The sequence below is a fragment of the Pan troglodytes genome, chromosome X, assembly GCF_028858775.2.
Source record: "Pan troglodytes isolate AG18354 chromosome X, NHGRI_mPanTro3-v2.0_pri, whole genome shotgun sequence".
Lineage (NCBI taxonomy): Eukaryota > Metazoa > Chordata > Mammalia > Primates > Hominidae > Pan > Pan troglodytes.
The window spans coordinates 30,709,692-30,781,780 of NC_072421.2; positions in this window are offsets into that span (position 1 = coordinate 30,709,692).

Sequence of the window (72,089 nt, forward strand, 5' to 3'; positions counted from 1 at the left end):
ACTCATTAAAATTACTCATGGACAAAAGAGATTTGCACTAATTAAAATGCCCAGTCACTGTATAGTGGGCTAAGAGAGAAGACTGACTTAGCACCAAATGGCTTCGTTTTATGGCTTTACATCAAACTTTTGAAACATTTTCAGTTAAGGAAATGAAAGAAATATGAAAAGCAAATCTTCACAGGGAAACAGATAAAGTATCACAGACCTAAGGAGATGCATTATCATCATTATGGCAGCATTTTCTATAACATTTATGAATTTGGGCAATTTTTATTGCACTTGTTGTGAAGGGACAATTGAGCAGGTGCCATTTTATGAGGTACTAATTCTGTAGTGATTCCCAAGTGGAGAATCCACACATAAGGGTCAATTATTACGAGTCTAATAGAAATGCTGTGATTGGGAAAAATGCAAAGTAGCATTAATCTCCCCATTGCTCCCTTGAGCAGAGTTCAGCTGTCAATTTTAGTCCTGAGGAGCTTGGAGACCACCAACATGGCCAGAAGGATTTCAGATTTGTTACATCAAGGACAGAGTGAGCTGAATATTTTTAATCTAAGCTGGAAAAACCAGTGTCTAATTTTAAAATTATAAGAATACATAAAAGAAAAGAAGATTAAATATTATTCCTATCATTGAAATATAGACTGGATGTTTCAGCATATTATCCTGAAATTTTAACCTTCAAGTTCAAAATCATTCCTATTTAAAACCCAACATCCTGATTCTCTGGCTTCTATTTGAGTTATGTGACTAATCCTAATCATGGGGGATTTTATTCAGGTGATATGGGATTTATATTCCTACTTCTCATGAAAATCAGAACGGCCACAAATTTTTCTAAAAATTGAAATAATAAATGTGAAATACATACCACCATTATTACACATTTGTTACTTATTAAGGTTAGATTTCATCCAGCATGTGTTTGCATGATATTCACATATAGTACCATTTACCACACACAGATGGGGCTGTAGATGTGGGGAAAAAAAGAGGGAAAGGTGAAAAGAATCTAGCATTTATTGATCACCTATTATGTGTGAGGTAACAAGCTCAATATTTTATATGTGGCAGCTCATTTAATCCTTTCAGTAATGACTCAGGTATGATTTATTAAGCTCTCTACAGATCAGAAAGTTGAGGTGCATCGAGGTTAAACATCTTGTACCAGTGTTACCCTCTAGTGAATGGTGGATTCAGGAATCAGAGCCGTGTCTGCCTGCGCACAATACTTTTCTGCCACACCACTTGGCCTTCTCATTCTAAGGACCAATTCTCTGATAGTTAAGATACTTAATGTCCTATAAGAAAGCTTGAAATTAACATGCTCATGCTCACCTGCCAGTGCACCAAACAGTTCTCCAAGTTCAAGGCTATTGTCTCTCTGTCTTAGTTCATTTGTGCTGCTATAGCAAAATACCTGACACTGAATAATTGATAAAGAACAGAGTTTTATTTCTTACAGTCAGGAAGCCCAAGATCAAGGCACTGGCAGGTTTGGTTGTCTGGTGAAGGCTGCTGTCTCTGCTTCCAAGATGGCTCCTTGTTGCTGTGTCTTCTGGATGGGAGGAATGCTGTCTTTATGTTACAGGAAAGGGGTCCTGATCCACACCCCAAGAGGGGGTTCTTGGGTCGCACGCAAGAAAAAATTCAGGGCAAGTCTGCAGTGCAAAGTGAAAGCAAGTTTATTAAGAAAGTAAAAGAATAAAAGAACGGCTACTCTGTAGACAGAGTAGCCCCAAAGACTGCTAGTTGCCCATTTTTATGGTTATTTCTTGATGATATGCTAAACAGGGGGTGGATTATTCATGTCTCCCCTTTTTAGACCATATAGGGTAACCTCCTGATGTTGCCATGGCATGGCGCTGGTGGGAGTGTAGCAGTGAGGATGACCAGAGGTCACTCTTATCGCCATTTTGGTTTTGGTGGGTTTTGGCTGGCCCCTTCACTGCAACCTGTTTTATCAGCAAGGTCTTTATGACCTGTATTTTGTGCTGACCTCGTATCTCATCCTGTGACTTAGAATGCCTTATCTGTCTGGGAATGCAGCCCAGTAGGTTTCAGCCTCATTTTACCCAGCTACTATTTAAGATGGAGTTGCTCTGGTTCACATACCTCTGACATTTACATGGTGCAAAGTGGAAGGTGGAAGAGCAAGTGAGAGCTGAATGCTGGTTGAAGCCTCTTTTATTAAGACCTTTGACCCATTCATAAAGGGAAGAGCCCTCATGGACTAATCATCTTTTAGGGCCCCAATTCTTACTGCTATCACAGTGGCCATTAAGTTTCAACACCTAAATTTTGGAGGGGACACATTCAAACCATGACACTCTCATATCAATTTTGACACCAGCAAAGCTTTTTTGAGGAATCTCAAGGGATGCTTACCAACTTCCAGTTATGGGTTTCAGAACAGCAAGGAAGGTTCAGCCATCAGTTGCAGACTGGCCTGGACCAAAGTCAAGATGTCAAGAAGGGACAAGACACAATCCCCAGGCCAATACTACCTCGATTTGAAACAGTCCACATCCCCATTTCCTCATGCCTTACCCAAGTTTGCTCTTTTCCCTGTATCCAGTCTCCTCCAACTCCAAAACATCCTCTATGCTGCTGCCAGAGTCTTAAGGCTTCTAAAATGCAAATCTATGCCACCTTGACTCTGAAAAAGTATTTAATGATTCCACATAGAATTATGACAACATTTAAAATTCTTAGATCAGCACACAAAAATGGGGCCCCTTCTTCCCTCTTTGGCCTTGCCTCTCCCCTGATTTCCCTTCACCCTCACATCTTTGTCTCTGGCCATTATTTCAGAAGATCCCTGTATGTGACAAGCTGCTTCTTATATCTATGCCTTTTCCCATGCAGTTTCCCAAGCATCTACCTAGAATACTTTTCCTTCCCTTTTTTCCTAAGTAAATCCAACTTTGTCATTCATAGCTCAACTCCAACATTAATTCCTCTAAGCCTCAATGTCTGATTTGTATGTCTTGATGTGTACTCAAATATGATAGAATTACATTATTGAATTATAAGAATTTACTTTCCGGTGTTTCCTATTATAAGGTAAGCTTCTCGAAGACAGGAACTATAATTTCAGGAATGTTACTCTCTGTAAATAGCATGAGAGCATGGGCTCTGCTTCATGTTTCTTGAATTTAAATCTAAGTTCTATCATTTACTGAACATCTGACTTCCTCCTTCTAAGCCTTGCTTCTCATCTATGAAATGGAGCATTATCTCCCTTGCAGGGTTATTGTTAGGATTAAGTGATATTAACCCATGTAAATAAAGCACAGTGCCTGCCATATGGTAAGTACTCAATAAATGTTAGCTATTATCATAATGAGAAGAAAAGTAACCATTTACTTAATGAATAATTATTCTCAATGTATAATAATAATGACTATGAATGCAACAACATATTAATAGTGTTTTGAAAGACTTTTACCTTTGTCAAAACTATTATAGGAACTCTTAACAAGAGATAAAAGTTTTGGTAATTAATAGAGGAAGGAAACTAAGATGTCTTTTGGTATCCTTGTTCCATTTTGTAGATTCAAGAATTTATAGAATTGAGGCCCTATAACATCAAAATGTATCAGTTAGGGTTTGATTGAAGAAGCAGAACATGAAATAATGGATTTCTTCTATGTATTAGACCTTGGGCAATTGAGGGAGCTGTTGAAGAAGTCTATGCAAAGCTATTGCTTTCATGTCTGGTGGTGAGTCCAAGGTCACTGTGGGTCAGCAGAATCAGCAACCAGGAAGCAAAGCTGGACCTGAGATGAAAGAGTGGGAGAAGACAAACTAGAACTTTCGCAAACAAACTGGAACCCACCAGGACAAACTGTCTCCCACTAACTCCAACCTTAATAATATAAATAACCTGAAAAAGGAGACAGTATCCTTTACCATAGAATTATACACATCCTTGGCTCAAGTCTTGGAGAAACTGAAGGGCAAGACCTGGTGGAAGCTGAACAAGTTAAGACCTGGTGGATGCTGGACCCAACAAAGTGAGCCAGCAGATAGGCAACGATATGCGTGAGCAATAGCAGTGCTTGAAGCCCTGCGCTGGCCTTTAGGTCATAAAGGCTGCTCACTTGCACCTCCTTAATCTCATGTAAGTTTCTCTTGGGGCCAACCCTAGCCACAAGGGAGAGGAAATATTGGAAATGCAGTTCCAACTCAGGTGAACTGACACACCAAGTAACAACTCTAAAGATACATACTTGTAAAACTGTCCCTAGAAGCCAATTTTCTTCCCATTAGATTACTCTCCCATCAATAATAGTATCAATCTCAAGGATGATAAGAATGTATATTTTACTTTGGATGGATGAAGTATTAAAATTTTGAAAGTAGACCTCAAATCAGCAGATTTTCATCAGAAGAATGCTATTCTTTACAGTAATTCTCATGAACTTTGTTTTGTAGTAGCAAATGGTCTGTGAAATCATTCAGGCCTAACCTCCTTACTCAATACATCATCCATGTTGGAAAATCTTGGTTTAGCACCAATCTATAGAATATTCTACCTCTTGACAAAATAGGAAGGGTTATTTCCAGAGAAATTTTCAGAGAAATTTCTGAATTTTTCAGTTTTGTTCAAGATCATAGAAACCCATTTTTACTTACTTGGAAGCTTTTGGTCTCTCAGAGTTGGTCTAGTCTAAGACCATAAAACCACAAGTAGCCACCAACCTTTTCTTTAAAAATTTTGTGAAAACCCTTTCAACACTCCAAACTCTACTACTTTAATAGTAAGGAAAATTTTACCTATAGGAGAACCTGGGTTTCTATGCAACCTTTGATTTAAGTAGCTTCATCCAACTAGTTACATATTGCTCCAAAAGCTGTGAAGTACAATGAACAAAACACTCAACTGAAATCCATGTGATTTTTTAAGAAGTACCTCTAGGTGGCCCCAGAGTTCTGCTTCTGCTCTGAAATCTGGGTTCTTAGTCTTCACTAACATGGCGACTCCAGGGGAGGGGGGAAGGATAGCATTAGGAGATATACCTAATGTAAATGACAAGTTAATGGGTGCAGCACACTAACATGGCACATGTATACATATGTAACAAACCTGCGCGGTGTGCACATGTACCCTAGAACTTAAAGTATAATTAAAAAAAGAAAATTCCATCCAATAACTAGATAACATTAAAATAAATAGCAAAAAAAAAAAAAAAATTATTAGCAAAAAAAAAACATGGCGACTCCAACACATTTTCATCGTGATAATTACTCATTTATGGCAAGCTATAGTCCCTTACCTCCATTCCATTCCATTCCATTCTAACATAATAATAACTTTTTTTAAGTGCTCTTTTTTTCACAACACATTTCTTCAATTCTCCTCACAGTTAGCTCTTGTCTTGCCTTTCCTTTAGATGATCTAGCACAAAAAACATGAATCAGTAGAGTCTCCTAATACTCCATTTTGTATATAGCATATAAAGTACTTTTTAAATATCCTGACTGATTTTTGAATTTTCATTTTCTTTGAGAAGGACAGTAAAGGCACTTTAACCGTGCCTGGGCACCATTTTTCCCATGATAAATGGCAGATTTCAAGAATGTGGCTTCTTCATCTCTGGCTGAACCTCCACTTGAAGGGCTTTGGTTATTCACATAAGACTCTCCATGACACATTCAGGGCTAATTCACAGGGCATGTTTGCCTGAGACAGCCGGATCTCCAGGGGTTGGACTGAGATGTTAGAAACCTCAGTGTGAGGATGGGACCTGGCTTCAGAGTACAGTTTTAAAGCACTTGTTTTTCTGAACCGGGGAACCAGAGTTCAGCAGCATCTTCAGAGTAAGGACCTTCTGCTTGGGGATCAGTATCAGGAATATTTCCATGCAAAACTCTACTCATGTCCTCCCCTGTAGTTTCTTTTTCCCCTTCTGTGACCAGTCCTGTCTGCCGTTCTTGCTAATTCTTTCTATGCTATTAAGTGGAACAAGAATATTTACTGATGATTGCCTAACACACCATGTGTCCCAAAGATGTTTTAGTTTAATGATATATTATCTAATATTAGAATAAAACAGTGGTTAATACCTTGGGGTTTAGAGTAAGAGAGACGTGTGCTGAATTCTAGCTCTGCCATTCGCTAGCTGTGCCACCTCAGAAAAAGTAGTTGACTCCTTTGAGTTTGGTTTCCTAAATGATACTATAAAAACAATACCTCAGGGCCTTTCTGTGAGGATCAAATAAAATGTTAGTGGATATAATGATTAGCACTGAGAGTGCATGCCATAAAGTGGTAGCTCTTACTATTTTAATATTGATTATACTGAAGTGAAATTAATGGCACCAGATAGGAACAAGTTTAAAGCCTGAATAGAAACACAAGATGTGGTACAGACTCCATGCTTTCAACTTGTTCCTATCCGGTGCCATTACTTTCACTTCAGTATTTCACTGTTTATGAATTGTGAGACCTTGGGAACATTACTTAACTCCCTATGTGTTTGTCTCTTCATCTGCAGATTGGGGAGAATAGCTACTTCTTTTGGGCCATTGTGAAAATTAAAAAAAAACAACACATAATGTACTTAAGAAGGATATAGTATATAACCAATACACAATGAAGTTCATCCCCCTTCTAATCATCCCTCAGAATGAGCTATCTGTATATAGAAAAACCTGATTTTAATATGTGCTTTTTCATTTGTTAGACATTCTTAAGTAAAAAAGCAAAGCACTCTGATTGAGGATGGCAAGCTATGAAAATTTAGCCTCTAAGCAACAAACTGGACAAATTTTGAGAACAGGACAGAGAAAATGGCTCTCATATCTTTCATACCACACACATTTTTTCCCATATTGCTTTGCAAGTTATTATAGGGGATATGATATTTAAATAACTGTCATTGCATGCAGGTGTCCACAGATTTCAGGAAAAGGAAAAGTTGGAAGTGGAATTAGATATTGCTGAGTGTAAATAACAATCATGGGGAGGTTGTTTAAAAATGCAGAACCTCAATTCTCGTCACACAGAGTCTAAGTATATATAGGTCATGCTCAGGAACCCACATTTTCAGAAGAATTCCAGGTGATTCTAGTACCCTACTTTGAGAATCATGACAGTAAGGACCTTTAAAACTTGTAAAATTCCATTTCTAGTAACTCAGACTCTAAAACCAAGATGTTATCACTACTTATTCTAGTCTTAAAGAATGTGCCCAACTATTTGTGTACAAATGTATGTGCAAGAATGTTTGTTATTGATAAGGGTGAAAGTTCAGCAGCAGTATAAATGTCCAGCAATAAAGGATTCCTTAAGTAAATCATGTCAGTTCTGTCTACATGCTGGAATGCTATGTAGCCATTCAAATTAAGACAATTTTTACATGCTCATAATTTAGTGGTAAGTGAAAAGAGAAGATAGTGTAGATGTATACAATATACATCCATTTGTCAAAAAATATACGCACAGAGGCTAAAGGATATATGCCAAAGTGCTATTGTGCTTAGTTCTGGATAGAAGGTTATGGATAATTTTACAATTTCCTTTGTGCTTTCTAGTGCATTCAAGATTTTATGCATTTAATGTCTGTTAGCTTCACGATTAGAAATTTTAAAGTATATTTTTAAGATTAAAAATGTCAGTATATACATGCATTGCTCAGTAAATACAATTGCCAAGAGAACTGTAGTAGGCAGAATAATGGGTCTCCCAAAATATCCATGTTCTAATTCTCAGAAACTGTGAGATCTTACCTTACGTGGCAAAAGGGACCTTAAATATCTGATCAAGGGTTTGTCAGAGACCTTAAGATAGAGATTATTCCAGTATCTGGTGGACCCAATTTAATCAAATGAGTCCCTAAAAGCAGAGAATTTTCATGGGCTGCGGTCAGAGAGAGATGCAATGACAGAAGGGTCAGAAAGACAGATGTGAGAATGACTCAACCTGCCTTTGCTGACTTTGAAGATGGAGGAAGGGAACCCCAAGACAAAGAATGCTGATGGTCTCTAGAAGCTGGAAAAAGGAAGAACACAGATTTTCCCCTCAGGGCTCCAGAGAGGAGTGAAGTTCTTACTTACATCTTGATCTTAGCCCAGTGAGATCCGTGTTGAACATCAAGCCCAGAGAACTGGAAGATGATAAATGTGTGTTGCTGTAAACTGCTAAGTTTGTGGTAATTTGTTACAGCAGCAACAGAAAACTAATACAAAAGCAAAGCTAAACATCTCCCAACGTTTAATCTTTTTACTGCTGTGTAGACCCTCTGCCACAATCAGTAATCAAAAGTTTTGACTCACCCTGATGTATACAAAAAGGAGTTTTACTATCTCACATAACCAGAAACAGGATGGACTTTATCACAGAGTCACAGAACTCTGGCTGTTGACAGTTCTCTTGGCCCTGGACTCTACTGTGTATTGACAAGATGACTGCCCCAGCACCAGGCCTCACTTCCACACACGATAATGTCCAGAGAAAGAGCAGGACTGTCTCTTCCTGTGTCTTCTACATGAGAGTGAGGAGGTTTTCCTAACACCCCTCAGCTATGTATGTTGTGATTCTGAGCACGAAATCTAGAACCAGACTGACTGGATTAGAATAACAATGCTGCTATTTAGCAGCTGTGTAGCCTTTCTTGGACAAGTTACTTAACCTTTTTGTGCCGAATTTTCCTCAACTGTAAGGTGGAATAAGTACATTTTATTCTACCTAATTGAGGTATTACATAAGTTATTATTTGTATAGAGCTTAGAATATTAGTTGGCACGTAATGTATATAGTAGATTGTTGTAGTATTTGTTCAAGTCTCCACGTATTCACATCCTTGGGTCCCTTCCACACTGACTTTGGGCTCAGCCATGTAACTTGCTTTGGCCAATGAAAGGATAGTAGGCATGACATAAGCAGAGTTATGCAAAGCACTTGCTTATTGGGGGCTTGCCTTTTCTTGCTACTCTGAACACCGTCATATGAAGCAGCCCAGGGCAGCCTGCTGGAGAGGAAAGACACACTGCTTCTGTTGCTCTGTCCAACAACCAGACATACGAATGAAGCCATCCTGGACCAACCAGTCACCAGTCATCCATCCAGCTGACCACAGATACCTGAGCAAGTTCAGTCCAGATTAGCCAAGTCAGCCCAGACCTGTAGAGCCTCACAGCCAACCCATAGAATTGTGAAATAAATAAAGTCACTCAGTTTTGGGGGTGGTTTGTTATGTACCAAATATTAATTAAGGCTAACTGATACAGTGAGCACTCAATAAGAATTAGCTATAATTTGCTATTGAGCTTCATTGACCAATCACCAACAATGAGGTGATTAACGAAACAGTCATAACAATGATCAATTTAAACCAGAGGCTCTCCACCCTGGTATCATTAAAGGTAGGTGAAGCATTAGCAAGAGACAAAGGTATTTCTAGTGTGCAGTCAGAGTTGGACACATTTGATTTGGAGTAATCATTGAGAGGGAATATATATTGATATGTCAGTCATTATGATCATTACATGCATGGTCACATAGCTGGTCAATGGCAGAGCAGTGACATTGGCTAGATCTCCGGAGACCCTGCCTGGTGTTTTTTTTTCTATCATTTCATGCTGTGGAAAACAGTGATATCCTCAGGCATTCACAACAAGTTAATTACTGGGCATATTGTCCAACAGCAGAAGAAAGCTTGTTCACACTGTTTTTCTTTGAGCTCCACATATTCTGAGGCAAAATTTTTTTTAAAAAAACTTCAGATAACATTACTGAGACCTTTTTTCTTTTTTTCCTGCATGCCCAGCAGCTGGTGAGTGTTCAGCATTAGATATGAGAAGTTAAGCTGAATAAACTGGAGGAAAACCTTCTGGAGAAAGCAAGCTCAGCTTTAAAAAAAAAAAACTGCTAAGTTTGCCGACTCAAGAGCCCAGGACAGCTTAATAAAATTGAACAGAGGAAAACCAATTAAACACTTTAAACTGCTATTCTGGAGCTCACCAAAACAACACAAATCAAAAGAGAAAATATTCAATTATTAGTAGCAGCTGGATCTTGGTGAAAGTTTTTTTAGTTAAGTCAAGTCCACCCTCTTGCTGTTGCTTCCCAGAGGGCCAAATGATTTTTCAATCTCCAGAAAGTACTTCACTGTGGATTTACCCACAGGGATAGTCAAAGAAACACTAATGGCCTAATGCATAGCTCTGAACGTCCTACTTCTCCTTTCAAAAACTTTCAGGTGCCCCCCATGGCTTATCAATATCCTTTACCTGCTAGAGAAAGCCTTTTGCAATATGACCCTCACCCCCATACCTTTCCTACTTTATTACTTTCCCTACCTGTAGCCTGAGTTCTTGGCAAACTGTGGGGCTCACTGTCCCCTAACAAACCCTGTTCTCTGTGGCTTCTTTGTGCTTATGCCCTGCTCCAACTCATCCTCTCCATATATCCCCACTGGTTAAATAACCCATTTTTCAAAGCCAACCTCAGATGCTAACTTCTTAAAGGCTTTCCTTATCTTTTGTAAAAACTCACCAGCCACAGACCACCTGTGACACAACTGTAGTCAATGTGGATTTAACTTGCTGTAGTTCAGAAGAATGCATCAGAGGAACCATCAGTATTCGGGTTTGTGCTGAATGATTTAAGAAGGGTTTAAGAAGGTTGGGGGCATTTCTGGATTGGATGCTGTCAAGAAGCAGGGACCACTTGGTAATTAGGTATCTTGATACATTTTATCCAAAGGGCAGGAGAATTAAAGCAATGTTAGAATTGTCATTGATGGCAGCGGTGGCCCGTCTGGAGTGGTCACTGCCATGATGCTTGCTGCAGTGGGGGAGGCGTGGCCGGGGCTCTGCACTCCATGGAGCTGGCAGGAGCCAGGAACAGGCGGGAGCCCTGCCCCATTGTGAGTTTCAGGGGCAGAAGCCCCACCCTCCTGGGTGCAGCTGCAGTTGCAGCTGCCCAGCCTCATGGACCCGGGCATCCCTGCGCTCTCGGGGACCCAGGAAACCCTCCTGCCCCATAGGCTCAGAATTGCCTGCTCCTGCTGCATGGCCTCTCCCCACTCCCAGCACCCACCCTGATTTAGGAGAAAAGTTGAGGCTGAGCCCAGACGCTGTCAAGACCCGGCCAGGTGTGCGTGCACTCAGGGCAGCACTGACATGCCAGCCCTCTGCCACCTCAGCTCCCTCCAGACTTTAGGTACCTAGGAGCACGGGAGGGAGGCCAACGTGGGGGTGAGGGCAACTCAGTGCAGGCCTGCAGGTACCCCTCAGCAGGAACAGCCTGGGTGCCATGAGTGCCATGGACGGCAGGTTGATGGCAGCAGGAGGCAGACAGGCCTCTGGGCGGAAAGGGGTGGGTCTCCAGTGAAACCCCACCTTCAAGCAAGGAATGGCCTGCAGCCTGGGGACCAGGCTGCCAGTTCCGTGGACCAGAGTGAGAAATTATGATGTTTTCTCCAGGCCCACTCATGGCCGGCCATGGACCAATCAGCATGCACTTCCTCCCCTCTGAAGCCCATGAAAACCCTGGATTCAGCCAGACTTGGGCAGATGATGGGATGACCTGCCTGCAGATAGGAGCTACTCACTCCCAAGTCTCCTCTCCACTGAGGGCTGCACAGATGTCGGGACGACCTGCCTGCAGACGGGAGCTACCCATTGCAGATCTCCTTTCCACTGAGAGCTGGACACTCATCGGGACAACCTGCCTGAGGAAAAAAGCTACCCACTTCAGGTCTCCTGAGAACTGCTTTGCTGCTCGATGAAGCTCCTCTCTGCCTTGCTCACCCTCCAGTTGTCTGTGCTCCTATCAGGGGAACCAGCCACCAATATTTCAATGTAGATTCTTTTCTATTTTCCCTAAGTGTTGGCCGGTCTGAGAAATAAAGAGAAAGAGTACAAAGAGAAGAATTTTACAGCTGGGCCGCCAGGGGTGACCTCACATATCGGCAGGTTCCGTGGTGCCCACCTGAGCCGCAAAACCAGCATGTTTTTATTGGGGATTTTAGAAGGGGAGGGGGTGTACGGACAGGGAGTAAGTCACAAAGATCACATGCTTCAAAGGGCAATAAAAGATCACAAGGCAGAGGCAAAAATTAGAATTACCGATGAGGGTCTGTGTCCCACTGTGCACGCATTGTCTTGATAAGCATCTTAACAGGAAACAGTGTTGGAGAGCAGACAACCGGTCTGACTAGAATTTACCAGGCTGGAATTTCCCAACCCTAGTAAGCCTGAGGGCACTGCAGGAGACCAGGGCATATTTCAGTCCTATCTCAACCGCATAAGACAGACACTCCCAGAGCCGCCATCTATAGATCTACCCCCAGGAATGCATTCTTTCCCCAGGGTTACTCCATGCTGGGAAAATAATTCAGCGATATTTCTCCTACTCGCATATCCATCTATAGGCTTTCTGTGAGAAGAAAAATATGGCTGTATTCTGCCCGACCCCGCAGGCAGTCAGACCTTATGGTTATCTTCCCTTTTTCCCTGAAAATCACTGTTATTCTGTTCTTTTTCAGGGTGCACTGATTTCATATTGTTCAAGCACCCATGTTTTACAATCAGATTTCATATTGTTCAAACACACGTTTTACAATTTGTACAGTTAATGCAATCATCACAGGGTCCTGAGGTGACATACATCCTCAGCTTATGAAGATAATGTGATTGAAAGATTAAAGACAGGCATAAGAAATTATAAGAATATTAATTGGGGAAGTGATAAATGTCCATGAAATCTTCACAATTTATGTTCAGAGATTGCAGTAAAGACAGGTGTAAGAAATTATGAAAGTATTAATTTTGGAAACAGATAAATGTCCATGAAATCTTCACAATTTATGTTCTTCTGCCACAGCTTCAGCCGGTCCCTCCGTTCGGGGTCCCTGACTTCCCGCAACAGCTCCTCATTCTACCTGGATGCAGGACAAGAACTCAGGACCTGCCAAATGATGGGACTAAAAGAGCTGTAACACAAACAGGGCTGAAACACGCCCTCCCACTTGCCACATTGCAGATGACAAGAAGGAGAGAAGAGCTGCAGCTTTTGGGGGACCCCAGACCTGGGGGTTCCTCGAGCCATGGCTGTGACACCCTCTTTGGGGTTCTGAGGTTCCTGGCATCTCCAAGTGTCTGGGTCCCACTGCATTCCCGTCGTCCAGACATGGGTGCCCATAGTGGAAGCCAAATGCAGTACACCTGGTCCAGCCACAGCCTCACACAGAGCCAGTGCCTGTGCTGGCACGTGGAGCTGCCCACCCCACCTCAGCAGCCAGTGTGCCTGGCTGTGAGCATTGACTGGACCCTGTGCTCACTTGCCCACACTCTCTCGCCACTCCGCACCTGCCTCACACTTGGCAGGTGTGGGATAGAGCCAGTAGCACAAGCTGAGCATAGCCTGCTGGGCCGAGTTGGCAGAAGCAAGTGTGAGCAATACTCAGGCAGAAGGCACCACTAGCCACAGAAGTTTCCAGCTGGTGAAGTGACACCCTAAGGATCCTGTGACATCATCAGGGAAGAAGAGCATATATTAGTCAGAAGAAGAGGTGGTTTAGTCACTTTGCTTTTGCAGAGCATCCTTGCCTCTGTGGCCCTATTTGATCATTGTTTACATACTCTGTGTGTGCATATGTATTGTTTATATTTCTTGTGTGTTGTTTATGTTCAGTGGGAGCATCCCAACTCTCAGGGATGTTTATTTTTTCCAAATTTTCTTACTATACAACTGGTTATGTCCACCTTCTCCTTAGAATCTCCACAGTAGAGAGGTTAGAAAAATGCCTTACAAGGCCGGGCGCAGTGGCTCACGCCTGTAATCCCAGCACTTTGGGAGGCCGAGGCGGGCAGATCATGAGGTCAAGAGATTGAGACCATCCTGGCCAACATGGTGAAATACTGTCTCTACTAAAAATACAAAAAAAAATCACTGGGTGTGGTGGCACACGCCTGTAGTCCCAGCTACGCGGGAGGCTGAGGCAGGAGAGTCCCTTGAACCTGGGAGGCAGAGGTTGCAGCGAGCCGAGATCGTGCCACTGCACTCCAGCCTGGCAACAGAGCGAGACTCTGTCTCAAAAAAAAAAAAAAAAAAGCCTTTAGATACATTATTGGTGGTCCTTATAGGTTGTTGCTTTTAGTTTCTAGTCAACTCTTAAGTCTGTTATATTTCATATTAAAAACAGTTTGTTTTAAAAATGTAGCATGTCTTGCAAAAGAGGAAAACTTAGCATGATCAGACCTGGAGATCTGCATGGAATGAGCTCCAGTTGATCACAGTCCCAGCCACTTATACAATTTAGGCTTGTCTGCTTACACTGGTGGCTTCACTCATATTCCTTACCTGCTGATGCCTATAGACGTTTGAGTCTGAGATCTCTTCTTACTCATTTTTCACAGCTAATTAAGAGACTTATGGGACATGAGAAAGGATGGAAAAGTGGCTTGTAAAGGGCCAGTTATCAAGCATTTTAGGCATTGTGAATTAGACAATCTCCTTTGCAACTACTCAATTCTGGCATTGTAGCAAGAAAGCAGCTGGAGACAGTACATAAATGAACTGAGTTCTAATAAAACTTTACTTCTAAAAAACAGGTGGTGAACAGGATTTAGCCAATGGGACTAGCGCTAACTTCAAGGCCCACTCCTGCCACCTGATCACAAGCCAATGACCATTTCTGGATTCTTCACTGTTATCTGTAAATTGGTGATAACACTTGCTTTACATGCAAATTGGGATATTGTTATGTGAAAAATCTACTTTAAAATACGAAGCACTATGTGCTCCCAAGATATTATTAACTTGTTATATATTTGGAGAACAGAACTGTTCATCATTCTGCAGCAGGACTGTGGTAGATATGGAAATATGCCACCGAGATGTCCCTTTAAGGAAGGGTTTGCTCCCTAGCTGTGAGCAGCGTGGTCAGCAGACATCCTCCATCTGGCAGCTGCTTCAAGGTCAGCCTCAACTGCTGAGAGCTGCCTTATCAGAGGACCGTTCTCTTCTCAGATCAGCCTGTGCCCAGTGACTGAGTCAGGCAGGGGTATAAATGCTCAGCCATTTCTGCCTCAACTCTGATACACAGTACTCCTTACAGAGTTCCTTGCCAGATTGGCAGAAGCTTCATGGGACCCGCACGTCAGTTCAGTTTCTCCCTCTGCTCAATCACGCTTCTTCCTCCTTCCTTTCACAGGGTAATCCTTAATAAATACCTTGTACTCTAACTCCCATTGCAGGGTGTGCTGCTTGAAAGCACAACCTACCACAAGGGTGATTTGTTGCGACACTACTATGTGTCGTTCTTTTTGCATGTTTTCTTTCTCCATTCCAAAAATATAATCAGGCCTTGCCTTGGGGCCATTTGTGTTCTTTCAAGACAATCCCGTTTTCTAGCCAAAATTTACGATGGAAATGTGCTTGGGTTTTCTAAGGGTCTAGATGGAGAGAGGGGATGAAAGGCAAGTGGCTGACCTTGGGAAAATAGCATTACTCTGGACTGTATCAATGATTTGGGGTTCTGTGTTCTATAAGCTACAAGACCTGCCCACCACATATTTACACTTCAACAAGACCTCAGAGGAGACAAGCAGAATTTTGCAACTTAGAGAGGCTGGACATGAGAAATTGCAGTATTAACCCCAGCAAAATTGCTGGGCCTGCAGGACCTCTTCAAGGGAATATGCAGGCTTGGACCATGAACAGGTCAGCATGATGGGAGCTGAGAATCAAATTGAATTTAAACCTTGAAAAGTGAAGTAATGTGATATATCTTGTATACCCTAGTTATGAGTAAAATTTAATCTACTGCATTTATATCCCTTTAAAAATATTTTCTGAACAAATAAATTCAGTGATTTTGAGGAAGTCAACAAAAAAATGATCAATCACCCATTGATTTAGCAAATACATGTTAAGCGCCTACTATATCCCTGGCATTCTGCTGACACACAGTGTTGAACAAAGTAGATAAGGTCAGCAGAGAGTTTGCAGCCACTTTTTCCTCTGCTGCTATCACGGTCAGAGGGTCAGACAACTGACCTAACAGGAAATTGACAGGACCTTCGGAGATTGAAGGGGTCAGTGTGGCCTCATGCCACCTCCTGGGAGACTCTGATTCACTTCAACACAGATAGAACACCTCAGAGGCTTCCCTGGCTGCCCTTACATGCACTCTCTATCTGAAAGCTTTCTCTAACAGAAGGAACATGCTCAACACATGTGCAGGGCAGGCTTGAGGTGCTGGTGTGTGGGAGTGTGATGGGGCTGTGGGTAGAGTGTGAAATCCATGTCTCTGAGAGCAGCACTCAACCATTGGAGACAGAAGTTGGTGGGTAAACACCCTTGCTTGCCCAAGAGTGGAAAAACTCAGAGATGTGCTCTGTACTGTATCTCAGAGATTCCCAATTTGATTCAGCCACAGTTGTGCACAGCAATAATATGCTCATTAATGCAATCCGACGTGGCTTCCTTCCCTTCCCTGTCTCATTTTCCCGCTCCTGTTGTGATGATTCAAATCAACTATTACCTCTCAAATCAACTATTTGCACTTAAGTCCTTATCTTGGTGTCTGCTTTCTGGGGAAACTAAGATTCCCACCACTTTCAGACATGCTTCAGCTTGGGGAGAAGAGGCACCATGTCCACCTCAGCATCATGCATGCAGAAAGGCTCCGTCTCTGGGTAAAAAATTGATAAATGCATATGCTTTTAGAGGAGCCGGGCTCTAAGCATTCTGATTAACATATGGCTGAAAACAGCAGGCAAATAATTTGCTCTTCCTACTTAAGCCCATTCAGTACAAGTTTTGTGTTATTCATTCTTCCACCAGCACCAAGAATAATCTTAAGCACCAAGTAAATGCTCAAATGATGCAACTGGATTCCTTCCCCCAGGGAGTCAGTCTAAGAACCACAAGCCTCTTAATTCACATTTTTAGTTATTATTTTAGAGCCTGAAGGAATTGTCTGTGTAGTCTCTTGCGTTAAGGAATTAAATGCCTCCATGAAGTCTTTGGGAATTTCCATGGAAAAGTTTCTAAACTGAGATGATCTAAAAAAGTCTGAAGCAGAAGTCAGCAAACATTTTCTGTAAAGGGCCAGATTCTAAATATATTAGGCTTTGCAACCAGATAGTCTCTGCTGCTAGTACTCATCTCTGCCATTGTGGTGCAAAAACAGCCAGAGACAATACCTAAATGAATGAGTTGAGTTGCAGTAAAACTTTATTTATAGAAACAGGTGGTAGAATGAATTTACCCCATGGGACTTAGTTTTTTGACTCCCGGCCTAAGGCAGTATTGTCTAATAGGAATTTCTACAGAATGAAAATATTTTATAATCTGAGCAATCCAATATGGTAACTGATATGTGGCTAGTGTTACGGAGAATCAAAAAAATTTCTTATTTAATTTACATTTAAATAGGCACACATGGCTAGTGACTACCATATTGGACACTGTATGGTATTGTTTTGCCAATCTTGGCAAATCCCTGACCACTTAATCATGTTTTTGTCAACATTTCTGCCCCAACTGCTTATTCACTGGGAAACACAATGTTGGAAACAATGAAAATGAGTACAACATATGCTTTGTCTTCCAGGTGAACCTGACAGCCTCCCTTTTGCTTTTGGTGTGGATGGCTGAGCATAATACATATGGAGCAGACAGGCCATTATTTCACCCTGGGCATGCCAAGGTGTGAGAAAAGCACTCAGGGATCTAGTTCATGAGCTGCAGTGTCCCTGCCAATAATTCTGACATCTTCAGGTGGCCCTGGGTACTAGTGGAAGTCTCATTAAGGTTAGGCTTAAGTTTCCTTTCTCAGTGGGCATTTTCACTTTACTAGCACTGTCATCTTCAAAATTCTGACCTTTTAATGGTTGACGACTCAATTCTGGCAAGCTGAGTTTCAAACCCCTCCTTTTCCGTTTTAAAGTTTGCTTTTCAAAACCAGCCTAACGGGGATCATTTCAGTGTGTGATGAAGTAGGCACTTATTGAGCAATAAACCTGTGGATTTACGCTTATGGGTTTCCAGAAGCAACTTTGCCACAATCCTGTGAAATCTTGCTCACAGTTCATTGAGCTCTGACTGGATCTTGAATTATAGCTCATGCTCCAAACAGAAAGTAATATTTGTCACATCCTATAACTGTATGTTCTTCAGCTTTGGAAAACCATGGATTGAAACATTCACTCTGCTGGGTCTGAAGTAACCCCCTAAATCTTGGATCACAAAGTTCTAAGGTGCCACTGTATTTTTAAGAGTAATTCATATGCAGGACATTGTACATACCTAAACACAATATATCTTCATAACCTTAATGAAGCCATGGAACCACCACCTGGATCATTCTCACCAAGGTAGGAAGCACCAAACTTTACTTCTGACAGTATAGGTCAGAGTTTTGTTTTTCTGTCACTTTACTTTACATAAATAGAATCAAACATGTATACTCTATATGTAGATTACTTTGTAAGACTTATCCAATGCCTTTTACTATATATAGTTAAAGATTGTTCATTCTTTTTTTTTTTTTTTTGAGACGGAGTCTTGCTGTGTCGCCCAGGCTGGAGTGCAGTGGTGCGATCTCGGCTCACTGCAAGTTCCGCCTCCCGGGTTCACGCCAGTCTCCTGCCTCAGCCTCCCAAATAGCTGGGATTACAGGTGCCCGCCACCACGCCCAACTAGTTTTTTGTATTTTTAGTAGAGATGGGGTTTTACTGTACTAGCCAGGATGGTCTTGATCTCCTGACCTCATGATCCACCTGCCTCGGCCTCCCAAAGTGCTGGGGGGATTACAGGTGTGAGCCACCGTGCTCGGCCAAAGATTGTTCATTCTTATTAATGTCAGGTATTCCATTGTATGAATGCTCCACAATTTATTTATGTATTCAACTCTAGATGAACACTCATGTGGTTTCTACTTTGGAGCAATTTAAAATGAGATTCTGTGAACATTCTAGTACATGTGTTTTGTGCACATTTGCAGCATTTCCTTTGGGTATGTACCTAGAATGGAAATTGCTGGGTCAGCAGGTAGGCATATACTTACTTTAAGAGGCCCTGCCAAGCAGTATTCTAAAATGCTTGAACCATTTCACACTCCCACCTACAATGTATGGGAATTCCCTTGCTCTACACTCTCACCAACACGTTATTTTATTTTGCACTTTAACCATTATAGTTGAGATGTGACACCTTATTGTGGTTTTAATTTTTATTTCCTTAGTGACAGACAAAGTTGAGCACCTTTTCATGTATTTATCATCCATTTACATATTTTTTTGTCTATTTAAGACTTTTGCCCAATTTTCTATAGGATTGACTTCTTTTCCTTATTTAATTTTTGAATTTAGTTTTTGGATGTATAATATAGTTACTAAGTTCAAAAATAATTTTAAAATATATTGCAAAATATATCATTTCCACCTTTGTCCCGTGTTCATTCAGTTAGATCTCACTCCTCCTTTTCCCTTGAGGGACTATTTTTTATTAGTTTTAAAAAATTAGTTTATTTTATTATTTATCAGTTTTCTATATTTTCAGAGCTCCTTTATGGGGATATTCCTATTTAAATGTTTAACAAGCTTTCCATGGAAATTAGTGGAAAGTCTGGACAATTACCCTATTTTGAACAACCCAGGAGGTGTGTTCTTTACTTTTTTTTGTGCTGCTAATGCTACAGAAACAGCAGTTGAGATGATAGCTGTTATGTACAGTAATAAGACAAGAGCCATAATTTGCACAGTATTCCAGACAGGATGTGCACATGTTATCTAATGCAGCTGTTTTGTCAGGACTAAATAATTCAGCTTTTTAAACAGAAAGCTTAAAAACCACATATCTAAGTTGTAAGTCAGTCCGTTTATCCTCTAAGCTGTAAATCCTCTAACCAGAAAGATTCATTGGCATTGTAGGACTCACATAAGCAAGGATGTATGTTTTGCTGCAGAAGTGCTGACTTCACTGATACGGAGCTCTTGACTCCCCAATTCCTCAGTTACTCACTGGTAGTAAGTTGGACACTTAGGGAGGTGCATTAACTCTTTTGAGCTACCTGGGTAACATTACCACACAGAAAATTAACGTAAAAGAAGATTGCTTTCTCTATAAATGTTCCTTTTTGCAAGCTTGCTTAAGTACCAAAGCTCCACTTTGAGGCAGAGTCTGGATAACTTACTTATGAAACTTTGAAAGTCTGTGTGTGCACAGTGTTGCAACAGTCATATGTCAAACTTCAGGAGAAAAGGCTTATGCACTCTAGAAGAGTTAATTTACCAAAGGTAAGACGTTGTCAAAAGTAGCATATGTCCCGCATATATCAGCCACCTAGAGTAGTCAAATTCATAGAAGTAGAAAGCAGAAAGGTGGTTGTCAGGGATTGGAGGAGGAAGCAAATGGGGAATTGTTAATGGGTACAGAATTTCAGTTTGGGAAGTTAAAAAGGTTCTGGAGATGGATAGTGGTTATGGTTGCACAACAATGGGATTATATTTAATTGTTACTTAACTGTACATGTAAAAATGGTTAAGATGGTAAATTTATACTATGTATATTTTACCACAATAAAAAAGAAAAAAAATTAAGGTAGTTTCAGTTCTGATAGGCAATTACAGAAAAATCGTTTTAACTTTTCCTTTAATTACACATATCTGTAATGTAAAGTTTTCCTTCCTATGAATCATTCTCCAGATAACGCCATTTTGAATCTTTTTTTTTTTTTTGAGACGGAGTCTCCCTCTGTCGCCCAGGCTGGAGTGCAGTGGCGCGATCTCGGCTCACTGCAAGCTCCGCCTCCCGGGTTCACGCCATTCTCCTGCCTCCACCTCCCGAGTAGCCGGGACTACAGGCGCCTGCCACCACGCCCAGCTCATTTTTTGTATTTTTAGTAGAGACGGGGTTTCACCGTGTTAGCCAGGATGGTCTCGATCTCCTGACCTCGTGATCCACCTGTCTCGGCCTCCCAAAGTGCTGGGATTACAGGCGTGAGCCACCGCGCACGGCCATTTTGAATCTTAACTATAGCTGATGAAAGTAGAATAGTTATTATTTGGGAGTTTAAGAATAATTTTGATATAATTGTTATTTCACTGTCAATATGATATCATTATATTTCCTATGAAGATCCACAATTATTTTTCATCTGTCACAGATTTGAACACTTGATTAAAAGACAAAAGTTTTTTAAAATATAAAGAATACACTTCTTTCCTGTCTTAAAAATAAGTAGCTGATAGATAATCCACTTATGGTTATAGGTGATCACATGCATACATTTCAGACCAATTAAAAACAATTTACCAACAAAATTATCTTGATTGCCCTGCAGCTGTGGTAGACATGTGGGAAAATCCTTACACTGACATCTGATAAGAAGAACCTCAGGTGTGGGGTGCATACTTGGGGAATATTGGCTGGAATTGAGGCTTGAATTCTACCATGGAGTATGTTTAGATTCATACATATTTTGCTAGGAAGAGCCTTCAAACACCCTTTATCACTCCCCAGGAGAAAAAAAAAATCTGACTAGAGCCATTCCTGAGTCAGAAAAGCAACTGAATATAGATGTCATCATGCGGTTTCAATGCCAACAGATGTAATACATAAATGGGAGAATAGTTCAACTAATGCCAGGTGCCATACAACAGAAGTAACAATCTCTTAGTAACTATTTAGGCAGCTGAGCTATGTGCCAAGATTCTTAAGGTATTTTTGATACCATTTTAAATAAAGAACCCTCGTGGATTTCAGTGAAAACTCAATTCTGATAATTATTGCACCCATTTAGATTTAGAACATATTATGTATTTATTACATATTAATACATATTTGCATAATCAATGAATTATATAATAAACATATTAACAAATATTATTTGCATCCACTAAAAAATTCTTTAGTTATATATAAAATTATATAATAAATGGTATTAGGCCATTATTGCATTGCTACAAAGAAATACCTGAGACTGGGTAATTTATAAGAAAAGAGGTTTAATTGGTTCATGGTTTGGTTCTGCAGGCTGTACAGGAAGCACAGCACCGGCATCTGCTTCTGGGGAGGCCTCACGAAGCTTCCAATCATGGCAGAAGGCAAACAGGAAACAGGCATATCACATGGCGAAAGTAGGAGCAAGAGAGACAGAGAGTGTAGGGGGAAGTGCCACACACTTTTAAAAGACCAGATTTTGCAAGAACTCACTATTGTGAAGACAGCACCAAACTATGGGGGATCCACTTCCATGACCCAAACACCTCTCACCAGGCCCCACATGTGGCACTGAGGATTATATTTCAACATAAGATGGGGTGGGGGACAAATATCCAAACTATGTTATGAATATTATAATTATAAAACTTTTAGCACATTTCACAGTTTTCAAACTGTAAGTCAAGTCACACATTTATTTTTATTCTAACTCCCTATTTTAAATGAGGCACTCTGCTAGGCCAAGCCACACCTAAAATTTGTGGGTCTCAGAGAAAGTTATAAATCAAGCTGGCAGAGAAATAATGTATGTCCATCTTCCTACCTTGAGCAGTAAAGAAAGAGCCAGTCTCAAGCCTGCCCCACTTCTTTTCTCCTCACCTTGTTTCTGTTCTACCAGGGGCTACATACATTAGGCATGTGAACACTCAGCCCACACGTCCAAACATTATACTCCATCCACCTACTCCCCTGCCAACAGCCACCACTTAGCAAATTCTCAGAACCAGGGGTGCACATACCAGCAATGATCACTTTCAAACTGAAAAAGAGGCACATAAATGCCTTGGACACTCAAATGAGGTTAGAATAATTTGGGAAGGCCCTGAGTTCCAAGTAGATCTCTCACTCCGGTTGGTAAAAGACCAAAGCAGTCCCTCAAAAGTACTGGAACCAAGGCAGGATCTCTTCTTATTTTATTCTAACAACAGTGGTACTGTTAGGCTGCTAGGTACAATGAAGAATGTAAGGAAAGCAGCAGCGGCAACAACAACAAAGATTCCACCTCTCCTACAGCTTGCAGTTTCATTGGTGGAATAAGTTCCTCATAAGAATGAGCACAACTCTTAGTTACATCTTACAAGGAACTTAAAAATCACTTTTCTAAGCTTAAGGCAACCTTTTTCAACATACGGAACCAGGTCTTCCTTTTAGAAAAATACTGGCAAGCAGCTTCTTTTTGGAAACTTTCCTACTGCCCACACCCCTTCATTGCAACCCCAATAATCCACTAGACAGGTATATTCTCATCAGAGCTTCCAAAGCACCTGTGCATGCTTCTACCCAGTGCATCATCTCATGTTAATGTCATGTGTTTCTGCCTCTTAGTCACATCAAAGGAGCAAGGAGAGGAATGAGGTCATCTCTGTGGTTGTATACCAGTGCCTAAGAGAGAATAAGTGAAGAAAATTTATCTTTTATTAGCCTCAGTAGTGATCCATCAGTGCCCACCAATAATTCCTGTTCTGAAAGCCCCCCAGTAAATTTTCTCATCTTTGAAAAAAATGAATCTGTTACTTGAACATTTGTTACAGTTTATTTTGCAGCTTTTCCATCACTTTTGCCAACACTTTTGCAAGCACAGAACTTTACATTTTCTCAGAGCAAGTCCCAGTGACAAGGAATATATTTAATCTTACCATTACAGGAGCATATTTACATGCACCTGGAGGAAGTATCTGATACTATTTCTAAAGATTAAGTAACAGTGCCTCTTCACTCTTGAATCTAGGTCACACCCACTGATACATTGAAGTCAATATATGGCGTTTCACCATTTTGGAAGGCATTTAATATCCTTTCTGTTGCTCCTTGCCTCCTTATTTATTCCTTCCCCATTAGTGCATCTGAAACAAGGATAAGACGGCTTTTTTCAGTGGTGTCTCCAGAGCCACAGAAAAAAATAATTGAAGGATAATTATTTTAGGACAATAAATAAGGCGTCCACTCGTTCAATTAAAGTATACATTTCTATTCTAGTATTTTCTAAAGAATTTTTTTGAAACACCACATTCAGGAAACAATGTTAGTGCTTAAAAGGTGGAAGGAGGGGATATGATTAACCACTTTCACAACCACTGAGCTTACTCAGCTTACAGGATTTATCAGAACTCCTCAAACGCTAATGTTTATTTTAAAACTTGGAGGTGGGCAGAACTGTAGGTTGCAGAATTTCCCAAACTTATCCCACAGAGAAATTTGTTTCATGAAACGTCCCCATGAAACAAGTGTTTTACTCAACATGCCTTGGGAAATGCTTCTGAATTCAAAAACAAAAGTATTTTAAATATATACAATGTATTGATCACTTACATTAGGGGTCATTAAACTTCTTCTGTAAAGGGCCAGATAGTAAATATTTCAGGCTTTATAAGCCATATTATGCAGTGTCTGTTACAACTACTTAATTTTGTATTTGAGGTGCAAAAGCAGACATAGACAATAGATAAGCAAATAGGGAATAGTTGCGTTCCAATAAAAACCTATTTACATAAACAGGAAGTGGGCTGGATTTGGCCCACAGGCCATAGTTTGCCAGCCTCTGATCTAAATTATGGTCAAATAAAGAAGAAAGATAGGAATGGGAGGTAGGGAATGAGAAGGGAAAACTCTAGGAAAAAGAGACAAATATACAGACACAAAGGGATAAATATGTTTTTTAAAAGGAAAAAAAACAGGATGTCATAGAATGATATACCCATGAAATGATTATAGATATATACATGCACATGCATGTGCGCATGCACACACACACACACAAAGACATATACACAGAGAACAACAGTAGAAAGTATAACAGACAGAAGTAAAAGCATAGGTAAACATACTGGTTCTATTGTATAGATGTATTCATATTTTTTATATGTGGATATATGGAAGAAAATTGCAGTAAATTATTTAAAATATTTTAGCCAACTTCTGACATTTACTATCTAAACCTTTTGAAGTCCGCTCTTTGTCTCATTTTAATATTTTCAAATTATCCAATTTCCTATTCTAAAAGATAATGTTGCATTTTATTTTATATAAAAATAACTATATTTTAAAATAATATCTACTTCTTATCGTGAGACTTTTGCCATCAAAAGCTTGCAATGCCATTTTGAAAGTTCAAAATGTGCTTCCAATAGAGATTACCTTGGAGGCTTGGCCTAATTAAACAGAAGGCTAGCTTAAGCCTGAGGAACAGAACATCCTTACCTATGAGTTAAACATCTAAGAGGATCCCATTTCCTCTCTTGAATCAAAGAATTACTGGAGAAACATATCTTGATTGAGGAAAACCTTATCGAAACTGGGATGTTTTCAATAATGTTATGAACTTCAGTAATTGTTTGCTTTGCATTGGTTGGCTCTCTGCTATCAGACACAGACATGGTTTTCAAGGACATCTGGATTGTGAAAACTTCAGCAAATTCATCCTTGACATTTCAGTGGGGGCAGGGGATAAAACATATTTACTAATGTGAAAGTTTATTACACGTTGCATTTTACCTTGAGAAAGTGTTGATTCTTTCTGATATGTGGATAGTCCTGAAAGTTACATTTAAAAATAAAAAGTATATTTTAAGTTAGGCCATTACTGGGAAAGGGTGCTTTTCTTTCACTGTGTGGAAGGAGTGTATTGCATTTCTATAGTGCCTCTTTAAAGAGCAGCTATGAATTTGCAGAACTTCTCCACTAAATATATATATATATATAGATATAACTTGCTATCCCTTCAGCCTCACTCTTTCAATATTTAAGAACTACATATCAGATTATTTTGCTATTCCCAGTTTCCAAATATCAATTTAATTTGTTACGAGTTGGACAAATGAAATGTTTTGATCCCAGACTAGGAAAAAATTTTACTATAGGCAAGAAAAACTCACAAAATAAATGGAAAATCTAACTCCCAGCCCTGGGTCCATCTTAATATTTAGTCAGTGATGTTAAATCCATTGTTTGGTTTCCAAGTTGTCAAAGTTAAAAGAAGTTTTAAGGATCATCTTATCTAAATGGCTTCTTTGACACAGAAATGACTTATGCAAGTTCCTGTGACTGATTCGTAAAAGTGGAAAAACTCCAATCTTACAAGCCTCAGGATCCTTTTCACTCTGTTGTAACACAGCTCCCATATTTTCATAGTCTATATTTTCCATAGTCTTCCTTCTGCTGTTAAAACCATTCATTTAAGCAGTTACTGAACCCTTACAATGGGACAAACGTCTGTTAAAACTAGGGCTATGAGGGTATGTATGATGAATGAGGAGTCACAGTCTTGAGAAAGTCTTGACTGTTGAGACTTGTCTTTAAAGCATCACATTAGTTTTGGGACTAATATGTAACTAATATGATAATCTTTATAAAACAATATGTGCTGGTGTTTTGGGAACATATATGAGAGGGTAACCCATTCTCGCTGGATTCATGAGTGATAAAAGCTTTGTTACAGTGACTCAATTTAGCCATAAAGGATCAATCATGTTCCTTGGTTTATTGGTGTCTGAATGATCAGTGTGTACTTCCTACACTTTGTAATCTTCATACATTTAATCCACATTTGTTGCCTATGCACAGCTTATATATGAAGTAATAAAATGTAAGACATGGACTTTGCATAGTCTTTACACTTAGGCAACTTACAACCAGAAAAGAAGATAGACTTAAATGCATCTTAACACAGCCTGTAAGAAACATATGAAATAAAGTAGGACTTGATGGAGAAGAGAAGGTAGGGTGGAGTTAAGGAAAAGTGTATAAATAAAAATATTCCCTGAAAAAGTGAAGACATAGAAATTCCCTGAATTAAAGAAATATAACTAGTAATTTGTATCATAAATGTAAATATATTATTTAACAAAAATTTGAAATTGACATAGTTGAAAAAAAAATCCCTGCAGCACAACCATGTAGAGATATAAACATTAATATTATGGTATTCAGTTGTTTTCACTATTTTTTTTTTTTTTTTTTGAGACGGCGTTTCACTCTTGTCGCCCAGGCTGGAATGCAATGGCGCGATCTTGGCTCACTGCAACCTCCATCTCCCAGGTTCAAGTGATTCTCCTGCCTCAGCTTCCTGAGTAGCTGAGATTACAGGCATGCGCCACCATGCCCAGCTAATTATTGTATTTTTGGTAGAAGCGGGGGTTTTACCATGTTGGCCAGGCTGGTCTTGAACTCCTGATCTCAGGTGATCCACCTACTTCGGCCTCTCAAAGTGCTGGGATTACAGGTATGAGCTACCGCGCCCCGGCTGTTTTCACTATTCTTTTTTAGGGACACACAAACACAATTTTTCTCTTAGAAACACTGGGCTCATACTGTAGATACTATTTTGTAATCCAAAAATTACACTTGATAATATATTGTGAACACTTTTACTCCATGTAATCCCCTTCTAAAATGTGATTTTGTAGTAGTGTATATTATGGAAGTAATTTATTAATATATTAAATTAATTCCCTATATTAGTCATTAAAGTTGTTTCCAGTGTTTTGCTATTATAAGTAACACCATAATGAATACACTTTGCAATTAAACCTGAGTTTAAATGTTTGATTCTTTCAGATTCCTAGAACTTGAGTCATTAGGTCACACTTTAAGCTTTTGATACACACGGACCACTTACCTTCCAGAAAACTATACCTGTATTAATCCCACAAATAATTCACCCTAGGCAAAAGTTATCACTTTTTAAAAATCCTTTCAGAGGCATAAATGAAATATTATTTTGCAATTTGTTTTCCTTCATTTTATAGTTAGGTTTAATAATATGTGGTTATTTTCTACGTGTATTTTTTATCATTGCGAGTTGCTTATTCATGTCCTGGAACCAATAACTAATTTATTATATAAGTAGTTCTTGTTTTATTTTTTCTTTCTTTTTTATTTAAAAAAAACTGTCTACATTAATGTTGTTAAAATTGTTGTGAATATTTGTGTCTGTCTTTTCCTATTAAATTTGTTTGTGATGCTTTTATGACATAGAATGTAGAGTTATTTCGTTTCCTCCTCTTTCCCCCACAAAAAATTGTTAATCAATTGTCTCAGAACAACTGATGGCCCCTTTCCTGAAAATTTTCACTGAAAATGTTACATGTTTCATGTACTAAACTGTTTTATGTACTTGGATTTGTTGCTGAGCTTTTTATTTCATTTAACTGATTATTTTTGAATTTGTTTCAACTGGTAACTTGCTATGATTTTAAAATGTTATATTATTGGCGGTGTGAACTTCACCATTCGATAACACAAGTGTCCCTTTGCAAAATTATCATGGCCGTTTATTCTTTCATTCATTCTACAAACACTTACTCAGCTCTATTATTTGCTATGCTCAGTTTCAGGCTCTTGGTACCAACTTGTAATTTTTATAGCATTACAATAGTATTTGTTATTTTACTATAAAAATAATATATTTTCACTGGAGACATTTTAGAAAATTCAAGTATATACAAATTAGAAAATAACAGTACCTACAATCAAATTACCCAGTCATAATGCTATGGACTATAAACTTAGAGTGATAACTATTCACAATAGATGGTAGATTTTTTGCAGTATGTACTTAATATATAGATGACTTTGATTCTAATTTTAAGTATGTTATACAGATTTTCTAATGTAATTAAATATTTTTGACAGTAGCATGTTAATGACTTGGTTGTTTTCCTTAGTATGGATACACCATAATGCATGTACACATATTAGATATTTTTAGATTTTACTATTGTAAAGAATGCCATGATCAATATCCTTATGCATATGTCTTGCATCTGAGCATTCCTTTAACACATATTTGTGGAAACAGCTCATCTATTTGAAACTTTCAAAGAAAATTAAAAAGAGTTTTGTCAAGTTTCTAAATATCCCATTGACATTTCGGTAAACATTACATTTTAAATTCATAAGTTATTTTTGTCTAGTTAACATATTTGCACATTAAATTTTTCTGCTCTGATATATAATTATCCACTTATTTAATTACTCCTAATTTAAAATATTGTAATTTTCCTTTAAATGTTTTATTTTTATTTGTATTATTTTTTATTTCAATAAGCTTAGGGGTAAAAGTGGTTTTTGGTCACCTGGATGAATTGTATAGTGGTGAAGTCTCGGTTTTTAGTGCACCCATCACCTGGTGTACATTGTACCCAATGGGTGATTTTTTTATCCTTCACCCTGCTTCCACTCTCCTTGCTTCTGAACCTCCAATGTCCATTACACCACTCTGTATGCCTGTGTGCACCCATGGCTTTGTTCCCACTTATAAGTGAGAATATGCTGTATTTGGTTTTCTGTGTCTGAGTTACTTCATTTAGGATAATAGCCTCCAGTTCCATCCAAGGTGCTACAAAAGATATTATTTCATTATTTTTATGGCTGAGTAGTATTACATGGCATATATATATATATATATATATACATATATATATATATATATACACACATTTTCTTTATCTGTCATTGGTGGGCACTTAGTTTGATTCCATATCTTTGCAATTGTGAATTGTGTTGCAATAAACATACAAGTGCAGGTGTCTTTTTAATATAATGACTTATTTTCCTTTGGGCAGATAGCCAGTAGTAGGACTACTAGATCGAACGGTAGATCTACTTTTGGTTCTTAAAGAAATCTTCATATTGTCTTCCATAGAAGTTGTACTAACTTACATTCCCACCAACAGTGTACAGATGTTCCCTTTTCACCACATCTGCGCCAGCATCTATTGTCTGTTGACTTTTTAATGATGGCCATTTGACTAGGGTAAGATAGACTTTTTACTTCTTTTTAAAATATTTTGTGTTACTATTGAGAATGGCATCTGTGTTTGGCAATATTAGGTGGTAAGCCATAATCCTACATTCAAACTGCCTTGTTTTTACTTCACTTCCACATTTTTCAACAGCTTATCCAACTAGGCCTTATATAACAAGTAATAGTCTCCAGATGGAATGGCAAAACAACTCTACCAGTGCACTACATCTGTAACTCAGCTCCTCTATCTCTGTTTCTCTGCCTGGATCTTCTTCCTCCTCCTCTCTCATTGCCTTCTCTGCCTGTCCACTCTTATTCAAAACAAAAACTGTCTTCTGGCTTGTACTAATTCCCCTTTTCCCTGTATGTGTCTCAGCTTCTGAGATATTCTAGGGATTATGCCCCTAGGTATGTTCACATAAATAGAGAGGATCCGGTTAGTTCACAGAGTCATTAATAAAATAAGGGTCACCTCATTTGGGCAGGCCAGAAGTTTCTGGTTTACTTATGCATGACTGCTCTTGGGAGCCACCCTTGATCAAATTTTCTGTGGATAGGGAAATGAAGTCATGTAGCATAAAGTCTAGCAAACTATGCATTGGATACTTGCTAAGAAGGTGGCTGTGGATACAGTAGGCACACAGACTGTGATGTTTGTTAAGAATCTTGTTCTATTATATTTTAACTCATTATTGTTGTTTTATAGAAACAGTATTAATTTTTTATAATTAGTTTGTAACCAGCTGCTTTGTTGAGATTTATTGTTATTCTAATAGTTTTTAAAGTTTTTCCTATTAAGCTTCTATGTAGATATTTTCTTCAGTGACTTTTTCCCTCCACATTTCTAATATTGACAGCTCATTTCTTTATCTTGGTGTATAAAATTGGACAGATGCTCCAGAAAAAAAACCCTGAAATATAGTAAAGATAGGGACCATTCTTGCCTTGCTCCTGAATGTAGTGGGATTGCCTCTATACTCAGTATTTAATGGGTATCGGCTCCTGGGTTGAGACACATACATTTTATCTTACTATGGAAGTACCTTTCTATTCCTAATTTACAAATAATTATTATTAAAAATAGATGTTGAATTTAAAAACATGTTGTTTGGGCACCTAATAATTTGATCATTTGGGTTTTCTTTTTCTCCACTCACTAATTGGTATGATAAATCATATTCTATTTCATATGGCTGTATGGTTTATTTTTGTTAATGTTTTCATAAGATGGACTTACTGATTCCTTTAATCTTTCTGACTTTGTTTTCCTTGTTATTCTGTAGGAAATACATAGTTTTATTTGTTTATCCAATGTATTTTTTCAATAAAGAAAAGTTTGATCTTATCTTTCTCTTCTTGTTTCATACATTATGACTTTCATGCTTCCAAGCATTTAATTTTGCCAAGTGTAATAGATTTTCCAATTAACTGCTCCCCTCCTATAAGAGGATAGTAGATCCTTGCCCATTGCCACGTGATCTTTAAAAATGCCCTGTGAGAAGTGTATGTGACACTTCTCCACTGATGTCAGATGTGGGTACATGACTTGATTTAGTAAATATAATGCCAATGGACTGGTTATACCTTATAACTGAGTAGAAGCAGGGGGGAAAAAAAGGCCTTTGTGTATTTTAGTCTCCTCTTTTTCCCTCTGAAATGAGGAGTACCTGTTCCATATAGGGGATGATCCCTTCAGAACTAATCCTGAAATGAAGACATGTGGGGCAGAGCCTCAGCCAAAATGTAACATGAGTGAAAAGTAAATATTTGTTGTTGTAAGACACTAAAAATTAAGGGTTGTTTTTTTTCTACAGCATAGTCTATTGAAAGCTGAAAATACCAAGAACCTGTCTTTTAAAAAATATGCATGGTTAGGTGGGTTTTCTCCAGAAGCCTTCTAATTTAGCTACAGAATTTAACTAAATATTCACTATATTAATTTCTGACCTATTCGCAAACCAATCTAATGGAGCAGAGGCATTTAGATAATGACTCAAGGCCTTTTTTATGTTCTCACTCATAGGTGGGAATTGAACAATGAGAACACTTGGACACAGGAAGGGGAACATCACACACCGGGGCCTGTTGTGGGGTGGGGGGTGGGGGGAGGGATAGCATTAGGAGAAATACCTAATGTAAATGATGAGTTAATGGGTGCAGCACACCAACATGGCACATGTATACATATGTAACAAACCTGCACATTGTGCACATGTACCCTAAAACTTAAAGTATAATAAAAAAAATTAAAAAAAAAACGGAGAGTGATCCCAATTGCCTATCTTCTCTAACCTTGTCCCTGAGTAGAATATTTTCAACATCTGATGCTCTTTGAGATACAGATAGTATAAGAGGGATGTGTAATACGTTAGTTATGCATCTCAAGCCATGCTTTATTTGCTGCTGCCAATTTCTCAGTTGCTTGTATTTGATAAGAATGACATGGGTGTGAAATTCTAAATCAAAGCATCAGTGAAAAATATATGAGCTGACCTACAGTACTACAAAGAATTTTACGATCAGAAGGAGGAGAGTTTTTGTCTTATTACCTCATTTTTTCATAAAGTGTGCTGTGATGAATGGGATCACAATCATCATTGACCCTATTCTAGCTTACATAGGGAATCAAAGTTTATACATAGAATAAAGCCATTTTATATAGGGTGTCACTAATCAATGTTTCCTTTGATTCCAGTTCACACATTGCAGTACATTCTAAATCAAAACATAATAATCTAAATCAAAACATCAGAGCATTCATAATCAAAACTTAATGCAGTCAATATTATTTTGATTTCTTTTTCAAGGTAAGAAAATAATATATTTCAGGATGTTTCCCAAACACTTATCTAAATTCCAAGTATTTGATTTCCTAGGAAAAATTTTCTCTCATTGCATCTTTTGTTACTATTTCTATTCCATTTCTTTTGATCTGATCTTCAGATGTATGATTATCTTCACTGATGGATCTCTGCTATCTGGCCTCCACCTTTATAATTTCTTATCATTTTTATCTCTTTATACTTCCTCTCAACCTAATGGAAAAAAAACGCCTCAAGTTTTCCTCCATCTTAGTGATTTTGCAGGGTAACTCCTCATTACTGTTTCCAATATAGGCTTTTAATATGCTAAATAATTTGTATTCATTTATTAAGCTTTGTAGCTAACATTCTTTTAATTCCCACTTTCTTTCCTCCCTTTCTTTCTTACCATATTTTATACCATATCTCTTATTTCTTATGGTCATATTTTCTGAAACAGTATTGCGAACATATATCATAGGTTACCTAACATTTACTTCTTTTTGTTGTAATCAATGCTTTCAAACTTATGCTCTTCCTTTTCATCTGTTCTTATGTTCTCCTGTAGGTAATTCCTTTCCATTAGCTCAGTGTTTGACTTTTACTAATCACTCACAGTGCAATTCCAGTTGGCTCTCCCTGGCCTGGTGGAAAGATTCTTCCTGCATCACCTCTTTGGCCCCTAGAGGCCCTTAAATGCCCTAGATGCAATGAGAGCTCAGGTACATTGGAAGAAAGGGAATATGATGGATATTTATATAATCCATTCAATGATTTGGCAGCCAGAAAGAAGTGGAAAAAAATCAGAGTTGTGAAGAATGTCGACCTTGTATAGATTCTTCTCTCTGTGTAATGATGTTATGAAAGCCGCTAACTTTCTATAGCAAATATTCCCACACCTGCACCCAATAACTTCGGTGGTCGCGCCAGCCCCATTTCTGATGTTACCATCACTGGTGACTTCTAAGATTTGACTCCAAACATTTTCATTGCTATTAAACTCAGTAGCGAAAAGTGTTCCCAGAATTCACCCTCAACTCCAAACTGTATCCTTCATTGTTAAGGAAGTTTTTATAAATTTCTGCCAGATTTCATCTATTTACTTCAATCAATGTTCAACTGTCCTCCTAGGAAAATTCATTTTGAACAAATACTTTGTAACTTCCTTTTGTGTGGTCCCACAGCACTGAATCAGCATATTTTTTTCAATGTTTAGCATGTGTGTGCTATACTTCCTGCCTCAGTATAGCAGAGAAAGAAAAAAAATTGTATTTCCCCTTACTGCTAATATTTCTCCCAAAATCTACCTAAAATTTTCAAAAGAATGGAAAGAGTGATGGTTTTCTGCATAGTGCAAGAAGTCTTTTCATTGGTGAAGAATTTACTTTCATCTTTGGCATCAAAATCCCATTGGTCAGCAATTTTTCTAAGTTTGCCTAACTTTATTTTCAGCTGTCATTTCAATTTCTTTCACTAAACTTGTTAAACTTACTATCTCACCATGCTCTACTTCAATTTCAGGGCTTAAATTTACATTCCTTTTTGCAGTAAACGTAGAAATTACCAAAAGGGAACACATTCACCTTCCTGTTTCCAGATCTACAAACTTACCTGCATCCTCAACTGCTCATTCTCCCTTTCATTATAATAGAAAGTGTCAATTTCCCTGTACTCACATTAGTCTCCTAAACTGTCTAGAGTCTCCCAACCCATTCCCACACAAATAACTCAAGGAAAATGTATCCCATGAGCCATCTTTTAAATCTTCCTCTTCCTCATTCCTCATATATAATCCAATTCTTTGTTCTCTCAATCTCTGCTGCTGTCAGCCTATACAAAACATCGTCATCTATAGGCTGAGCCAGTGCAATTGCCTCTGAGTGATCAGCCCTGATCTAATATTATAATCTCAAATTCTTTGCTATATTATAGCCAAAGTGATCCTTTTGGATATTTCAGAAATTCAGATAAGATCATGCCTCTCCATCACATAAAACATTTCAATACGTCCTATAGGAGAAAACAAAATCATTAACATGTCTCTACCAACCTCTATCTCTCCAATCTAATCCTGTACCCTATCTTATTTCTCATGACCCAAGGCCTTTTTGTATGCATTCCTTGTGCATAGAATGTTCGTTCCTTCTCTGTTCACCTCATCAATTATTATTCACCTGTCAAATTTCATCTACATTATCATTCCCTCGGGGAAAACTTTCCTGACTTCCTGACTCATATGGTCTGCTTCCTATTAGAATGAAAGATCCAGGAGGATAGATACAATATATCTTTTAATCACATTTTTATACCCAGCACCCAGCATACTACAAAAAACAGAGTATGACTCAATAAGTACCTGCTGAATTAATGAGGACTGAATGTAGGAAGAAGAATCTACAATGGAAGATGAGAAAAACACAAACATGGCAGTTGTAAACTTGGTGAAGACCTTAGCTTCAGGAGCTGGGGGAGAAGAACATTTCACAAAGGAAAAGTAAAGACATCCAATGCTGTTGAGAAGTCAAGTGGGCCTATGAAGATGGAGTTAGCCAATATGTAGGTAATTGATGAGTTTAGGGATAGTCGCTTCAATGGAGAAGGAGAGATAGTGCCTATGGACAGGCCTTTTCAAAATTAAAAAATATATATTTTTAGAGACAGAATGTCACTCTGTTATTCAAGCTGGAGAGTAGTAGTGTGATCATGGCTTACTGTATCCTTGATCTCCTGGGTTCAAGCAATCCTCCCACCTCAGCCTCCCAAGTAACTGGGATTACAGGGATGAGCCACTGCACCTGGCTCTAGACAAGTCTTTAAACATGTTTATCTCTGTAGAAAAAGGAAAAAAAAATAGAGAGGTATGTGTAGCAACATGTGGGTGAAAAGGAGAAAGATGGTTATTTTTAAATACTGATGGAAGAGAGCCAGTGGAAGGATTGAAGATATAGGAATTAAAATGATCTTTAGAGTAAGGTGGATATTATTCTTGTAATGAAGAAGAATGAAGAGAAATGAAGCAGATTCACCAGAAATGGGTTTTACTTCCAGCTACCCAAGATAAACCTTTAAAATCAAGAAAAACAATTCATAATTTAAAGTATGAGAATGAAAATAAGGTAATTATCCAAACTGTTAACTTTAACATAGTATGATCCATGCTCCCTCGAGACTCCCCTTGACCTGGGGTATCACAGTAGAGTTCAGAATCACTGAAAATTTAAGTTTTGAGAACTTTGAACCTGAAATAAAAGCTGAACACCAGTGTTTCATGTTTAAAAGTTATTTTAATAAGTTTAGTTTGTAAATAATTTGCTGATTTTTCCCTGTTGGAAGTTTCTGAAGCATATTACTGGTTGTCGTTGTTTTCATTCTAGTTTACAAATTGATCACTGTTGGGTAGGAGGATAATGATAAAAGAGAGAAGAGGACTGGGAGTCACAAGGGCTCAATGACAGCTCTGGCTCTGCTGCTAATTAACTGTAGGACTTTGCCTCAGCCATTTCATCTTTCCAGCCTTACTTTCCTCATCTACAAAATAAGAATAATAAGGTCTACCATACTTTTCTCACAGGGCATATATTGTGAAGATCAAATGTGTTCATGCATATGAAAGCCCTTTTACGCATATAAAATACTATACAAAGTACTTGGATGAAAAGACATGAAACCTCTGTGAGAAATGTTGCTCCATCCCTTTCCAGGCATGTAGTTTGGGCAGGCTCCTTAACACTTCTATTCCTCAGTTCCCTCACTTGCTTAATGGGGATAATGTTCTCTAGCTCCTGAAATTTTTATTAAGATTAAATTAATTGTGAATAAAAGGTGAGAGTATACCTGTTAACTGTGCCTTGATTTGACATTTATTCTGCCTATGAGTTTTGTTCTTTTATTTTCAACCTGGGGGAGATGAATTTACTTGCATTGTTTAACATTAGATAGGATTCAGACTCTCATGTGTTAAAGTCTTTTACAGCTTTGCTATTTGACTGATTGTCCCCAGGCCAGCAGCAGCAGCAGCACTTGGGAGCTTATTTGGAATGCAGAATCTCAGGCCCCAATCCAGACTTACAGAATTAAAATATACATTTTAATAAGATCCCCAGGTGTTGTGTACACAATTAATTTTGGAAATCATGGTTTAACAAACTATCCAGATATTAGGAGGGGATTCAAAGAGAGCAATGTACAAACATACTGAAAACTTTGATGCTATTTCCTCCTGTTCATTTTCCTTTGTCTTCAGTCCCCCATCTCTGTTTTACTATAAAAATGAAATGACTCAAATAAGAGAAAAATGGAGTGCTAAGTTGGACACGCTTCAACTGTGTTTGTGAAGTGGTTTTATACTAGGGCAAGAATTTGCCCCTGTGCCCTCCTATTGTCACTCATTAGATTTCTCTGCCTTGAATAACACTGTCAATTTGGGGCCTTCTTATCCTCCCTACCCATCTATTCTTTAACTTGCCACCACCATTAAAGGCACTATCAAAATGCAGTGTGATAAGGAGAGTGTCCAAGTTCCTGCTCATTAACAACCAAGGAAACTACAGTTCTACAGATTTTTCTGGCGGTTTCTCAGAGGTGAAGGTGAAATGTAGAAAAATATTTAAGCAATTCATTTGTAACTTTTTAATAGGCATTTAGAGGTATGCCATATTTTTAAAAGTTGGCAGTTAGAGAATCAAGTAGAGTCTGTTTCAATAAATTTTAATAACAAACCACATAGCCTGATTCTACCATGGGCAAAAGTTTTATTGTTTGGTTTTTGTTTTTACATTTTTTACTTTGTTAAGTCTTCTATTAGAAGACTGAGAAAGCTTGTTACTGTGGACACTAGTGATATTTCAGCAATGAAGAAAGTTTGCAAGTTGCTGATGAAGGTAAGCTAAGTCCACCTTACTTCAGCCCAAGGTCTACAGCCTTTTACTAAATATAAAGAGAGGCATCTTGTCAGTGCTCCAAAGGAGAGAGATTTACAAGTTATCCAAAATAAGTTAGCATCTTCTGGGCTGAAAAGATATGTCATGCAAATAAATATACAGGGAAGTTATCAGGGGAATGTTTCCAAATGAAGTCTGTAATTTTTTTAATTACTCTATTTCCTTCATTAAAATTCTCTCTTTGAAATGGCAAATGGTCCTTTAAACACAGCATCTAAGATTTTGATTTATGGAAAACCAGATGTTAGTTCAGTTTGATTTAAATGTCTTTAGGGGTAGCTATGATTTTAGCAGCAGCATATATTGCATTCATACGGCAGGCCTTCCACACAACATTTAAAGATTTGTGTGTCCCTTGGAGATACAGGTGAGGGAATTGTTCCTTTTTACTTCATGCTAACAGGCCCAATTTTTCAATTTGTAATTACATAGCCCATGGTCATCCTGAGAGGTTGCTGGAACTGGTGCTATTCAAGCAAACTTTGAGGAAGTTATGGCAAATAAAGGCTAAGGAGATGATCACCTGAGAAATTAGGATAATTAAACAGTCATACCCACCAGGGCTCTTAGAATGCAGTTAGCAGTGATTGTGAGCATTTTATTTAGTCATTGCTAAATAAAGTCAAGGTTGAATAATAGAGTCTGCTGTTATGGTCTGGCTGGAAACTTTAGAAAAGGAAATATATGAATGAATTTTTATAAACTGGATAAAAAGCAGGGGAAAAAATAAAATTTCAAACAAGGAAGCAAGCGTGACATATATGACATTACCTTCAATACTACGTGTGTGTTTCACATCCCAAGTTAGATCATGGTCTTGTTCTAGGAATAGGTATATTCTCTTCACAAGAGTCCAGGATTAAGGCAAAATAAACCCACTGATCATTTTTAAGGTTTCCAATTTGCTAACCTTTTAACTTCTGGCTGCTGGGAGGAGAAAACCTAAATGAATAAGACTCTTTTGTGCTTTATACCCTTTGAAAAGAGTAAGAAGAAAATTAAAAGGAAACAGGGAGATATTAAAGACTTTGTTCTTAGAGAAAAGGAAGGAAAGAATGAAGGAAGGATGGAATGTATGTAGGAAGGCAGGGAGACAGGCAACTTGCATGATCTGATGTGGTTCATTAAAAATTCATCCCATATCTTCTATAATATCATCTCCAATTAACATTAATTTATGATTAGACAATGTGGGCAGCTATCTTGGCAACATGACATAATTGGAGCTGCAAATCGAGATCCTGTCTCAAAGTAGCTTCTTCTCTGGTCATATATTTCAGGAGTTTCTTTTCATCTTTTTTTTTAAAGGCAACAGCAAAAATAATTTTGTATTCTTATTATAAAAATAATGCACTGATATTGCCCTGTTTTAAAATGCAGAAAAACAAAGCATAAAAACATTTTAACTTTATCACCTGAGGAGAGAACCACCACTGTTAACATTATCCTTTAATTGTTTTTTACAGTTCATAAACAAACATGATAAAAAATGTCTTGTAATATAACAATTTATCTTAATGATATATGGGAAAGGTCTCCTTTATCACTGAATATTATTTTATAACTTTATTTTTTAAAAATTGAATAGCATTCCATCATATGAATTTGTAAGACTTTTAAAATCTACTCCTATTTGGGAATGTTTATATTATTTCTAGTTTTTTAGTGTTAGAAACAAGGCTGTTATCAACATTGCTGTAGCTCAGTGGTTCTCAGCCAGGATTGATTTTGTCCACCAGCGGGTATCTGGCAATATCTGGAGAGATTTTTGACATCCAGATATTTTGGTACAACAAGGGGTAGGGTGAGAGGAGATGCCACTGCCATCTAGTGAGTAGAAAACTCTATTTCACAAAATTATTGAAACCTACATGAGATCACTGACTGTGCTGATGAAATCAAAATATTTTCATTTATGAGCCATAATATTGTTTTTATCTGCTAAGCATTACTCAAAGTTCTGTTGAAAAATTTTAAAGCAGGAATATGTGAGAGTTTTCATAGGTGACATTATTTGGAACAAAAAAAAATCACTGGTAAAGGTGAATTTTCCAAATATTCATTATCAAAATGATCTCTCAAAAATATTTCTGTCTCGGCTGGGTGCAGTGGTGCACACCTGTAATCCCAGCACTTTGGGAGGCTGAGGTGGGCGGATCACAAGGTCAAGAGATCGAGACCATCCTGGCCAACGTGGTGAAACCCTGTCTCTACCAAAAATACAAAAATTAGCCAGGAGTGGTGGCGGGCGCCTGTAATTCCAGCTACTTGGGAGGCTGAGGCAGGAGAATCGCTTGAACCCAGGAGGTGGAGCTTGCAGTGAGCCAAGATCACACCACTGCACTGCAGCCTGGGCGACAGAGTGAGACTCTGTCTCAAAAAAAAAAAAATTCTGTCTCAAAAAGCAGTTATTTTCTCACCTATTTTTAATACCTTGCCTCTACTTTCAAGGGATAAATATAATCTGATTAGGTAGATATTGGTTATTTTTGCCTTATATCTTGTTTCCTTGGTCAAACTTCCCAGAGGTTTCTCAACTTAAGAACTGATTTCTAACTCATTGATACCATGTTCTACGTGTGTTTCCTGTTCCACCAGTTTCTTTTTTTATGCTTTCTTTGAGTTTATTTTGCTATTCTATTTCTAACTTCTTGGGATGTATGTTTAGTTCATTAATATTCTTCTTTTATAATACATAAATTTAAAACTATACTGCTTCATCTAAATATACATTAGTTTCACCTCACTTTTATTTAAACTGTTTATATTATTTCCCTCGAGATAGTTTCTAAATTATAGTATCAAAACTTTGAAGCTTATTTTTAAAATTGACACAATATGTACTGAATTTTTAAGAAATGTTTTATTTGTGTTTGATAGGAATGAGTACTCTGTAGATATTGGGTACAAGTTTTATACATATATATCCATTAGGCAAAGTTTGCTAATCACAGCTAAATCTTCCACATTCTTGGTGTTTATATGTAATTTTTCACCATGTTTATATATATGCTTATTCTGTTGCCATTGATTTTTGCCTTATTTGTTTTGAATCTATATTATTTAGTGCATATGAATTTGTTTTTATACCTTCCTGATGAAAACAAGGTTTATTATAATGATATGACACCATTAGTGAAAAATGTCTTTTCTTTTTTTTTAAAAAAAAGCCTATTTTATGTAATATTAATACATGTAGATGGGCTTTCTTGAATTAGGTATTTGCAGGCTAATTTATTTCTTATTTTATTTTCAGATTTTCTTTAACCTTATGTTGTATATGAATTTATTAAAAACAGCATATAGTTGAATTTAGTTGTTTTTCAGTCTGATGATCTTTGCCTTTTAAGCAGAGCAGTTAATATATCTAACTTAATGTAAATTTCGATAGATATGATTCAATATATATCTATATTTTTGGACTTTATAATTTTCCCACCTATTTTTAATTTTTGTTTCTCTCCTTTCTCATCTTCTTTTTGGAGGGTTGTATATTAACATCTTTATCTTTCCTTATTTTTTCATTAGCTCACTTGAAAATTACAGTCTCTTTCTATTCTTTGTTACTCTAGGAATTACAATAATATGCCAAATTTATCAAATTATGAATTTAATACTTCTAAATTCCTTCTGGAAAATTTAAATACTATAATCCAGCTTAAAATTAACACCCTTCCTAATATACATTATTATTAACCTATATTTTATTCTAATTTTTAATAACATGAGACACAGACATAATTATTATAACTTTATATTTAGTCACTGTTCATTTAGATTTACCACTTTTACAGTTGTCCTTATTTTTGTATCTCAGACCTTCTGTCTGAGATTACAGTCTTTCTCTCTGAAGTAACTTTCTTAAAGCTTTTCAAAGAAATTAGGAGCTACTATTGGTAAACTGTCCCATATTTGTATGTTTGTTTCATTGTTTTGGTCTGAAATGTCTTTATTTTGACCTCATTCTTTAAAATTCTTTTCCCTTGATACAATTTTAGGTTAAAAGTTATTTTATTTTAACACACTGAAAAGCTCATTCCACTATCTCTTTCTTCTGTTTTCTCTATAGAAGTCATTCTGTCATGTCTTTGACGGTTTTTTGCTATGTTGCTCTTAATATTTTTCCTTTGTCTTTAGTGTTCTGCATTTCCACTCTGATGTGTCTAATTACAGATTCTAGTAGTTATCCTGTGAGGAATTCATCAATCTTCTCAAGTCTGTGGAATGATGTCTTTATTCTGTTCTGAAAATTTTTCAAGTCTTTATACCTTCAAATATTGCTCCTGCCACATTCTCTTCCTTTTCTCTTCTTGACATTGTGATTACATGTACATTATACCTTCAAACACAGCCTTGCATGCCCCTTACCCTCTCTTTCATATTAGGAAGTTTATACTGCAAAGATATCTTGCATCTATATAATGTATTCTGAATTAGCCACAATTTACTAATTTTCTCTTAAGTCATGTCTGCTGTTAAACTCATTCATGACATTCTTAAGCTTGATTATATTATTTTTCTTTTCTAGAAGTCATGCTTGATTATTTTTTAAATGGGATAGATTTTTTTAAGTATGTTCCCTGTTGATATTTTCAAACATATTTTTTAATATGATAATCACAGTGAAGCTTTTGTTTATGGCTAAAATGGAGTAATAAAAGCCACTTTATGCTTCTAATTTAAATAACTGAATTATTGGACAAAGCGATAAAGACAGGAGGCAGGAGGGCAGGGTCCCTGGTGAAGGCTCCACCCTCAAGCCTGGACCCATGGCCTTAAAGGAGGACAGGCATTCCTCTTTTCACACCCAAATTTTGCCTTTTGGCCGTGCCCCCCATCCTGTGCCCTTATAAACCCCAAGCTTCACAAGCAGAAGAGCAAGAAGAGTGGCAGAGCAGCACGGCAGAGGAGAGAGAAGAAGCATTTGAACATTGAGAGGAGTTCGGCTGGGGACAGTCAGAGAGGAGATCGGCCACGGGATGGCTGAACTCCAGGGGAAGACCATCTTCCCACTCCATCCCCTTTCAAGCTCCCCATCCATTTTGCTGAGAGCCACCTCCATAGCTCAATAAAATCCCCGCATTCACTATCCTCCAAGTCCGTGTGACCTGATTCTTCCTGGATGTCAGACAAGGACCCAGGTACCAAGAGGACAGGGTGTAAAAGGCTGTCATCCTGATTCTCCACTGAGATGGTTAACACTTAGCCATTTGGGAACAGCAACTGCTAACAGAGAATTAACTGTAACACACTCATCTGGGAAGAGCAACTGCTAAAAGAGCATTAACTGTAACACACCCCTAGACACTGTCATTGGGCTGGAGCCCAAAAGCGCTCACCCCAGCTCCTGCACCTGTCCATCTGCGTGCCCTCCCTCCCATAAGGCGGCCAAGCAAACAAGCTACACCCCTGTCACAAACCCTGCGAGGGGGTGAGGGAACTCTCCCATCTCAAAAATATATGGAACAACAGCTTTCAGACATTGTAAAACAGGAAGCACAGCAAAGTGATCTCTGAGAGAAGAGAAATAAATGAGGTAGTCCAAATTCACTGCCTGGAGAGAACTTCATGGACACAGTGCAGGGAAGGAGAACTCAAACACAGCTTGTTTTCTCCCTGAGTTGAAGAGACAGAATAAAAAATCAGAAGAGGTCAAGATAGCTAGAATTTGCAGGATAGAGTAACAGAGAGAAAAGCACTGGAAAAGAGAGAGCTCCAGAGATCTAAAAAGCACATCCCTCCAGCCTCTATTTAAGAACTGGTGAGCACATGTATATGAGGAACTACCCAAGGCCAGGGAAAGAACCATATAAGAAGCGAATGGGTGAAACAATCCCCAGAGCTCACACAGGGCCTGAAATAGTTCATGTGCCCACCACTGGGGTGGAAAAACTTATTATTCCCAGCACATTAGGTAGAAGACTCAAGATACCCTAGTAACTTAGTAGTGGGAAAAAAATTAGTCCCAGACTCAACATTGTTCCGGTTCTAACAAAGCTTAAAAACAAACCTTAGAAGAATGATACTCTCTTGAAACACTTTACTTGTGTTCCAGGAAAAAAACAAACCTTAAAAATATTTCTAAGAATACAAAAATATCCAGTTCCCAAGAAGGTAATCATAACATCTGGCATCCAGTAAAAAATTACTAGGCATGTGAAGAATCAGAATAACTTGGCTCATACTGAGCAGAAAAATCAATTAATAGAAACAAAAGCAGAAATGACACAGAAGGAATTAGTAGACAAGGACATTACAATGGTTAAATTAACCATATTCCATATATTTAAGAAAAGAGAGAAAACATTGGCCTATAAAGGAGAGCAATGAAATATATTTTCTAAAGATCACAATTGAACAAATAGAGATTTTAAAAATTCTGAGATAAAAAATACACTGAATGGAATTAACAACAGATTTATGCACTTACTGCCAAAGAAAAGATTTGTGATCCTGAAAATAGCAAAAGAAACTATCCAAAATTAAACACAGAGAGGAGAAACACTGAAAAAAAATGAAGCATTAGTGAGCTATAGACAACTGCAAGTAGCCAGATATATGTCTAATTAGAGTTCCCAAAGGATAGGAGAAGGGGTTGGGGAAACATTTTTTTAAGTAATGGCAAAATTTTCTCCAATTTGTTTTTTAAAAAACTATAAACCTCAGACCCAAGGATCTCAATAAGAGACAAGACGGACAAGAAATATAGAAACACTAAGCAACATCATAATCAAATTGTTCAAAACACGAAATGGAGATAAAATTTTGAAAGCAGCAAGGGAAAAAAGACCCATTATGTACAGATGAACAAAGAATAATGAGAATTCTCATAAAAACAGTGCAAGCCAGAAGATAGTGGAGCCAGGTCTTTAGAAACCCAAAAGAGAAACAAAAAGTCAACAATTGTGGGGGTGGAATGAGACAGGCTGACTCTTACCCTAAGGGTTTCAATTCAATACAGAAAGAACATCTAGTATAATTTTCAACAAAGATGGACACAAAAGTTTCTTTTCTTGTCCCCTTTTCCTTATGTATTTGTTAAAAAAAAAAAGTTCAAGTTAGCCTATACTGATAAATACCTAGAACAATGGGAAATTCAGTACTGCGTTTATCTCTCTGGATTCCCATGTTCCCTTAGAATTTTTGTGTGGTAATTTTGTATTCTCTTGATAGCACTTTGGTGTATTTCATTCATTTTCAGTGGGAGGATGGTCCAACCTAGCATCTCCATATTCTGGCAAAGGAATCAGTAATTTTCGGGGTCACTCTCCATTTCATTACAAAATATTTTACACATTTTATCATTTAAAGTCCAAAGATTATAAAATTACTGACATTCATAATATCAAAAAAAACAGAAAAAATTGACACAAAAGCACAATATATGGAAGACGAAGTGATACAGGTGTACTCTTCATTCCTTTGTAACGTAGAACTACATTCTACATGGTCCCTCAACAACTTCATCTACAGTGTGTGGGTAGGACAATCTGAATGTGGAAAGGGCACGCTACTGATCATAAAATTAAAACTTCATAAAGCTTAATTTACTCCTCATTTTAAGTTAAAAATAAACTTTAATAGAATTTATACTAATTTCCATGGATCATATTATTGAAAGTTGAACAACATGAAACTGTGTTTTTGAAATCAAAAGTGGTTAAATATTGGCAATCACATGTGGTTCAACTTAATCCTATTTTGAAGGCCAATGATATGACCAAAAGAGCATAAAATTGGGAGGCAAAACTTTGATCTCACCATTTAGGTATCCTTGGAGCTTTGAGATATTAATTTGCATCTCTAAAACTCTGGAGTATTGGGAGATTTAAACAATAGGACTTAAAATGTTTACCAAATTCTGGCACAGTAGGAAATTGGTAGAGCACAATGGTTAAGATGGTTATCCTAGGAATCAGCCAACTGTGAGATCAAACCCTGATTCTATTGTCTACTAGATGTGTCACTTTGAGAAAATTCCATAAACATTCTGTGCCTCAGTTTCCTCATCCATAAAATAGGAATAATAACAATACCTACACGTTAGTGTTGCAATAAAGATTTAATGCATATACTTATAAAATGCTTAGAAAAGTGCCTAGCACATGATACGCAAATAGGTATTCACTTTTTATTATAGCAGAAATTCATTAAAAAATTGGCAGCTTTCCTTTGCCTTGTTCAAGTGGACACAATCAAGAAATGCAAACAGGAGCAAAACGAATGAACTAGAATCCAACAACATTACGGTAAGGAACAGACATCTGGAACCCTAATCATGATAGACTAAATATTCATATTTATAAGAAGGCAAAAGAATATAATGGTAACAATTATGCGTGAATGTAGGAAATGGTCATGCAGAAGAGTAGAAGCTACCTTAAACATCTCCACTTGCATCAGATGGAAAGTCAAACAGCTGCTTTAGCTACTTAGAGTTTTTCAGTAATGCACTTCACTTTGGCAATATAGAAATTTGGTGCACTGAATTGTTGAAATCCTCTGTTCTTTCTCCACATGGCTTCCGCTCCAAGGAAAATGTGGCATAAGGAGCTCACAGCTAGAGTTACTATCAAAAGCTAGGCAAGCAGAGAAATATTTATGCCACTATAGCATGCTGCAATTATGGAACCCAATAGCACCCTTAGGCCAAATGTTAAATCCTACAGTTTGAAATGTTTGGCCCAACTTTGTCTTAGACCACACAGATTTTGTAGTTTCATAGCCTCACTCAGAGATCCCCAGACTTTCTTGATTCATGGTGCCCTTAGATTTTCAGTAATTTTTTCATGGCTCCCTAAGTCAAAAGAAATACCTAATCGCTGTTTCTTAAGTAGTTGAGTCATAACTAATTAAATAAGTATTTTATATCCTAGCAATTTAGCCGTTTGAAAGACAGCACTCATAAATTTTTTAAAAATTATTTTTACAATTACTTACCAATGGGATATATGTGTCTGTTGGTCACTGCACAGATTCGCAAACTTTGGAATCAGATTGGACACTGTTACCTTCATTTCCTGTTTCACATTGATTTTTGGACAGCAGCTGCTTTTTATCAAGACTGCCAGAAGGCCAGCTTTGCAAAAATATGACATCATCAAAGTGAATGTAACTCACTCTACGTCTCACAGATGTCACTGAGTTTTCCTCGAAATTTTAAGTTATTCCATGGTACTTCTGCAAGTTCGCTGTGTTACTCCAGGACACCTTAGCACACAGCTTGGGGACCAGGGATTTATATCATTTCCTATATATTTGAAGCTATTTGAAATAGCTATCCATTATGTACAGACTGCTTTGTATGAGTCTATCACTTTCCACCTTTCAGGAAGTTTTTGTTGAGAAGTAGGCTGGATGATGAATTTGTTTAAGCAAATGTAAAGGGCTACATCATCATAAAATATTGATTGAGATTTCATTCTATGTAAAGGGAATTGAGGGAGGAAAAAGTAATTATGTAATCCTCAAGAAGTTTAGTGTGTTTGGCTACATTGTTTATACGTATGTGATCAGAATATGTCATTTCTTCATTGAACTTTGTTAATATCTCCCCTGTATTTCTGATATATAGTCTTTCACACTTTGAGTTCCTTTCCTTATTTCTGCTAATCCCTTATCTCTTTCTGATACCATTATCTTTGACTCCCTGCTCACCATCCTCAAGTATAATCATCTCACCACCGCTCTAATAAGCTCTGTGATTCCCAACTCCATATCTTTACCCATGGTGTTTTCTGTCCCATGGAATAAATTTCTCCCCATTCTTCACATATCACACTCTCATTCATCCCTCTATCCCAGCTCAAATATCTGTCTTAGTGAAATTTTTCCCTATCCTTACTTGGACCACTTTTCTCTTTCAGGAAAAATTACACATCATCTCCTGTCTCATCTCATAATATTCAGTATGTATGCCTACGTTTCTCTCATTGTTCTATAAGAGAATAATTAGTAGGATGGAGGAATAGATGGATGACTAGATGGAGATAGATAGACAATCATACATGGGATTTCTGAAAGGGATTTGACTTTTCACAATCATCAGGAGAACTGTTTAAAGAGTCTGTGTGGAGCAGTTATTTCTGTGTCTGGTATTGAACCTTGAAGCCTGAAGAAAAGTCATTCAAAATATATTGGGGGAGGATATTAGGGGAAATAAGAACAAACTGGAATACACAAAGCTGAGCTAGAACTCGTGGGAACTTACCAGAGCTTAGGTTTATCTCTCACCACTTCAATCTTCCAAGTTCCACAACAGGAGTGTCCTGCAGGAAAATCTGCTGTCCAGAACCATAAAGCTAAAGATTCATCTAGCCAGAGAGAGAAGCTGAAGGAGAAGTTGGAAAGGCTCTTGGTCCAGCTGGTACCCCACACCAACCCTGAAAGCTCACAGAAAAGTTTATGTGATTGCTTCGTATGGGTCTCATGCGCTACACCGACTTTTAAAGCATGAAATAAAGATGGTAGCTGCTCCACGTCTACCTCCCAAATCTCACAGAATATGTCTCTTGTGACTCACACTAACCTGGACCTATGCAGAGAAGGAAGTTCTGGGAAACATAGTTCCAATTTGGCTAAGGTAACAAACACAAATCCACCACAGCCTTTAAGAGCACTGGTCCCACTGTCAGTTGTTTAGGTGCCAGCCTTTGCCACAAGAATATGTGCTCCTTAAGAGTATGGACCACATCTTACTCACAATGATATGGACAGGAGGCAGGGAAATACTGGGTAGAAAAGGGCAGGGTCCCTGGCGAGGGTTCCACCCTCAAGCCTGGACCTGTGGTCCTAAATGAGAACTTCACTTCCCCATTTTCCCACCTGAATGTTGCCTTTTGGCCCACCATGCTCCCACCCTGTGCCCGTAAAAACTCCAAGCTCCACTGGCAGAGCAGCAGACTGGTGTGGCGTAGCAGGACAGCACATGGAAGAGAGAAGCAGTTGAACATCGAGAGGAGAAGAAGCAGCTGGATAGTGGAAACTACGGTCAGAGAGGAGTTTGGATAGGAACTCTGGACAGTACAGAGAAGAAGCAGCTGGACATCGAAGACTATGGTTGGAGAGGAGTTTGGCCCTAAATGACAGTCCATCCCCAGCCGAACTCCAGAGGAGGACCACCTTCCCACTTTCCCTTTCCAGCTCCCCAACCTACTGAGAGCCACTTCCACCATTCGACAAAATCTCTGCATTCACCATCCTTGAAATCCATGTGACTCATTCCTCTTGGGCACTGAACAGGGACCTGGATGCAGGTGCAAGAGGCTATCACACTGACTATCCACTGAGCTGTTTAACATTTACACCATCCACAGATGGCCAAGCTAAAAGAGCACACTGTAATACACACCCTCTGGAGCTCCAGAGGTTGCAGGCAACCCTTAGACGCTGCCACAGGCCAGTACAGGGTTCATTCCTGCCGGTGCCCAAAGGCACTCACCCCGGCCCCTGCACCAGCTCACCTGCAGGCTCTCCCCCACAAGGGGTTTGAGCGCTGCAGACTGAGTAAGCAAGCCACCCCTTCACAAGTCCCATGAAGGGGCCGAGGGAACTATCCCATCTCAATAATATATTCCTACTGCTTCATACAAAATCTGACATATAATAAGGACTCACAGATGTTTGTTAAATGATGAATGAATGAACAAACAAATGAAGGAATGAATGGAAAAAGATTATTAACACCATTAGTACACTATAAGTACTAAATATTTGGTCATATAACAAAGTAATAAGCAGAAAGAATCTCCTGTTTTTTTCCAAAGGCAAAAAATTAACATATTTTCTATAGACTAATCCCCTTAGGATGAGGTGAAACTATTTAAACCTATCAAAATTTTATCATGTGTATAGAACTTTCAAATGTACAAATTGTGTTTATAAAAGCTAACTAATTTGACTACTTATTACTTAGTTAAATATAATGGAGTCATCACTTTTCTGGACAAGTATGAAAGCAAAAATATTTTTTAATAAGATTCAATTAAATTATAAAAATAAAAATAAATGTTGACATTATATACCAATTTTTCATTAAATTTCTTTATATTTATATAAATTATATTTCTGAACACACTAGCAGATAACTAACTGAAGACAAATATTGCCAACATGTCTTTGGTTTCATTTCTATTTATCACAACTTGTTCTAAAATTAATTCAATCCTACATCCTCTATTTCAGCTGTTTGGCCTACTTTAAGCCTCAAAGGATCACTATCATGATTATCCCATAATTTTCAGTCTCCAAAGGCATCATTATCGATAACCTCACCTACCTGTAATCACAACATTAACATTACAGTAGGACAGAGCCCCAACTCTATATAGAACTGCATCCTTCATAGAGAAGCTTTAAGAAAAGGCAGCCAAAGTAAACTTATTCTGATCCTTCTTCTCATGGCAGCAGAATTGACACCTTGCCCTGCATAATTATGGTCACAAATAGTCCTCAGAATATATGTAACCTTTCACTTTTCCTAAATGTTATTAATTTCCTACAAAATAAAATAAAAACAAAAATTACACAATAACAAAACACTTGATCCTTCACATTTGTCAAAATGCGGAAGTATGTGAAAACTTTTACATACATGGCAGTAATATGAGAAAATTTAATTTTACTCTAAACAGACTAACTGTATCCTTAGTAAACATGGTTTCATTTCTATTTGAAATCATGGAAGCATTCTTTATTTACCTAAAAGCCTGTTGGATTACCCTTTATTTCACCATCCTGGGGACGTTACAAACCCTGTTTTATTTTTAATTTGATTACTCAGTCCTTCTAAAGCCTGAACACTTTTTTCAAAAATTCTTTACAAGTAAACTCATTTTCTAAAAGTTTTGACTCTGAGTCTTTAAATAACAAGAGGAAACTAAAATTTAATAAGTGACAACTATGGCATGCACATAGGTTACAAGGCAGTCATTCTTATTCTCGTTTATAGGTGAGAACGTTTAGGATCATAAATGCTAAATATCTCTTTAAGACTGAACAGCTAATTAATTACAAAGCCATCATTTTAACTCAGGATTATAACCAGTTAAAACGACAAAGCTTGTATTCCCTTGTATGTCCCAATCTACCATTGCTATACAAGAGTTTAAGGATTCAAGATGAATGTTAGAGAGACATATCAATTTCTTGCCAGGCATTTTGCATTAACCTTAGACACAGTCATCATTTATTCATTATTTGATTAAACAAATATTTATTGAGTTCCTAATATGTACCAGTCACTGCTCAAGATGCTAAAGACATAGTGATGAACAAGACAAAGACCTTATTAAGCTTCCATTCTAGTGGGAAAAACAGATATAAGCACAGAAATGGAAATGGTGTCGGGTAACTAAAGAAAAATATCACAAAGTCAAAGGAGGAAGGGCAATAGAAGTGTGGAGGGTCAAATCGGGGTTCACAAAGAAGAATGGGCTATGGAGGTGCTGATAAGTATTAATACAGTTCCAATAATTAATCTTCTCTCATTATAGCGAACTAAAATAAAAGTATTCCAAATAATGTTCTCATCTGTGCTCAGTTGCTTTAAAAACAGAAATTAATAGGAGTTACTATAAAATAATCATTGAGAAAGACTAGAAAAGAGCAAGATTTTAGAGTAATAATAATAATAATAAGTCTTTCAAGAATTGCATTGACCTGACAGTATTCTCCCTCTAGTATCAACTTGGATCATACTTAAGTGTAGGAACTCTGGCCTTCCAAGTTTAGAGATCATCACTCCAGCTTTACAGCTGTCTTTCCCATTGATCCTGACCTAAAATATGACTCCCTTTAAAAATAATTTTAAGACACTTTCTTTCTACTTTTGTTTCAAATGACAGACTCCTAAAGAGTCATATATTTTTCCTTTTTTCTGTCCTTAACAGTCTTAATGTTAACACACAGAATCACATATGAATTAAACATTATTTTCATCATGAGTGGGTTTTAAAAGGACCAGCAAGAGAAAAAAATATAACACTGACACTGTAGTGGAAATGAGATTGAGGATTATTCCTATTTTAATGTTGTATACCAAGAAGGCAATACAGCAAAGTGATCAGAACTCAAATATTTGAGTTCTAGAGTCAAATTACCTGTGTTCAAATCCCAGCTCTCTTGGTAACTTGCTGTAAGATGGAGGCAAATTACTAGACCTTTTGGGTTCCTCATATGTGAAAGGGTATCATGATTGTACATGCCTCATATGCTCATTCTAGAGATTGAATGAGATAAAAATGTGGTATTCTTAGTGCAGCACAAGGCACTTAAAAACACACTACGGATATACATTATGGGATATTATTTTCACCATTTGTGAATAGGTAGGTTTAAGGACAAAAGATATTATTTCCCACTTCATCTGGAAGTTTTTTTGTATATTTCAAGGCACATCTTTAACATCACCTTTCCTGTCAAGCTTTTCATGGTCCCCCAGGTATCCTCTTCTTGTGCTCCCATAGCAATTTGTTCCTAATTCTGTGTTCGAATTGTAATGCGGTGCAGGCAACTCTCTTTGCAGTTGCAACTAAATCAATTGTCTTAAGTGAAGCTTCCTGGATGCAAATCCTAAGATAAATATTCAGGTGCCACTGATTTACTTCAGAAGTGCTCCCAGGAGAAACTGGACAGGGGAATGGGGACAGCAGGAAAGAGAAGGCCAAAGGTGCGATTTCAGGTAAAGACCCACTCTGAGCCTGATCCCATGGAGAGCTGTGGAGCACCCATTACACCTCAGAGTTTGTACATTACACCTACAAGGTGAGGAAGCTGAGCTTTCATACTGCCCCATCTGTCAGTCATTGGCTACGGGGGTGAGGTAGGGCATCAACTCCCAGGCATTCCAATTCTCTGCAGGAAATGCTTTGAAGAAGGTCATAGGTGAGAGTCATTAAAGATGAAGCACACAGAAGATGGGCCATGGGGACACACAAGTAAAGGAGGGGAGGGAGAATCTGGGTGTACCACCAACAGTGTCTGACACATAGTCCTTTCTTAAGGAACCCTTACTATTTTAATGACCTTATTTCCAGCTCCCCTACACAGCCCTAGTACTTCTGGTTCCTGGCTCAATGCCAAGAGGGGTTGGCCTTGGAAGTCCCTTGCTATAGTAAATAGCATTCAGACTTAGAGAGGTAATCAGAGTACCTTCTGGTGTCAGCCTGGAATAATGCTGACATGCCCTGAAGGGACCTCTGATGGCTAACATCCCTTCTGCTGCTGCCAGCACAGCTGCAATGGGCTGGAGTTGTTGCCAGAGAGTACCACAATCCTTGGGCAGATACTTTGCCACCCCTCCTGCCCCACTCCAGTATCTTTCCAACTTCTACAGTTGACTTCATGTTGCCGGCTGCCTCTTACGATCTACTATAGCTTACACAGGCTTATAAATCTTACTTCCTTCAGCTCCTAACTACAGACACCTAGAGGGCCACTTGTCTATACTCTTGTTTGAAAACTCACTACCCAATGCTTCTGCCTAAATCGTAATCTCCATTCCACTCTAGTGGTTCCATTCAGGAAGAAGAAATTGCCTTTGTCCCTTTCAATTAAAAATTTAAAAGCTCTGTCTCCTTCTCTAATGTTCTTGTCACTCCACATGGAGTTGCATCATCAATATATTAGAGTACCAAAATCTTTCACCCATGCCTTTTGTTTCACAGTTGGAATCTATCTCAGACTATTCTTATTGTAAGAAAACATTCCAGAATTGAAAAACTTCTGTTTAAAATTCATCAGTATTTATATGCAACATATCTGTATTTTAATGAAATTGTGTATAATATGCAGGATTCAATGACATTTTCCCATCATATCATCATTCTCTATTATAAAATTAGAGACTCTCTCTGACAGTATATAAGAAAGAATCTGTTCCATGATAGAATTTTTTTTAATTTTTATAAATTTAAGGGATACAAGTGCAGTTTTGTTCATTTGTTACATAGATAGATGATGGAAATGTATTACGCAATTTAAAAATGCTAAAAACGGAAGTCTTATATGAAACTTTTGCTTGAATCCAGATTCCATAGCCATAACTGAGTACCCATGGATAAACTGATAGATTTAGATAGATAAGTGGATAGATGATTTTTATAATGTCTCTTTTTCTCCTTTGTTGATCATTTGGAATGGGAATGAAACATGATAAAGAAACCAGAACTGCCCTTAAGGCATTGTAATCCAGTATGAAAGACAAACATGAAAAGGAATGATTATAACACAATGCTAAAAGTGCTATTTTTAAAAAGCAAGGGCAAGAGATAAGAGCACCAAATATTGGCAACATCTAACTCTGTCTTGAATTTTACACCCTGCTCTGTTCAATTAGTGAACGAATGTCTAACCCTGACTCAGCTCAGTCCAACCAGGCTGAGTTAGATTATTCCTTCTTGCGACCCCCTTAGAATTCATCACATAATCTTATATTTCTGTATTTGTCTCCCTCACTAACTAGACTCTGAACTTCTTGAATATAGGACTTTGCCTGGTCACCTTTGTATTCAAAGCATCAATTTTAATTTTTGGCACATTGTTGGTCTTCAATAAATGTTTGTTAAGTGAATAAATGAATAAATGAGTGAGCTGAACCGTGGATGGAGAAGGAAGAATTTCATTGAAGTCTTTATGTAGAAATTTATGTAGAAATTTATATTTAAGCTACTATGGACTGCATATTGTCCAGTTCTGAAACTCCAAGTGAAGTTGAGAGTATAGCCTAATGTCATAGGCTGGCCCTATCTTTGTTTTCTTATTGTAAGCTCCGGAGTTTGCAGATTCGAAAAACCTGTCTCCATACACCATGCTAAAACTCTTTAGCGGCAGACAACAGCTGAATATTTCAAAACAACTTGCAAGATGTACTCGAAAGAACTGGATATTTCCTCTGTCAAGAAAATGGGCTTGTAAATGCTTGTTGGGTCCAATTCTGGTAATGTTCAGTTTTTTTAAATCATCGATAAGGTTATTTGCCATCCTTACAGTGTCATTAGATAACTGCTGCCTCTGCCTTTTTCAAGCAATTATGGTGAGTTTTAAAATCAAGTATCAGTGCAAGGGTGCAACTCTCCTGATTTCTCTATCGCAGCTTGACTTCTTTTCTTAGTACTTTTGAATCCATTTTTATGTGATTCTTGATGGGCTTTCTAAAGATTATTCGAGAATAAGAGTGTTCTACTGCTGACTTTCAGATCCTCAAATATTTTTCTCCTTTTTGAAATACAGTCTAAAAATTCTGGCTGCATGTTACAATTAAGTCTAATAACTTAAGCAGCCCCATCATAGGGGTTAGCTACACAGATAATCATCCTATCCTGCTAAGTTTGATGAACTATATTTTCCCCAAATTCCTCTTTATTCTGTTCTAGAAAAGTGTTAGTTTAGAAGACAGATGCCTTCCTGAAATTTTTGCTTAATGACTCTAAAGGGAAAATTTAGGATGAAAACTGCCAGATAACTCTTCTTTTTCCTCCAAAATAATCAAGATGTGAGTTCCAAAAGTCTGGGGGCTCAATACTCTCAACTGAAGACAAAACCTGTCTTGTGTCCATTTGTAAAAAATAACTCCTTGGCAAGGTGTTTTGTCCCAGAAAGTCATTCCTAATAGACCCATACAGTACAATATCAAATGAAAAATTCAGCTAGCTTGTCCTCTTCTCATTCTCCCTTCACTTCTCCGTCCTTCATCCCCTTCTCTCTTTACCTGTTATCTTGAGCACTATCCTTTGACCCGGTTGCCCTTTCCTGCCACTAAGCTCACTTTCTGTGAAGAAGCCTGTTTGACTTTCTTCAGTTCTTGTTTTGCAGAAAACTTTAAAATGTTCAAAAGAAACAATAGTCTAACTTTCCTAAGAAGCTAAATTTGATCATTCACCTGGTGAAAGTGACCTGCTGTGAGTGTATCCCAAGCTGCTAGGGCATATCCTATAAAAGAGAGTTCAAAGTTACTGGAAAAATAAGGAAAAATCCAAAACTTATACTGATAGACTAAGAGTTATCTAGGAGCAATTGGTGATCACACAGAGCTTTAAAATGCAATTAGCACCTGTCTTCTAAATACCTGGTAAGCATAAATTGAAATATATATTTCAGAATCTGTAAAATGGCCTGGTACTTTTTTTGAATAGAAATATAATCATAAACATAGAAAAGAATTTATTCTGTGACAATATTCTTTATTGGTGTTTTCGGTAGAAGCATAGCATACATGTTTTACTAAAAGGATCATTTAAACAATATTGTAGTCTAAGAAGATCACAGTATCATTTCATGATAGCAAAGGCCAGACCAAGGGAAGTGGAACTAGGTAGGACTCAGGACTCTTGATTCCTATTCCATGCTCTTTTCACTTTAAGAATTGAGTCAATGAATTTGCTTGCTATTGGCTAAATTTGGGGTTTTTACACTGAGATTGTTGGAAGGGATTTGTAGATCTTCTGTAGTTTCAAGTCAATTTCAGTATGTGTGCATTTTCCTCTGGGAGGAACATAGCTTTCAAAAGACACAGCCAGGTGCGGTGGCTCACACCTGTAATCCCAGCACTTTGGGAGGCCGAGCCAGGCGAATCACCTGAGGTCAGGAATTTGAGACCATCCTGACTAACATGGTGAAACCCCATCTCTACTGAAAATACAAAATTAGCCTGGCATGGTGGCACATGCCTGTAACCCCAGCTACTCAGGAGGCTGAGACAGGAGAATCATTTGAACCCGGGAGGTGGAGGTTGCAGTGAGCCGAGATTACGCCATTGCATTCCAGCCTGGGCAACAGGGGTGAAACTCCTTCTCAAAAAAAAAAAAAAAAAAAAAAAAGACACACAGAATAGCCCATACCAACCCCAGCCCCCTTCAAATGAGGTATAAAAACTTTTAAACTAAATAAATGTTTGCTTTGTCTTAATAAAAAAAATCATGGATAAGTGTTTTGAACACTCTATCCTTATTACTTCCCTCAGCTATCCACATATGAAGCTGGTCTAGCTTCAGTTCTTCTTATTAAACTTCTCTTTAAATACCAGCAAGCAGTCATTCATGAAGAAGGCAAAAGACCAGGGACTAAAAAAAAATGCTACACACTCTGATGTTACATAATTAATCTGTTAAGAGGTTGTCTTTCTTTTACATACTCCACCTATATATGTGGTTTCTATGTCCTCACCTATTGCCCCACTCACCTTCACCAACTTCTTACTGTAATGCCAAAAATCTAAATTATAAGTGTACTATATGTCAGGCCTCTGAGCCCAAGCTAAGCCATCATATCCCCTGTGACCTGCACGTATACATCCAGATGGCCTGAAGTAACTGAAGAATCACAAAAGAAGTGAAAATGGCCTGTTTCTGCCTTAACTGATGACATTACCTTGTGAAATTCCTTCTCCTGGCTCATCCTGGCTCAAAAGCTCCCCCACTGAGCAGGTCCCCCGCCCCTGCCCACCAGAGAACAACCCCCTTTGACTGTAATTTTCCACTACCTACCCAAATCCTATACAACAGCCCCACCCCTATCTCCCTTTCCTGACTCTTTTCAGACTCAGCCCACCTGCACCCAGGTGATTAAAAAGCTTTATTGCTCACACACAGCCTGTTTGGTGGTCTCTTCACACGGACGTTCGTGAAACTATATCATAAGGCAGCTCCCTTAGGTGACTAAAGACCTCTTGGCGAAATCTTGGTAAAGGTTTTTGTTGTTTGCTATTTTTTATTTATCCATCTAAATTCCCTTACTATATGTTGTTCATTCTTGTAGAATGGTTACTTTTTTGACAATTTTCTTTTCTCAGCTAATACAACACTATTCTTGCTTCTGTTGCTCTGACTCCTGTTTCTTCTCCCATCTGTTGACTCCAGATATCCCAAAATGTTTAGTTCTTGACTGTCCTCATACACATAATATGTATATACATTCCCTCAAGGGTTTCATCCATTCATCCATTCCTCTCCATTGAGGAATCCCAAATCAGCCTCTCCAGCCTCTTTCCTTCCACCTTTTATTTCCAACTAATCAGAGTGAAGGCCAGTTTATTATAGATTCCTCCATCAAACATAGTCCGTCTTCATATATCTTCAAAAGAAATGAATCTCTTGCCTACAAACAAAATCTCCCTTCTTACATTCCATGTGTCTGGCAATAGCACCAACTTTTCGCCGTCTCCAAATCAAGACATTCAAACTACTTTTTGACATTGTATTCTTTCTCATTGACAGTATCCAAGAACTATCCAAATCCCATTGTACTCCCCAATAGAAATCTTCTGCTTTCATTCTTAGTCAACAATTTTTTTAAAGAATCCACTAGGTGCCAGATGATTTGGTAGGTCTCTTAGGGGGAACCAAAATGAACAGAACTCTGTTTTAGCCCTCTAAGAAATTACTGTCTAACAAGGAATATGAAGCACGTTCATGCACAGCTGTAATGCAAGACCTTAATAGCACTGGCAGTGCTACCCTTGGCTTCAGTCATGCATCAGTTATGCCTTGCTCCTATTGAATTTTGCCCAAATTCATACCCATCTGTAGAGTTTATTTTAGACTTTCTGTTTTGCACATCTTAATTTATTTATTTATTTTTACTTTTCTACACATAGCCCTTCCAACTCCACGACTTATTTGTTTTTCCCTCTCTTCTGGACCTATATGTAGAAAGATAACGAATGCACGATCCTCTTAATGCAATGGAGGTTGGGTGTTTGTTTGTTTGTTTCGAGTTTTTACCTTTGGCAACTAGCATTAACCAGAGGATAACCTGAGCAATGCACTTTCTACCCCGAAAGCTGATTTCAACTAACGGGAACTCCCTTTCTCTAACTCTCTTTGCTTTTGAAAATCTGAGATCATTTACTGCTTCGGGGGGTCTCTGTTTTTCTCACTGGTTGAGGTCTGTTTTTTGCAGTTAGGATAAGAATGACCTTCTAGACCTTGTAAGGAACCTAAGTCACTTCTGAGTATCCTTCTCTTCTCACCTGGAACATTTTGGCCTGCTACAAGCTGTGACAAAGTAATCCTTAGGCCCAAATTAATAAAAAGAGCATGGCTGCACAATAAACAAATACTGGGTCCATAGCTTTGTAGCCCAATGCAAGAAGGAAAACTGCCAAAACCTTAGCACCCATGCCTATTGATTTCCTACATTTTCAACATCCATATTCTACCTCACATATTTTAAATGAGCTCTGGGATCCCCTGAAATTCTTATGCTACTAACCATAAATATTTTATACAGCATCCCATCCTCTGTGTCAACTGCTATGTCACACAACTGAGTGGAAAGGGGACAACAAATTGCTCATGCCTAATTTTGGAGCTTTAGCCAATTTCAGTTCTCAGGGAAAAGGCTGCCAAAGCAAAAACCTATTCTTAAAACCAGGTATATTTGATTGTATTTCTTCCACCATTAATCCATGAAAGCATCATTTTCACATTCTGTTTTTAAAATAAGAAATCCATTTTATTTAACTCCTCTAAGATCTTATGAGAAACAAAGTGTTGAAACATGATTTTGGCTATTTGTAGGCTAAGCATATTTATAAATCATTTCTAAATAAAGAAGAAAAAAGAGAGGTAATAAAAGTCACAGCCACATTCTTGGTTAAATCTTATTTTCTAACCCAAAAGATTATCCAATTAACTAATGAAACAAAGGTGGTAAATTTAATTGTCTACCTTTAAAAGTACTCCTTCTGATCTTTGTGTATGTGTGTGTGTATGTATATATGTGCTACTGCCTGATCTGCAATTTTATGTTTTATATATTGAGAAATCTTGCTTTCCAATTCTCTGTTTAGAAAACAGAATTCAACATCCCTTCAAATATTCATCCCTGTAACACTGAGGTGAGGTGGGGGGGGTGGGTGTGGATGGGTCACTGAGAATTATAAAGGTATAGTGACATCTACAGGCAGCAAGGATATTGTTAAATAGGATATGGTTACTATCAGCTGAGGAATGGACTAACAGACCTTCCTGCTTTACGTTTAAATGTGTCTTTCTCACAGAAACCAACAGGAAAGGTTAGACCAATTAAGCTGGAACAAATGACACAAGAGATCTTGCTAAAATTAAAATCCATGTAATAAATGGGGCTTTGTTTCACCTCGTTGATCTTCATTTTTGAAATGGGAATAGCAGTTTGGCAGTTCATTTTGAAAATCGATGTAAGTCATACATATATACTTGATGAAAGTGGTCACTTCAAATTCATGGAAATCACAGAGAAAGAATATGCCAATTAGAAATTCAGAAAGTCATTTTTGGCTTTTAGTGATAAAATGGACTCAAAATAAAACCTTTCTGGAGGTCTGATTCAGTATTTACAACTCATGCTAACATGTCAGAAGTTATTCTTGCATTTTCTTAATAGTAGGAGTGAGAAGAACAGTAACAGCAATCAGGGGGTGGATAATAACACATAATGAGATTAGGCTTATTGGTGTCTGTGATACTTAATTTTATGTGTCAGCTTGACTGGGGTCAGGGATACCCACATAGCTGAGAAGACATTATTTCTGGGTGCATCTGTGAGGGTATTTCCAGAAGAGATTAGCATTTGAATTCCTAGATTAGGAAAAGAAGAACCACCCTTAGCAATGTGAGCAGGCACCATCCACTCTCTTGAAAGCCTGCATAGAACAAAAAAGGCAGAGGAAGGGCAATTTGTTTCTCTTCTGGAGTTGAGACATCCATCTTCTCCTGCCCTTGGACATTAAAGTTCCAGGTGCTAGAGCCTTCAGACTCGGATTTATACCAGCGGGCCCCACCCCGCACCCCTCCTGGAGCTGAATTACACCATCTGTTTTCCTGGTTCTCCAGCTTGCTGGGGGCATAACTTGAGACTTTTCAGCCTCCCTAATTTTGTGAGCCAATTCCCTTAACAAATCCTCTCTTTCTCTCTCTCTCTCTCTCTCTCTCTTATTGATTCTGTTTCTCTGGAGAACCTCAACTAATACGGTGTCCTTTATTTTGCTATCGGGGTAAAAACAAAACAAATCAAAGAAAGAAAAAGACAAAATTTAAACTCCTGGTAGGTGAGATTGTGCTTTATACTTCACTATATTTCTCATGGTGGCTAGACATACTTAGTAAATAGCTGAATCCATTAGGAAAAAATAAATAGGCTGTAAACTTGATTTTAAAAACTTTTTATTCTAATGTCTATTGATACAGTAGAAAAGAATAGGAAGTTTAAGCACAATTGAGATTTAGCAGTCAAGCTGCTAAGACACCTTTATTACTACTGCCAAGTGCTATAAGATCTGCTTAAAGGTGGAAAAATCCAACTGCTTAATTAGTTCTTATTATTCCTTCCTTTGTTCTTTTTCTCCCACACCTTTCTCCCTCCAATATTTATTTAACATGCAAAAAATGTGTGAGTTTCCAGGGGGAACTGCTGCGATTACCTGACTAGAGGAATTTTACCCATAGCCCAATCAAGGTGGCTGGCTGCTAGATGAGCGCACCTCAACAGCAAGAGGCTATAGGATGTTCTGCTACATGGGTGCCTCTTCTAGTAGGGAAAAGCATAGTAGAAAGGTTTCTTAAAGACTCCCAAAGGACCTACATGTGTGTCTAATGAGTAGATCAGTGTGGCCACTGTCACACCCAGGGCATCTTCAGCCTGTCAGTATTAGTCAGAGCAACAGGAACATATCAGATAGAGGGTGAGGCTTTAAAGAGAGAGGGGGAGGCTGGGCGCAGTGTAATCCCAGCACTTTGGGAGGCCAAGGCAGGTGGATCACCTGAGGTCAGGAGTTCAAGACCAGCCTGACCAACATGGTGAAACCCCATCTCTACTAAAAATACAAAAAACATTAGCCAGGCGTGGTGGTGCATGTCTGTAATCCCAGATACTTGGGAGGCTGAGGCAGGAGAATCGCTTGAACCCGGGAGGCGGAGGTTGCAGTGAACCAAGATGGCACCATTGCACTCCAGCCTGGGCAACAAGAGCAAAACTCCATCTCAAAATAAATAAACAAATAAATAAATAGAGAGAGGGGAAAGGGGTGTCTCAGAGTCAGACCCCACCTCATATCCCCCAGCTCCAACATAACAACAGTCAGGGCTACCTCTCAAGCATGACTTGAGGATAAGAAAAGAGATGAGATTAAAAACAACTTTGAAATTAAGGCTTTAATTTGAACTAAACTTTAATAGCCAAAAGTGGCCACAAAGCTATGAAATCTTCACCGGATCATATTGCTGGACTGGAAAAGGAAGATCTAACAGTCTGAGAGAAGACAGTAATTGGAAGCACTGCAGCCATTTTATCTTTGATCCCACCGAGCTGAAACTTCTCAACAAATATAAATTTGAGGTGGACACATTCAGTCTATAGCAAGGATCTCTTGCCACGTTGTAAAAACTGTTTACACAATGGGGTAGAGAAGATGAGGCTAAAAAATGGTTTTCCATTCCATGCCAGAATCAGAGAATTATAATTTCAAATGTAAACAATTTTCATACTTCCATTGAATCTTGGTTGTCTGGTCATGATTAAGACTAGAGGAACTAAAAAACTGATTGGAAAGTCAGAGGCTCCACCCTTTGTCCCAATGCCAGAGACAGTTGATGCTGTTAATTCCTGAGTTTTTTGAGGATTTTCAAGGTAATTCAGCATGGCTTGAAAGTAAAAATATATTCTTCAAAAAACTGTGCAACTGGTTGACAGCCTAGAGCTCAACAGTATCAGACTTAAAGTTAATCAACAGCACATTAGAGAATATAGAAAGTAGTAAATATAATGCAAAGTTAAGCCCAAATAGAAAGAACGGCTGCATCTGAAAACCTCTTGCAAAAAAAAAAAAATGGAATGAAAGGAAAAATAGATAAGTCCACTATTATTATAACTGGAAATTTTAACAGCCCTCTATCGGTAATTAGGCGATCCAGTAGGCAGGAAATTAGTAAGGTTGTGATTGAACTCAATCAATCAATCCATTGGCTCTAATTGACATCTACAGAATAATCGATCCAACAACAGCAGAATACATATTCTCAAGCTCAAATGCAACACTCACCAATATAGACCATATTCTGGGCCACAAAATAACCCTTAACAAATTTAAACAAATCAACATCATAAAAAGTATGTTGTCACACCACAGTGCTGTTATACTACAATTAAAATAGAAATCACTAACAGAAAAATAGCTGGGAAAATCCTAAAATATTTAGAGATGAAACAACATACTTCTAAATAACACATGGGTCAAATGAAACATCTCAAGAGACATTTTAAAAAATTATTTTAATTAAATGGAAACAAAAGTAAAACCTATCAAAATTAGTGGAATACAACAGAAGCAGTGCTTAGAGGGAAATGTATAGCACTGAATGCATACATTAGAAAAGAGTAATAATCTAAAATCAAAAATCTAAGCTTCTACCTTAGGGAACTAGAAAAAGAAGAGCAAATTAAATCCAAAGTAAGAATAAGAAAATAAACAAATAATAAAACTCAGAGCAGAAATTATTAAAATTAAAACAGGAAAACAATAGAGAGAACCAATGAAACCAAAAGCTTTTACTTTGAAACTGACAAACCTCTAGCCAGGCTAACCAAAACACACACACACACACACACACACACACACACACACACACACACACACACACACAACAGAGAAGACACAAAGTCCTAATATCCTAATATCAGAAATGAAAGAAGGATCACTACTGTTCACATGGACATGAAAAGGATAATAAAAGAATATTTTGAACAATTTTATGCCCACAAAATATGAATAAGCCTATTATCTACCAAAGAGAGTAAATCAATTAATAAACTTCCAAACATAAAGCACCAGTCTGCAGATGGCTTCACTAGTGATTTTCACCAAACATCCAAGGAACAGATGATAGTAGTTTTCTACAATCTCTTCCAAAAAACAGAAGCAGAGTGAATACCTCCTAACCCATTCTATAAGCTAGGATTACCCTAAAACAAAAGCAGGCAGACTTTGCAAGAAAGAAAAACTGACCAGTATGTCTCATGAATGTAGGTGCAAAAATCCTCAGCGAAATATTAGCAAATCAAATCCAACAATACATTTAAAAAATTACACAACTTGGCAAGGCGCAGTGGCTTACGCCTGTAATCCCAGCACTTTGGGAGACCAAGGCGGGGATCACCTGAGGTCAGGAGTTCAAGACCAGGCTAGCCAACATGGCAAAACCCCGTCTCTACTAAAAATACAAAAAATTAGCCAGGCATGGTGGTGTATACCTGTAGTCCCAGCTACTTGGGAAGCTGAGGCAGGAGAATCGCTTGAACCCAGGAGGCAGAGGTTTCAGTGAGCTGAGATCGCGCCACTGCACTCTAGCCTGGGTGACAGAGGGAGACTCTGTCTCAAAAAAATAAATAAATAAAAAATAAAAAAGTATACACCTTGACCTAGTGGGATTTATTCCAGATATACAAGGCTAGTTGATAATCAATTAATGCAATTCATTATACCAACAGTATAAAGACAAAAATATCATTCGAACATATCAATAGATGCAGAAAAAGCAGCTGACAAAATCCAACACCCATTCATGATAAAAATGCTCAGTAAATTAGAAATAGAGGGGAGGGATGAATAGGCAGAGGGGACACTTTTTGGGCAGTGAAACTATTCTGTATGATACTGTAGTTGTGGATACATGTCATTATGCCTTTGGTAAAACCGATAGAACTGTATAACACAAAGATGTTTTCTTATGTAAACTATGAACTTTAATTAAACGTTATATATCAATATTAGTTCATCAATTGTAATAAACATAGCACATCCATGCAAGATGTTAATAATAGGGGAAACTGTTGGGAATTCCTTATATGGGAACTCTTTGTACTTTCTGCTCAATTTCTCTGTAAATCTAAAAGCTCTCTAAGAAATAAAGTATACTGGCCTGGCACGGGGGCTTACACCTGTAATTCCAGCACTTTGGGAGGCTGAGGCAGGCGGATCACCTGAGGTCGGGAGTTCGAGACCAGTCTGACCAACATGGAGAAACCCTGTCTCTACTAAAAATACAAAAAAAATTTAGCTGGGCGTGGTTGCACATGCCTGCAATCCCAGCTACTCAGGAGGCTGAGACAGGAGAATCACTTGAACCTGGGAGGTGAAGGTTGTGGTGAGCCAAGATCGCACCATTGCACTCTAGCCTGGGCAACAAGAGCGAAACTCCATCTCAAAAAAAAAAAAAATGAAAGAAAGTATATTAATTAAAAATAAATAAATATAAAGGTAATAGTTCCCATATATGGAAAAAAAACCACATGTCTAAAGTAGTCTCCAGGACTGCAAGCCATGCATAATTAAGGATTTGGTAGCAGAATCATCTTCATTGTAACCAGCAAAGAGGATTGACCTTTGACTTTGTGGCATCTTTCAGAATCTGCCAAGGTGTTTCTGATCTGTCTCCCTTTGTTGTCCTATCCTCTAGGAAAGGTCTTCTTGCCTTTTTTTCCAAGACCAAGTGACACCTCCTCATTGAAAATTTTCCTAATCACCCCAGACAGTCTGAGATATCTCCCTGCACCCACTTGTTCTTATACTTATTTGTGAGGACTAGGCTCTGATTTTTTTTTATCTTGCCCAAATTCCTATCTAAGGGGTCTGGGGAGTCATGCCCTACAAACCATAAATTCTCATAAGATGGGTTTTATTTAACCCTGTATATCATGACTTACTTTCCAATCTGACTCTGGCATAACAAGGAAGAAAATCACAACATTTTACCCGAAAACATGTTTTTCTGTCATATCTTGAAATGGCCCTGCAAAGCCTTCCCTTGTGGGAAAAATCCACATTCCATAGAGAATCCCCTTTCCCCTTTGTTTTCCTTCCTTCCTTTCCAGATCCAGGAGATAATCAACTAAGAGCCAGGCACCCTTTTAGGTCCTATAAGAAACATTTTACAACCTTTTCTCTCTGAAGTCTGCTATTTGAGAGCTTCCTCTGCACAATAAAACTTGGTCTCTGCAATCTTTTATCTTAACCTGAACATTTCCTTTCTATTGATCCCAGGCCTTCAGATAAACTCAACCAACTGTTAACCAGAAAATGTTTAAATTTACCTATAGCCTGGAAGCATCCCCACCCGCTCTTTGAGTTGTCCCGCCTTTCTGAACCAAACCAATGTATTTCTTAAATGCATTTGATTGATGTCTCATGCCTCCCTAAAATAAATAAAACCAAGCCATACCCCAACCACCTTGGACACATGTTCTCAGGACCTCCTGAGGGCTGTGTCACGGGCCATGGTCACTCATATTTGGCTCAGAATAAATCTCTTAAGATATTTTACAGAGTTTGACTCTTTTCATCAACATTTACAATAAAGAATTTATTACTTTGTACCATTATTATCTATGTCTTATTTTCCCAGCAGCATATAAACTTATTGGTAATAGGACTCGGATATTTTTATAATATGTTCATTGCTTTACTAACATATAGTGTTAATTTAATAAATGTTTAGATGAATGTTGAATGAAGATGAACAAAAACAAAACCCTTTACATGTGCTCCATATTCTGAGGCACCTTTTTCTAGGAGTGATAGTCCATATATTTATCAGTCAGTGTGGCAGTATGGCCTAGGTACTGATAAGTCAGAACTTTTCTGTACCTTAGTATTCTCATTTATAAAATGGAGAGTTACATCATAGTTTATTGAAAACATTGGTGTAGTTAACATTAATAAATTGCCCATATATTCAAAGCATTTAATTAAGACTTTTTATTAAAATACACTATGCAGTCATTGTGATATGTACATACTAAATAGCTTATTAGCCAGACAGTCAGCTCCTTAAAGGGCAAGATAATTATGCTTTTTGTACACTAGTATATCTATAACATAAATAGTCTGGCTTGTCAGAAGGAATCCAATATGTACTTATTAAAAGAATGGTAAATAATTGGAGGAAAGAAGGGAGAAAGGAAAGAAGGAAGGGAGGCAAGAAGGGAGGGAGGAATGATTTGTATAGATCAGCACTGTCCAAGAGAATTTTCTGCACTGTCCAATAGAATTTTCTGCACTGTCCAATAGAATTTTCTGCACTAATGGACATTTTCTATATCTGTGCTGTACAACATAAGAGCCACATATGACTATTGAACACTTCTAATGTGTGTGGTACAACTAAAGCATTGAATTTTTAATTTTATTTAACTTTTATTCATTTACTTTTTTTTTTTTTGAGATGGAGTCTTGCTCTGTCATCCACGCTGGAGTGCAGTGGTACAATCTCGACTCACTGCAACCTCCACCTCCCAGGTTCAAATGATTCTACTGCCTCGGCCTCCCAAGTAGCTGGGATTACAGGTGCACACCACCACACCTGGCTAATTTTTTGTATTTTAGTAGAGATGGGGATTCACCATGTTGCCCAGGCTGGTCTCAAACTCCTGAGCTCAGGAATCCACCCACCTCGGCCTCCCAAAATGCTGGGATTACAGGTGTGAGCCACTGCTCTGGGCCCTCATTTAAATTTAAATATTCAAATATGGCTAGTAGCTATTGTGTTGAACAGCATGGGTACACCTGTGTATACTTTTCTTAAGAAAATTTAATGTTTTTAAAAATCCATTGAGTAAGTCATTATTGAGGGTCTTCCACACTTAAAATACTATTTTGAATGCTCTGGATATTAGGGAACTAAAAGTCTGTGCTCCTTCTCTTGGAAATTTATTCAAAAAGAGATGAAAAATATGTATTGAATGATTAAGTAACAACTTAAAATGTAACTTTTACACATAACCTGCATGCACTGCTTTAAACTGCAATTAAAGCTATAAAGAAACTTATTTATAAGTATAAAAGTGGAAAGAGTTTAATAAATATAGGGAGATGTCTTAGAAAATGAATGAATAAAGAATGTTATATGTGACCCAAAACCTGTTTTTATTCTGACCTACCAAAAAATTCTAAATATTAATAACACCTTAGCAAGGTTTCAACTAACATTTTAAGCCAGTCTTAATTTTATTCACCCTGACACTATTTGGACAGTTTGAGATACGAATTTTAATAGATGTCCATAGCCAGCTAAAAATGGTCATTACTGAAGAAAAGCTCTGCAGTTGAAAATGATCACTAAAAATTTTAAGAACAGTGTCAGGATATCTATGGACTTCTTATTAACATGTTTGAATTTAATCAGAAAACACTTTTTTATATTCTAGGGGAACCTCAGTTTCCAAGTGTTTAACACTTGTTAATGAAGTGCTAACAAGACATCAGTGTGAGTAACAGTTTGGCTCCAAATTTGGCTTCTTATCAGAATCACCTGAGGCTTCTTTCTAAAAATCTAGATTTTAAGGCTTCTCTTGATTCAGGGGTTGAAATGGGCCTGGAAATCTGTATTCTTAATAAACTTCTGAAGTAATTTTTATTACCAGAGTGGGTAGAACCTGCTGCTTTTTAAGAACTCACAAGTCCTGTTATCTATTGCTGAGAGACAGAAAAGAATCCACCACTTCTCCAGGTCCCTACCGTTTTGTCCAATTCCAATTCTCCCATTTCCCACCCCATTCCCTCCAACACACATACAAGTAGATATTTTCCCTCCACCATTTGTGTGACTCTTTCTGGAGCATAATCCATACTCTCAACATGGGAATGGACCCTGAATTTAACAAAGATCTTTGTATTACACTATAAAACAGAACTCCTTTCATTTCAATACCTATTTATTAATTTATATTTTAATCTTTTATGCATTTTGTCAATCATTTGATATTATTCTGGATTTTGGATACTCAGTGGTTCTTATCATTAAAGAAACAGTGTTTTTTTACTCCTAGTTTGGACTACATTTTGTTTTTCAGATAGCTAACATCAATCAGGAACTTAAAGCCAGAGAAGCCTTAGACTTCAGTAAACATTTGATATAATCCACAGTTTAAGCGTCCATCTCTGTAGATCACAACACTAGATTTAGGCCTTTAGCTTTCAGTCAGAAATGTCACATCAAATCCAACATATTAAGTAAATATATAACATATATAGGCCACCTGGCCATTGTGTGCTTAATAGATATTAAAGTTTGGAGACAAATTTCATCCTACATTAGATGATCTCAGTCAACCACTGACAAAGACTGAAGTTCAAATTCTGATGGTGGATTTTTGTTTCCTTTATTCTTGGTCTTTGAATATTTCATGTAATTTTTTGGCTATTTTCTCCCTAGGGTTTTTTCTTAAAAGAAAAATCATTGTCAACAGCTTAAGCAAAGCCCTACTGTAATCAAAGCAGTGTATATTCATTGGATGAAGAAAAGCAGGAAGGAATAATTTTAAAAGCAGCATTCTTTTCTTGGGGCTGAATTTCTTTACCCACCGGCAAACTGAAAAGAAATAACTAGGAGGTAGGATTCTGTCATTGTTCACTAGATGATTTGAGTACACCAAGCTGAGGTTTTTTTTATTTTTCAGTCTTCCAAAATTGCCTAATAACAAACAAAAAAAATAACAAATCAACAAAAATAAAAAAAAAAAACCATTTTATAGCAACGGATGTCTCTGAATGGTGGGGATTATATTGTTATTTTTGTTGGTTTTGTTTGTGCTTTTCTTAATTTCCCACCTCTCTTCAATGATCATTTTAAACAACGAACACTAACATTTTTGAAGAGGCTTTTATTATGAAATAGAAATACCAGTTGGAAGAAATATAAGAATGATTCTGTAAAGCAAAACTGTCACTTTGAAAAATGAAAATCTGCTTAAACATTGAGTGAGATGTTTTTATTACATTCTGGGTTTCTTGCTCTATAATGAAAGAATGGTATGTGGTTGCATACAATCATAAAACTCAAATTTTCTGTCACTATCACTGGCTACTATCTGTTTTCAACTGAAAACACTTCTAGCAATGTCTCAAAGCCCTGCTCCAATTCTCTGATGAATAATTTTATAACATTTTAAAACTGTACACACATCCAAATATCATAGAGGGAAATATTAAAATATTAAAAGCCCATTGAAGAGGCATTGCCAAAATATACGCCAGAGGCATGGGTTTCAGAAATTGTTATATTTAATATGTTTATTAATTAGGTAGAACATGACTAAAACAATATATTAATGACATTCATGAGTTTTGTTCCACTGGGAGATGTAGACACTAATGAATACTAAAATTACCCAGGAGACGCAATAAATATAGCTTTAAATATATTACTCATATGCCGTTGTTTTAAATGTCAGCTATCTTGAGTCATCACCTCATTTTCCTTGTATTTGATAATGCTTTAAAATACAGCATTTAAGAAAGTAACTTGACCAGATAAACACACTTTTAATTAAGTTCAAACCACAAGATAAAGGCTTGGTTTGTGTCATAGTTTTGCCTTGTAAATAGCTTTCATTTTCAAATTTATTTGAACTATGAAGAGAGAAACGGATGTATTTTGAACTGTATCCCTCTGGGCTTCTACAGGCATCTTTGGGTCATTGCTGGGAGTCCCTGTCTCCATTCCCTACCTTTGTCTGTCCCAGATGGATCTACTATGTGTGACCTCTGCAGAAACATGGCCTGCTCCAGTTTCTGAACTAACTATTAGAAGAATAGCAGAAAGAATCTCAATCACTTCATTCCCAATATCCAGAGGTCCCAGAACTAGGTATTTTGAAACACGCAGTATCCTGTAACACTTGGATGAAATGCAGGCACTTGAGTAGCCTCCTCATTAACACAGTCCCTTGCCACTTCCACTATGGAAAGCCAGTTCATAAGATATAGTTTTTCCTGTGTGGTTTTCAAAGATTCTCATTCTCCTCTAGGGCTGAAAACCTGGCCATACACATACTCTTTTTTATTGGATCCTCCATAGTTTGGCTAGCACTAGCCTATTTACCCCCTTGGAGGTCTGGGGGCTGAGAAAATACAAATCTAATTTCCTTTCGGTAGCCCAAATACAGTATCATTTTGGGGGGAAATCTAGGGTGACATATATTTAACATAACCTTTTGACTGTGTCTCTCAATGATCAGGCACTTCACGCAAGGTTTGAATGTGGTTGAACCCTGTTGACTCTAAATTGGATTTTTGGAAAAACACCTAAAGAGCTGATATTTCATGTCACTTATTAAGGAGATGTTGCACTTTGGATATCATCTTTACAGGCACTAAAGCAGGCATTTTGTTTTGAAAATGCCCCTGGTCTTCATTCTGGTTTCCTCCAAGGGCCACCACACTTTCACTGAAAACATTCAGAAAAACATAAGCTGAGGATCTTCCAGGACCATCCACAAAGTGTTCTGTTTTGACGTCCTAAGATCTAATGTGAAAAAAAAGGTGGGCGGGGCGGGGGGGTGTGGCATGCTTTCCTTGGTTAAATAGGTTTAGGAAACTCATCATCCTATATCATCCCTTTTGGAGTTTTCCAGTGCATATTGGCATATTGAGGGTCCTGGGAAGTCTTGCAGTCAAAACAAAATCAGAAACTAAAACCTCTTCAACTTTGTTTAAGGCAGCTTACTCTAAAATGATTTCACATTTTTATTAGTGCCTAATATTATTCCACAGGTCCTATTTTTGGAAATGCTGATGTAAACATCATTCTAGCACTGATTGGGAGGTATATTTGATTCCCAGGAACAATGTCTTAGCCAGAGATATTCATTGCCATCACTCCTTGCCCCATTCCCTGGCAGGTCTTCAAGCTTGCTTGTCTCAGAGTACCATGATTTCTTGATGTGTTTGAGCCTTCTATATTAACTGGGAGTAATATAACTCCGGAAGAGAGAGACCTCAGTGTCCTGCTCTGCCCCTGCTATGACAATTGGAAGGCCCAAGCAGGGTTTTTTTTTTGTTTGTTTTGTTTTTGGTTTTTTGTTTTTTTTTTTTGAGACTTAGTTTTGCTCTCATTGCTGGAGTGCAATGGTGCAACCTCGGCTCACTGCAACCTCTGCCTCCTGGGTTCAAGCAATCCTCCTGCCTCAGCCTCCCGAGTAGCTGGGATTACAGGTGCCTGCCACCACGCCTGGCTAATTTGCTGTATTTTTAGTAGAGATGGGGTTTCACCATGTTGGCCAGGCTGGTCTCAAACTCCCGACCTCAGGTGATCCACCTGCCTTGGCCTCCCAAAGTGCTGGGATTACAGGTGTAGCCACTATGCCTGGCCCAAGCAGAGTTTCAAGCTAAGATTTCTCAGGTAGGTTTGCCAGGCACCCTGTATACAGAAAACAGGCCCTGAATTTCTTTGCCCTGTATTATTTTCTCCTCAGGGTATTCAAGGAAGTAAGGTCCTCTGTCTGAAGGACCCGAGTTCAGCAAAAGGATACATTCCAGACTCTGTCAGGAGTAAGACTCATAATGAGGGGCAAGGGGACCACCCATCCCACAACAGAGGATGCCCTAAAGAGTCATGACCCTGCTATAAACTCTGGGGGGACCCAGATGGGAGTGGTCATATGAGATACTCTCTCACTTCCTCCTAGGGGGCCCCAGAGAAGTGATGGCCTGGGTCTGAGGTGAGATAACCTCAAGTCAGTAGAGGGAGTATCCTGAGACCTACCCAGAGGCACAGTGAGGACCCTAAGTGAGGACTGAAGGGGTCACCCATCATAATACAGAGGCATCCTCATAGAGTCCACATCTGCCTGTCCTACTGTGAGCCCTGGGTAGGCTGCTGGCT